The sequence below is a fragment of the Cynara cardunculus genome (assembly GCF_001531365.2).
Source record: "Cynara cardunculus var. scolymus isolate 2C chromosome LG 15, CcrdV1, whole genome shotgun sequence".
Lineage (NCBI taxonomy): Eukaryota > Viridiplantae > Streptophyta > Magnoliopsida > Asterales > Asteraceae > Cynara > Cynara cardunculus.
Window position 1 is genome coordinate 14,340,443 of NC_037542.1, and position 58,834 is coordinate 14,399,276.

The following is a 58,834-nucleotide window of genomic DNA, read 5'->3' on the forward strand; positions in this document are numbered from 1 at the left end:
TATATATATATATATATATATATAATATCATCCCCATTTTCCTTACAAATTTAATTAAAAAAGAAAAAGAAAAAGGGTCTCATTTTCCTCCATGATACGTATCATCCCCATTACACTCCCTCCCATTACACTCTTCATAACACCCTTCACAATGTATGAGGGGTGTCATGCTTCCCATTACACTCTCCATGGCACCCCATTGGAGATGCCCTAAGCATCACCAAGGGTTTTCTTTTTATATATTCTTTTTAATAAAAAATTGAAAGTCAAAATCTCTTAACAAAATTACATTCAATATCAATGAATTTTTTTATTTTAAAGATTTCAACATTAATTATATTATTAAAATATTTTATTATTTTATCATCTAATATACACTTTCATTCAATTTTTAAATTTTTTTTTATTTTAAAGAACAATATAAAAAATCTAATGAAACAAAATAGATAACAAAACTTTCATTTTCTTTATTTTAAAAAATATGTTAAAGATGTTCTAAATAGTTATTATATGCATCCGTCTTAGTTAAAATTAGATTAAATTACTCATTAAAAATGCAAAAAAAAAAAAGTTTAATGTTAATATATTTAAGGAGAAAATTAGTAGAATAAAAACATTTAACAAATAAGAAAATTTGCATTTCTCATAACCCGATTAATTGTAGTTGGTTTTGCAGCCAATAAATAATCGGTCAAAGATTCAGCCCATGGAGGTGGTCTGGGCCTGGAGACACGTCAGATTTTATATATCTTAAATTTATTTAATTCAAATTTGTTGTATTTCATGACGATGTGTTTTCATGTGATTGATAAAGATCGAGAATTCACGTTCACAATCTCTCTCCGATTCAGTGGCCTTTGCCAACTTGCTTCAATGTTCAAAATTTCAACCATTATCTTGCCAGAAATATCCATATTTACCCAAAACCTGTAAAAACAAAAAGATCAGATATCAATCTCTCCTTTTTTTTTCTTCTCCTCAAAACACTCCATATATAAATGTAACCAAAACGTATGGGTGATTTCATCATCTTATAACTTAAAAACTTTACCCCTTAAATGTCGTTATTTCACGACAGGTATACTTCCACACTAACCGTTTTCACCATCTGGCACACCGGACAAACACTCGTAAACCTATCACATTCTTTGCACAAACTCAGGTGTCTACACGGCATCACCAAAACCGACACCTCCTTTGCCCTGCATACTTTGCAACTGCTGCCCAAACCAACCTCATTTTTAGGCTCCATGGACGATACAGCATCATTTTCGATATCTGTGTCTCCAAATCCTTCTTTCATTTGGTTGTCATTTCCCTGAGCCAATGCTTGTTGAAGGTTTGTTTTGAGTATGTTAACCACTGATTCGTTGTACTTTGCTCTGTAGTGCCAATTCTGGGCTTCGTTCGCCACCTGTTTTATTCTCTCCATCAGTTCCTTGTTTTTACGGTTTATGGTTTCTATCTCTACGTCTTTCTCATGTAGTTTATGGTCTACCCCTTTCTCGATAGCAGCCAGAAAGGAAGTCATATGTCTCTGTCGTATGTCCCTCATCCCTTTCAACATGTTTTCTTCCTGTTGAATTGTAAGACAATTTTATCATCACTCCATGTTGCAAAATCAAGTGCTAAGACTTGTATAATTAATGTAACATAAGATTTACAGACAAGATGCACAAATATTGGCTCTAGATAGGATTTTTTGGTGTTATTATCAGCCCTGCCCAACTAATCAGATAAAAGATATGTTGTTATGTTGATGAGATCATGAAGCATTGAAAAGTAATTTTGTATTACCAACTGCCCGTACCCTAACTGGCTATCCATATACAACTACACGAGTAAACAATTGTCGGTTAAGAACCTGCCAAATGTTTTCTGTATCTTTACATTGTGCAATATTATTGGTATACTAATGTATTACAAGCTTGTCAGAAATTTAAAAAAAAAATCTGAAATAGGGATAAAACCATGTCCATAATGACCTCATAGAATGCAAAAGATGAATAAAGATGACGAATCATGTGCGTGTGTGATAGATCATTTGGAGGGGACAATGAAATAGTACCTGAATCATAATGTATCTTTCAAACTCTTCTTTGTGACGATCAAGTTCAGTTGTAATGCTATCACCAAAAGAAGACATAATTGATGGTGCTAATGTCATACTTGCACTTGCTGAAGTGATGGAGGAGTTGCGCTCCTCATCGTCATAAGATAACTTTAAACCAGTTGATACATGGTGTGTATTTGGAATGCTTGAAGGGCGATCAGAATCGTCATGATAGAAGTTGTGATTCAATGATATCTGAAGCTTCTTCTGCATTAAATTAGGCTCAGCTTCCCTTAGTCGTTTATTGGGCCGAAAGAGAGGACTATTATGCTCTCTTGCAGAATAGTTTACTGGATCAACATTACATGCAGTTGATACTGTAGCAACAATAGCAATATGGAAACAAGTATCAGAGGAATGTAAAATCTTAGCCACAGAAGACAAAAGTAATAAACCAACATGTATTTTATGTTGAAAAGACTGGAAAGATAAACGAACAAGAGGAGAATCCTAAACGACTACAATCTTCTGACCAGGCGGAATTACAAGTAATCATCAAATAATTAAAAATCATATCATTTCATGGCTGCGTAGGAACAATGTTAATCTAAATGAGAAAACAAATACCATTAGAACTTGAGAATGTTAAAAGCAATCATGAGACTCTGCCAGAACAAGCAAATTGACCAAACAAAAACTCATCACGTGGAGTGAAGTTGCCAAACAGAAAAAGCGTTGTCTATAACTGCCATTGAAGAGAAAACTGGGACCTCCCATCATGTACAAGATAAATGTTATAGCCAAGTACAGATGTCTTTTTCTTCCCCACACGGATAGAAGCAGATTGTCTGGAATTAACTCTAATTTCCACATAATGACAAAAACCTAGCCCTTTGAAGAGCTCTCTAAGCTGTCTAACTCTCTATTACCATACGCAGAGGGAAAAAACGCAAGAAGTAAATGACCCTAAACACATTTCAACTTCCATTTCATCTCAAATCTAATAACTAACAAGACTTGAAACAAAGATGTTGCAGGTTTTCCATTTGTTGACAAAAGGAGGCGAAAGGGAGGGAGCCCAACGGTCAGGAGTGACCAATTACGTGAAAGCATGCAGTATCCATCTAGACAACCATTTTTTGATCATGTCTTAATCTATTTCAACATAACTGCAAATGGATGTCTTGGTTTTATGATACAAAATTAAGGAGAAGAGTACAAACCATTTCTTACCAAAGTCATCATTGAATGTTTCACAAGATAGGAAGGCCCAGAACTTTACAAGGCAGTGGATTAACAAACTTGTGTGTTACAGAAAGTAAGTTTCCTTACTAGTACTTTTAAATTATCAGGCCGCTACTTATACAACCTCCATCTGAAAGGATGGTCAACATTCAACACTTGAATATCAAACAAACTACTTTTATTTTAACTTGAATAGTTAAACTCAGTCATATGTGTTTAAAATGATTATTAGTTTAAATTATAAAAACTTGTTATAATAATTAATTGATTTTAAAATTAAAAAATCTAAAACCTTTCATGTTTCCTATTCCTGGAAGTAAAAAGTTCTTAATACCCACAAGATACAAATGTTAACCAGCAATCTTGGTATCACAAAATGCAAATCGATCAGCCAACACAACTGAGACATATACAACAATATCTCAGAAAGGAAGTGGCAAAAGTAAATAAAGAAAGAGCAAATACATCCTTCACATGAAAATCAATAGATCTTCACGACAATCCAAGGAGAATAGGAGTATTGTAAGAAATCTAACTTTTGTTTTAGAAGGATAGAAATTCACCATTTCCAAATAGCTGCAACTGATTTGATGCGTTTAAAGGATATTGGAAAAGGTTCTCATCAACAAAGACAGGGACTAATGAATTGTTGTTGCTTCCTCCCAACATCTTCTACAAATGATTTATACAAAGACAATCCACCTACAAAAGAATAATGACAAAGAGAATTAGATTTGCAAATGCCACAAGTTGCCAATGCAAAAAAGTAATGCCTTTACAAGATCCAACAATCTATGCACCCAGCAACATAAGATTCCCACACTACTTCAGAGAATATGTTTCCAAACAAGACTAGTGATATATGATAAAGAATTTAAAAGGATACCAAGCCAAGAATGGGAGCAATAATGCAATTTATATATTCAGACATGATGCTGTATTACGTTGTATAAAATTATGAATAAGGTCCTAAAAGATGAATGCATAAGAAGACAAAGTTACCAAAGATGATGTTGAAATCCAATGGGAGTAAATTTACCGCAAATATTTTCAAGTTTAGATGAATATCAACTCATACATATTTTTTTTCTGGCAGGTTTCACATGTTAATAGTGGTGAGTTACAATGTAGTATTTAAAAAGTGACTGCTCCACATACCGTAAATTGTATGATGCACAGCACAGGACTAAAAAGCAAGGAATAACCACACAACAAATGGGCTCCGTATTGATCTTTATTGCGTTTAAATGTGTTATCCACAACTTAAAAGAGGGGGGCACCAACAAACAACAAGCATCAGCAGCACACGCTTTTAGTCACGACCGTGTTTGCAACCAATATTCAACTAAGGGGCAGTTTGTTTAGAGCTTTTATGCACTTAATGGCTTAATAATTAAGCTATATGTGGCTTAATAATTAAGCACAGGACTAAAAAGCAAGGAATAACCACACAACAAATGGGCTCCGTATTGATCTTTATTGCGTTTAAATGTGTTATCCACAACTTAAAAGAGGGGGGCACCAACAAACAACAAGCATCAGCAGCACACGCTTTTAGTCACGACCGTGTTTGCAACCAATATTCAACTAAGGGGCAGTTTGTTTAGAGCTTTTATGCACTTAATGGCTTAATAATTAAGCTATATGTGGTTGTTTGTTCAAGGATTAATGATTAAGCGGTTAGGTCAATTTGGCTGAATACAGTCAGCCCACCCCTCCCTTGCTAAATGGGTACAGGCATCTTTATTCCTGAAACACCCCTTTATTCTACCCCAAATTCCACTCTGAAGAAACCAACCACCTCCCCCCCTGCGGCCTCAATGGCATCTATGACCACCACCTTCCTCTTGTCCTCGTCGGCATTCATCACCCTAAGGCTTGAGAACTGATCTCAGTCCTAGTTCCTCCTGTTCTCGATCCTCGTTACATGGATCATATGAGAGCGTATGGCTGCATGTGCCACCGCTTCAAGGTTCGGTCATAGTGGGAAAAAAAATTAAATTTTTGAAGGTGCCACCGTAATGTTTTATGTATGCACCTTATTTATTTAAAAACTGAACTTATGATAGAAGTTTGTGGTGGCTGTGCAGGTCTAAGCTATCGGGTTAAAGTGTCTTGCCCGTAAAGCCATGGGTTCAAATCCCACTTTTGGCAGTATACCCGTTTTTCAGATTTTCTTTCATAGCTTTTGTGAAAAAAAATGGAGGAAAGCAGCGGTGAGGGTCAAAAACATGACCCTTCGTTTGCAAATGCAAGCAAGCAACCAACCATCTAATCTATTGTATGGTCCAATGGTACCATCAGTTTGAAAGAAATTCTCGGTCCACCTTTGTCCTCTTCTGACCTTCGTCGTCACCGAAATCCACTAGCGTTCATCACCGAAATCGTCCGACCTTTCTGAAATTCATCTTCTTGTGATTCCAGATATTCAAACTTCCAGACCTCTTTGGACTTCCCTGAAGAGAGCTCAAAGGCAATCAGCAAATTTCTTCATGACAGAGCCATCAAACTCATCGTCTGGAGCTCCAATAAACCCATAAGCAATCTTGGACTGCATCCCCATTATTTCTGTCCTGTTGCCAAAACCCTGGCGTTGCTGGTTTTGTTTGTGTTTTCAAGGGTTAAAATGACAATTTTTGTTATTCGTGCCTTTTATCACCACAAAAAAACAAACAATTTTTTAATCCATGCAGCTGGCTTAACTGGGATTATTACAGAAAAGGAAAAAGAAAACAAACAGCCGCTGAGACTCTTGAGAGATGGATGACCAAGTCTATGACTAAAGAAACAGACAGGCGTGCATCCTTGAACGAAAGCCGAAATGATGATCAGCAGGCTCATGCTTAATGGAATAACTATTAGCTAAGGTATGCCAAACACATTCGCCCAAACATCAACTATGTCCAGGACAGTTTTTTGAACCAAACCCCAAATATGACCCCTACAATCCTATCAATCAAGTCCTCAACTATCTAAATTTTGAAGCTTAAGCACTTCAATCAAGTAGAAAACATTCACAACAAGCGAATTATCTTTACTTTGTCGATTCAGCATCCGATAAACACTACACAAAAAAATCTAAAATACAGAAGACTTGCAATTAAAAAAAAACTCATGATCGGAGATTACTCATAGCAAAAATCAACAAATCAAATCTCAAATTCGCCTAAACTCAAAATTGAAACAAACAAACATAGCACACAGTGTTGTAACTTGTACGAAGAAATGCAACTAGAAGATAAATCTAGTAATCTACTCATGTCATCATTACAGGAAAAGCAAATCGATCAATCAATTAGCAAAATACATACAATCGAAAATAATAATAAAAAACAAAAAATTTACCTCAAATCACAACCACAACAGATAACGAAGTCGAAAACTTCAGTCGATCCTGCGAATTCACAATACCAAATAACAATCGATATATCATCACTTCAAAAACTCAATCCAATAACAAAAATCTCAAGAAAAAGAAGAGAATATACCTGGAGTAGTTCATGAGTGATGAGAGAGAGAGAGAGAGAGAGAGAGAGATAATCGATGGGTGGGGTGCGGTGGTGGTGGTTACGCAAACGGGGAGAGGATGGATGGATGGACGTTGAGACATAAATATTAAAATGCGTCTTCTTCTTATAACGTTTATTTATTTATTTATTTATTTTTTTCTGACAGAGGGACAGAAATTAAAGTAAAGGCGGGGAAATACGTATAGTGTGGGCCCCACCAAACACGCGACCCAGCAAATTTCTGGAATCACGCACCCTACTACTCCTCGATTCATCAGATCTCTCCCCCCTCCTCCCTCTAAATTACTTTATTGCCCCTTGGATTTTTACTTTTTTTTCTTTATTCATTTATTATTTTTGGAGATTCACTCAATCTTCCTCTTTTTCTTTTTCTTTTTCAATCAATTAATTTCATTTAAACATCCTTCTATTTTTATTCCAGATTTGCTTCTGCAATCAACCCTCATTACTATTTTATGTATTTATATATTACTAGAAAGGTACTTGTACAATGTAACAAAATACATTTCGATTTTAATATTTCGTTTCATTTCTTTCGTCTCAGTCGATGTTATAATATGGTTTTATATGTTTTTATTTTTAAAATAAAAATTATAAAAATTCATATTTTTTTGGTTTCGAATTAAAACGTATATTTAAGCGGATATAACATTTAATTATCAATTAAATGATTATAATTGTTTTCTGATGGAAATAAAATAAATTGATTCTTATATTTTATTATATGAACATTAATAAGGAAATATGATTATATACGATTTTTTCGTACAAAAGGAAATAGAATTTATTGAAAATAAGTTTTTATAAAAATATAATAATTTAATTAACAATAAAACAACTAATACTATAATTATAATTTTGATATAAAATTGTTTCCAAATATGTATTTTGGAAAGTAAAGAAAAAAAAGGGGGAGGGGCATTTATGTCAATTAAAGGAAATAGCGGTGGTCGGTCCGATGCCCGGGGACGGATGTACAAGGTTGAACAGAACACAAGGAAGGAATCGGTGGGGCCCACCCTCTTTGTTTTTGGCGGGTAAATGCTGGCCGATGAGAAAACGACGACCCCTCTTTTCTATTTTTCTCTTTTATACCCTTTTTCCGGATAACATTTTCTTTCAATCAAAACGTCCCCCTCATCTATTATCATTTGACACTTTGGTCCTTGTACTTTCTTAATTTTTGTACTTATGTTTTTAGCACTAAACGGGTGTATTGTTTTTACACAATTAGTGGTTATGGTGATTCTCGTTTTCACTCTATTTTTACTTCGAATTGACTTTAAACACAATGTATTGTTGATTGAATACAAGCTCATTTCATCAGGGATGCTCCAATCTTTTTGGAGGCCCTGTTACATCCAAAATTTTTTATTACATTACATAAATGAGATAACAGAGAATATATGTTAAGAACAAAAATGAGCTAAGCCTATAACGATTAACAATGTGAAACTAAACCTAAACCATTAATGATTTGAACCTAATATCAAACAATTAATGGTTTGAACCTAAATAGTTTTGGCTATAGTTTTACACAAGTCGATAAAAGACCCTAATCACACGTAAATTTGGGCCTTAAAATTTTGGGGGTCCTGTTCAAAATCTCACATTTAACATGTTAAGGGACGGCCCTGCGTTTCATGCAAATCAAATGCATCACAAAATACTAATGACGGTATTCTATTAATATTTGGAACTGTGTAGAAAGATCTTGACATAATCCATTGCAATATAAAAGCGTATGTTCCACTGTTTCTGTATACAATGATCACACATGGTCTTATGCTCTTGTGTAATAATATCCTGCATACACAAATCCTTTTTGGGACTGTTTGTCTTAAATACTGCTTATCCTTAAACTTTGGGAGGCAAATTGTAAATAAAGTATCTTGAAGTAAGTTACTTAAATTATGCACCAACAATTAGACCAACCAAACTCAAACCCAACTCAAGCATCTAGTTGAATAAACTACATTTTGGTGAGCTATTTGTATTATTGAATTTTTCACATACTTTTGCTCCAATAAGTTGTATTAGGCAAAGTTGGATATTTTATCAAATTTTACATTTTAACTTCAAAAAGTGTCATGAAAAAAGGGAAAGAATTGGAAATGACAATGGATCGGGTTTTTCCAAGGTCTAATCATATCGTATTTACCTTTTGTATGGGTTATCAAGAATCAGGGACCAGTTATATATAAGGATGATTCTATAAACCCATTTCACATTTAGAGCATATATGACCAAAACCATTGTTTTTGTCCTTTATACATATCATTCCATGAAAATGCATAATATGCATTTGTTGTTCTTGTTATACCATGACTGTTTATATTCTTAACTTGTATTTTCAAGATTATAAATAAAATATTGATCTATCTATCATATTTCGAACTGGTAAAAAATTTAGAAGTATGTGTAACAACTCATCCCACATTGATAGTGAACAAGAAGTTCAATCTCCTTGTAAGTACTAAATCGTGGGTTATCAATAGTTTTCACCATTACTGTACGTTGATTTGAATGATATCAAGTCAGTTTGTTTAGGCTTGCAATGCTACAAATTATATTACAGCCCTTCAAGATTTCCTTATAACAATAACCAACTTGGTCCATATTACATAAAATGATTTTCTATACGAAGTTAGTTTTTTCCGTAACCAAATCATAAATCAAAACAAAGTCGATTGCAGTTGTTTTGTAATTAATCCGTTCGCATGGAAGCCAACTAGTCATTTTTTTAATTGCTTTACAGTGTACCTTTCGTTTTATGCTATATTTATTCATGTCAACAACTCGTTCTTATTAATAAAATAAATATTCAGATTGAAAAAGTAACAAAGAAAAACAGGTTTTGTCATACAACAGCTCAATTCAACCTTACCTAATTTATGACCCCATTCGACAATTTTCTCTGAAACATCAATTTGACACATTATCTTTTGCCATACCCATCCCATCTGCTTCATACATTTAATATTCAATAAGATAAGAACAGATTAAGATCTATAGATAAAGAAATGTATCTGATTCGGTCAAAACCGAATAAAAATACAGTAATAAAATAAATATACAAATAATTTGTGTCCAAATGCACATTTTATTGCCATCCCTTAGGACCATTACTAATATTCCATTCCATTGGTGGCTTGCTTAATTTAGGGTTTGAATGGAAGGAGTTTTCAACTTTGGAATTTTAGATACAATGTGTTGATATCTTTCAAAGATTGTTGGACCCCCAATGAAGCCATCTAATTTGTGCCATTTCTTGATTGGGACTTTTCTTTTGACTATCTCGTTTCAAGAACATCCGATATAATACTAGAATATTCATCTTTTCTATTTTTAAAAACTCGGTGTTTTTGGTGGTTTTTTCAAGAAAAAGAAACGGAAAGACACATCGTTGGTTATCCGTTACTAAAAGATCAGTATCTTTTTTCTTGGATCGTCTAAAAACTATGCGTTTTGTTTCTAGACTGAGATAAATGATACAAGTCGTCTTGTTTTAGCTGCTTGCTTGTTTGTGCTGATCATAAAGGATTCTTGGTGAATTGTTTATTATGTGACTTTGTTTTCAAAATTGGTGGTGGTGGTTGTACGAATTCATGAATGTTGTTAGATAATCTAGAAGAGAGTGAATCGGTTGTTTTCGTCATTTTTTTGATTTTTGACGGTTTTTACGTTTTAGGAATATTAAACAAAATACGACTTACAAAACATAAATGGTTTCAAGAAAATAAGAGATACATGAGATTTAGAGTGGTTCGGATCCTTCCCGTCGTTCCCGATGTTGGATTCAGAGCTTTTAAACTTAACGTGGGTTCTGAATATCTATAATTTAATATAGTTTATAGTTCGCAGTATCAAAATAGTTCGTTAGTAGAATAGTCGTTTTGCCAAATCATCAAAACGGAATGGTGCAACACATGCACAATATAATAGGAACAAAATGCTACAACAATCATGGTAGGCATCTTGGGTAAATGGTGCGTTTCATGCCGTTTCTTGTTTGCCGATTTTTGTATCGTTTGCACTGAACATTCTCAATATATACCATATAGCAGTGGAGGTCGCTACAAAGTAATACTACTTTTTTTTAATTAAAACCCGTATCGCAGACGGAACTTGTATGTGAAATGACAAAAAGTGGTCTATTTTATTTTGTTTTATTCAAATTTTCAAATGGTTAAAGGGGTTGTAAAATTGTCTTTTTGAAATGGCATCTTGCCATGATTTAGATGATGTATGACACATGATTAGATCCTAAGTTTTTAACTGTTTCCTTTGTTTTGATGGATGGTCAGGTGCCAATAACGATTTAACACATGGTTTAATCGTGACACGAGAACGGTTAATACGAGCTTTTTTCCAATCGTTTCCTTTGTTGTATTGGTTTTAATTCACGAAACCAATTGAAACTACAAACAATTCCAACACAGATGAAATCGAATTGGTCAATGACAATTCAGTTTGATTCAATCTCATGATATGAATCATTATTTACAAATAAAAAAATACAAAAAATGGAATATATCCACGAAGTGTGCAACCTTTTTTTATGTGTGAATTAGCTTGCAATATATATATATATATATATATATATATATTGCATATGTACATGTGTATGTAATCCAAAATTTATTTCGTAGTGATTTGTTTTTAAGATATAATTTTCATTATCAATTTTACCACCAGTTTCTCTATCATTTTAGAATTGATACAACTTAAGGGTGTTTGGTTCACATAATGGAATTTGATGGGATTATAATCCATCAAAGGAATTTGATTTTGAAGAAATTATAATGAAATTTGACCACACTTTTGGTTAGTAAGAATTGGAATGGAATTTCTCTATATAATTGAAACAATTGTCTTTGTTTGGACTATCTCACCCATCGTCCCGCCTACACCCTACCAATATCATGTCATTATTGTCGTCGTCACAACTATCACCCCGCCCTGTCCCACCCCTACCCAAACCCTAACCCTAACCCTAACCCTAACCCTAACCTTAACCTTAACCTGCCCCACCATCCCTACCCCACCACCTTCGCTCCTGGATATATCAGCAACCACTATTTCTTTCCAGGATATATCAGCAGTATGATACGTTCAAACTATAAAGTAGGCGTAACAATCCTGTCAAACAAGGAAAAAAAATCCATGTAAATTGATACAAACAAAGTGAACAAAATGTTTGACAACAAAAACAAAAAATTTCAACGTTGTACATAAAAAGGCTACTTATTGAAATATCGTAAATTAGAACTTGACCATAAAACCTTATTAAAGCGGTTGCATTTTAAAACCGTTATATATAAATTGTTATTACAAATAAATGAACGTTCATATAAAACATACAAGAATACACTTTATTATAAACAATTGAAAACAACAATTATAAAGTTTCCTTTTGCACATACAATATGATCAAATAGGATGATTTAAAAAATCAAAATGATCAACAATGAATGTGTGTGTGAAAATATTGCATAAAGTGTTGCTGAATTCCCGCATAGGAGGTGATTAATTCTTGAATTCATGGTGCTCAAATTATGCATCATTAAAATAATGCATAGATTGATTCTTTCTAATAATTAAATTATAAATATATTGGAGTTTATTTCATATTTGTGATTTCATTATATTCTAAGCATGGGATGCAATGTAGACATGGGGATTATTATATCTAAGAATTGAATCTAATTTTAATTATTATGTAAGTTAAACTTCAAAATAAAATAAAAAAACAAAAAAAAACATTAAGCAATTGGATGCTTTTGATGGTCTTTTTTGCTATAAAAATACAAGCATGTAGGGGTGGATCTACTCTGCTCCGGACGTCTTTGCCACTTCTTTTTGTTTTTTAAGGTGCATTTGGTAAGTTCAAGGAGTGCCGTGCAAATTTTATAAATCTAAATAAAAGGGCTTTAATTAACTTGATATTTTTACAACACAAACAAAAAAGCACGCCGTGAGAAGTTATTAATTTCGTATGTAAAAACGATAATGAAAATATCTATTAAGCATGACAAATACAGGAACAAAAATACTTCTGAAACACTCAATCCTGATGAGAAATACTAAACTATAACACACCATACATATCAAACATTTAGGGGCAATAATAATATGATGGTTCATTTTGGTTAAAAAAATGCAATGATTAGCGACTTATTCACTCTTAAATAAAATTATGGATGAAATGAAATATAATATAATGGTTAGAAGACTTGATCTATTATATAGCCTAGTAAAGCACTAAAAAAGTCCAGACTGAATGGCTCCTAATAACATGATATGGACCTTTGATGTGAACGTATTCCAATATTCTTGTTATGAACCATAAGATAAGATTTGCACATCTCATCAACCTTACAAGAATAAAGAATAGAAAGAGACAAGAGATACCAAAACAGAGCTACTTCCCGAGGAAAGGAATAGCCCTGGTCCAAATACTAGACTGTATCGTTTTGCTGACTCACTTTTTATATCTATAATGCTTTATTGGTGGTATCAGTTGGAGACGTGACCACTAGAAATAATAAAGCTGTTTCAGATACATTATTATTATTATTATTATTATTATTATTGCAGATATCATCCAAAGTTGAAGGACAAAGGAGATCATAATTGGACAGCACATAAGAATACCAACAAACTACATACTTCTAATAATAATAATAATCTCTCTTACAACTTCAGATAGATGAATCAAAAGCCTAACACATAATAATACTTGCAACCCAAACAAAAACAAACAATATATTCAATTAGACACATCCATAACTTCTATATCAAAAGCCAAACACCTTTTTTAAAAGGACATGTTCCCAAAACCAGAGACAGTGCACAGAAGCACAACGACGATAAACTGCCCAACCTAAAAGCAAAACTTGCATCCAAGATCCACCCTCCCAACAAAATCAATCATCTCCTCATGCCTGTAAAAAGATGCAGTACAGAGTTTTAATGAGCATCAAAATAAAAGAGTCAAATTAACCCATTTCTGTTGTAGTATCAGATGATAATTGAAAAAATGTTTGTTTGGCCACTCTACCAAACGATGATAATTTTTGGCCCATTCTAATCTTTTCCCTGCTTCAACTACTTTTTGGCCGAAAACTAGCATTACCAATAGATTGACCCTTGATGCATGTCAACGTAAAATCATTTTAAGAACTGCAAACTGGTTATCATTTGCTTTTGTAGCTAGGAAAGTAGCACCGTTGGATAAAAAGTGGTCTGGACATAAGGTACAATGGCTAAATATACTCTTATGCTACAATTGTGAAATTTTATTTACTTGATAGGCCATACAAATAATTTTTACTCAAAAGTTAAGTACTTGCCTTGTTTGCTATGTTGTTGGAAAGCCAATCCAATCCCTCATAAAGTCCTTCTCCAGAGGTTGCACAGGTGCTCTGGATGTACCTGAGCAAAAGAAAACAATGAGCTTATAGTAAACCACAAGGGTGGTGCCTGATTGGTTTGAGCTTGGCTTCAAAGGTCAAAAGTACCAGGAGGTCCCAGGTTCAAATCCAAGGAGGAATAAAAATCCCCTTGTGGCCACGGAGGTTCAAATGCGGTGACTCCAGGCTATCTGCTAAGCAGATGGTCGCCCTGGGATGAGTCGGCTCGCATAGCGGGTTGGATATCCAGGTTAATAAAAAAAAATGAGCTTATAGTAGAATGAAACAGCTTTCTAACAATTATACTTCTAGTTCTGTTGCATACTGATCATCTATTCATCTGCAATTCAACTACTCTACGATGGTTAGAATCGTTCAGTCCGGCATTAACAAGTGCTTTCAGACATTTTTATGCAAGTGCAATGGTTAGTTTGTACTACAAATAACATGTTGGAAAACTCTTACAGTCATTTGTAATATAATGATAATCAAACATTGGATAAGAAATCGGCATTTATTACCAGTGGCGCTGTCGGAGGGAGTGGAGGCCGAGCTTATCAGTGATTTCAGCAGCATTCATTGCATTTGGGAGATCTTGTTTGTTAGCAAAGACAAGGAGAACTGCATCTCTCAACTCATCCTGGCATAAATAAGTAAATATAGCACGTAGTCATTTTTGAACTCCTTAAAGGTAGCAACAAAATAAATTTCACGCAATATTTAACCAATAACAAAATTTTGATTGGCTCTAAATCATAGTCCCCCCTAAGACCATCAATAGGAAAGATCATGTTCAATATCTGGTCTGCTCCAACCCAAATTAATTGTACTGAAGAATCAAAATTATTGTTCTACCAATCCAATGAGTGATGCAAATATCAACGTATTAAAGCCAGGGCCGGCCCTGGCAACGTGCAGCCCATGCGGCCGCACAAGGCATCAAAGCCTAAAGGGGCATCAAGTTGTCATCTATTACTAGTTTTGGGTTTAATAATTTGAGAATTGGACAACTGAGATTTAACTATAAAAACAGGCCCAAGGCCTAGTAGTGATGAATATTGAATGCATATTGTGAACCGGTTAACGCCATCATTCCAACAACTCAATCTAATTTCTATTGTTCTTCAAAGTTCGACTCTTTTGATTTTCAAGGCATGGGAGTTCTCTTTCCAGCCGATTAACGATCATGAAATTAGATTCAAAAAAAATCAAAGATGGAATTCTCGAATTATTGACTTCTTCTGTTGATTGAACTTACCAAGTTGCTGTGTGAGTTGCAAAAAAAATCTAAATTTCTAACTGATTATTATAAAGTTGGGTCATGTGGTCGTGTGGGTTATTGACCTACTAGGCTAAGGCTAAGGGGMTTTTGTCATTTTGATAATGAGTCTTCCTCTTGCATATTGAAATATATGAGAAATGAAATTTTCAATGCACATGAGCACATCACTCTATCAACATAGCTGGAGCACACTGCACAACATTAACAACATATTGTGATATTGCTTAATTAATGGGCACTTGTTCTTTGCAATGCACAATAACATAAATTATGAATTTTACAATTTATTATTGTTCTTTTGCCTTTTTTTACTTGAGGTTTGGCATTACCGCATTAGATTTAGGGGCCGTTTGATTGGTTTTTTATTAAGTTTTATATGGATAAAGTTGTCTATATGAATTAATCTGTTTATATAACTTGGAAAAGTTTTTGTCTGAGAGAGTTTTTCCACAGATGTGAGGAGCGTTTTTTTAGTTGGAAGGGACATGTTTGGAAGAAAAAAAAACTTGGCTTTCTTTATAAAGCTCCCCCTAAAAGCTTACTGGATAAGTCACTTTATATATCATTAAGCCACTACGAAACAGTCATGCATAATTGAGCGAATAAGTTGTTAGTTCCATTAAGCTTATTAAGCTGCTAACAGATAGGCCCTTAGCCTTTAATCGTTAGACCTATAACTTTTGAGTTTTATTTTTGCTTACTATAACAGTAATTTGGATGAAATTTACTAATTTAGTTAAAAACTAATTATAATTTTCCTTGTCTTTTAAGTTTCATATATTGAAATAAAGTTTTTATTTTGCTAATTTCAATTTGGAAAAGGGGAAACTGGAAAAAAGGAAGCACGATCTTAATCCAGGATTTATCCTTTTATCATTCTATATTTCGTATATGGGGTTTTGGTTTTGGGATGCGGTACAGTATTTTGCAGCAAATTTGAAAAGAAATTGACCTTCTAACATTTTCAGAAAATTATTTTTAGGGAAGGTATAGAGAGCAAAAGTAAATGAAGCTTCAAATAATTACTTCCCATTTTGGAAGGCACAATGACCAAAGCATTATCATGTTATTGTTGAATAAGATAGAAAAGTAATTTCATTTACAATTAATGCAACATGAGAAAAAGAGTGAGTACAGGTACACTCTCGAGCAAAGCAATAAGACAAGGACTAGAAACCAACACACATGCTCAAGAAGAGGTAACCAGATGATAAGCAAGTAAATCCACTTTGAATAAATTTAAAGAGATAAATAAAGCCTAGGTCTGAATTCCCCTATGTTTTTGACGGAAGGCATTAAAAGAGTATATTTCAACAAATGCAAACTTACCTCATTCAACATCCTGTGCAATTCATCTCTTGCCTCAACAACTCTGTCCCTGTCATTGCTATCGACCACAAAGATAAGCCCCTGTGTGTTCTGAAAATAATGCCTCCATAGTGGACGAATCTGCATATATGACACATAAATGTACACATATGTACTTCAGCGCCAATGGATACAACCTCCGCCCCATAATCATTTCCTTAGAACACTGTATTTAGAAGTAATACAAAAGAAGACATTTCTACCTTGTCCTGACCTCCGACGTCCCACACTGTGAAGCTTATGTTTTTGTACTCAACAGTCTCCACATTAAAACCTGCAAACAATAACCAGATTTAGCTATTAAACTACTAAAGATGCCTGTAGTTGATAGCATATCCTGTAAATGAGTCAGCAAGCATTTCCATATTTGCAACTCAAATGGCAATTTTGCTGCTGAACATACAGCAGAAAGGTAATGCACATGATGTAAAGTCCAGCAATGGCTATATAGAGTTATGGATATGGTAATCAAAACAAACCATGACCGTTACAAAAATAATTACCTATGGTTGGAATCGTGGTCACAATCTCGCCGAGCTTGAGCTTGTACAAAATGGTTGTCTTACCAGCCGCATCGAGACCCACCATCAATATACGCATCTCTTTCTTGGCAAAGAGCCGGCTGAATAGTTTGGTGAAAGTTAGCCCCATCCTCTTGCTGGTGAGGATCCCTACAAAGAACAATTCTTAGTTGAAACTTGAAAGTGAAAGATCTACAACAAAGTTCAAATTGCAACTAAAATTTAGCATAACTATTTCCCAGATGTAATGCAACCAATTGTATCTGACATATTTTATTATTAAAAGATTTCAGGCTGGTCCGTGTACGATCCATCTAACAAAAACACTCGCTTATCAGAAAAACAATCTTAAAATAGAATAGAATTATGATACGTGTGTAAAAGCTATATTTCAAATATAAAACCAGAATTAGTGGACCTACAGATCCCACCAAAACCATCACGTTTATATTACTCACAGAAGTCTTCATCAAAAGCTGAAAGAAGATCTACATTCAAGTTTCAAAGACTTATTTTTCAAATAAACAAGGCCATAAAATTAACCTCTAGAGGATAAAATATTCAGATCAAAACACATCATAACAAAATCTTCAAGGAGGCAACCAAACATGAAGCCACTATGCATGATAAGAATCCTAAATTCAAACTTCATTCGCACAATGGAATCACCAAACCTAAGAAACAGAAGTCGTCACGGATTGTAAAATTCCAATAAACGTGATCATTCATAAAAAATGCATGCACTTTTAAGATGCTTTTTCTATCCGATCAATTAGAAAAATTAAGGCGACAACCGTTACCAGAGACCACAAGTAGGGAAGACGCAGAAGAACTTGAGAAAATGCGTTCGAGTTGCATGTATCAATTTTCATTCGGCAGTAAAATATTGTTATAATCGAAACAAAGAAGGCCCTGGTATCTAGAAACCGAAATTAAAAACAAAAAACCACTATTTCTTTCCAAATGAGATAAAACCATAAGGATTTACAGGTATGACCAAATGAAAACTTCACAAACCAACTAACGATCACATCACAACCGGAATCTACGACGAGAGTCATGCTTATAACAGATCTAACCAAAGTTGATCGATTAGCAACAGTGGTACACATTCAGATCGGAGAAAAAAATCTCAAAAATGCATCAACAAAATCCCAATTCCATTAAAAACCATAGAAATCTAAATCAACACAACAATCTCATCCAGAAATTTCCTGATTGCATAAAGAACACAGAATTACACACAATCTTCAAGCAATCAACAAGTAAGGAGATCACCTGATGCAAATGAGACACAAAGTTTGAATCGGACTTACAAACTTTGAGATCTGAGACGAATATGAAGAAAACAAAGATCTGGATCTAGATTTACCTGAGAAAAGCTTGTTCGAGATGGATCGATCGATCGATTTGAAGTGAGAGATAGAGAAGAGGAAGAGGAAGAGAGAGAGAGAGAGAGAGAAATGGAGTCTGTGAAATAAAGGGGCGAGAAAACAGATATGAAATTGAGGTTAAATAACCCCCGGACATTGCTGATTACCATTAATTAACATTTTTTCTGAAATAGCCTATTCAATTACAATTTACAGGGGTGAGTGTTATTTCCAAAAAAAAATTCAATTCATAATTTAGAAATACAAAAATAAAAATTAGGGCAAAAAATCGATTATTTCCATCCTTAACCGGTCCCACACAAAATCCGTATTAGATATAAAAAAAAAATCATCTTTGCAATAGAAAATTATTTTTAACTTTTTATTAATATTAAAACTTATTTTTTTACATTTTGAACGTATGATTTACTATTAAATGCATGTACATAACGATCCTTTATTTAAATTATACTAAATTCAATATAATAATAATCATTTACTATAATGTCTTGTACAACTAAATCGATGTTTTTTACGGTCTTTTTAATTTGATGGTCTGTTTGAAAATGTATTGGTATGAAAGTTTAAATTTGTTGATTGTATGTGTTTTTTTTAAATAAACCCTGCTCCGCTACTACTTTCTATGATGATGTTATTGATGAAAGAGAGACGTGGGACTAATCGAACATCAAACTAAAGCAGCATTATATAAATAACGGTTTATCTAGATCATGCAATAACCGTGCAGCTCCCTACAATGACAATAGACGCTCTCAAAAGGTTGTGAATTACTCTCTTTCCAAATTATTCTGATTTTATGGTTTAATGTTTTGTTCAACGAACAATTCATATTAAAAAAAAGAAAAGACATGATATATATTTTGTTAAAATGCATACATGGAATTTTGATGATGGATGCTCTACATTTTGGAACAATTCTTGTAATGTGTTTCTTGAAGCCAATTTATTAGCAACTTAAATGAATTTAATGAGATTTACAGTTTATTCGGTCAACTATACATGATTGTTCGATAACGACTTAATGATATAGAAAATAATTTATTCAATAAGCTTCTAGAGATGAGCTTTACTCAAAAAACCAAGTTTTTTTTTCCAAACATTTTCCTTCCAATTAACAAAACGTCTTTCTATCTATGAAAAAACTTTCACAAATAGAATTCTCTCCAATCCAAACAAACAAATCAATCCATTATACATATACAACTTTATTCATAAAAGACTTGTTTAAAAACCAACCGAACATCTATTTAGTCTTTTCTTTCTTATGGACCTTCAATACGTTGGTTTGGATTACTTTTCTCAAAAGGTATGTTGAGATGGACCTTTTAAAAGTGATTATTCATTTAGAAAAAAACCCAAAATACTTTCTGATTTAATAGGGAAGTTAAAATGGCAATAATCTAGTTCGCACGAATCGATACTATCAATGTCACGTAGTGGGGGTCTTTATTGCTATCATTAGGACCCATGAAATTAGTCAAGGTGCACGCAAAGTTGGCCCGAACACCCTGATTACCACAAAAATCCATACATCGACAAACTGATTTAGCTTAAATATATATGAACCGAAAATTACACCAAACCAAAACAAGTATAGTTTTCGATTAGTTGAGCGCCAGCTCAATTCAGAGGAAACCGAAATATCGACTGAAACATAATTGTGTTAGCTCCAACTTGAAAAGTCGTCTTCTGTTTTTAACAATGAAAAATAATACCAGCAATCCCTGCATATATCATGGATATAATATCAATCCTGATTCTTTACAATCTAACCCATCATATGCCAATTTTTTACAAACTAATTAAACCAATATATGTAAAGATGACAGCAAATCTAGTACTATTTACATCTTTATACACATTATTTCCTCCACAAGCCCTTTGCAACCTGAAGAAAAAAGGGAGATTCAGATATTAATAAATTCATATACATTTGTTTGGTTGGTTTTCTACCAATTCTTGAATAGATAAAGAATTAATCTGTCTGTATTGAGTATGGAGGTTTTTGTTTAGGAGGGGTTTTTTATAGATGAAAGGAGCATATTTTTCAATTGGATGGGACAGGTTTAGAAAAAACTTGGCTTTCTGCATAAAGTTCCCCCTAGAAGCTTGCTAAATAAACCACTTTCTATTATCATTAAGCCACTATCAAAGAATCATGTATAGCTAACCGAATAAGCTACGAGTCCCATTAAGCTCATTAAGCTGCTAACATCATTTTGGCAACATGTGATAGGAAATATTATGAAAATGAAACTCTAGGCAATGAATGATGAATCAAACCTGTATAGCAGCCCACAACAGATATGAAGAAGCTAAAATACTAGTAAAATGCGACTAAATATGGTTGATGATTGATCGATTGATCATCTCCAGTATTGTGCCCACCGATGAATGGTCTCAACCATTTGTGGGAACAAAGCACTAACACTTTCGTTGATGAGATCCTGGAAGAAATGTATACAATCTTCATCATCCAAGTCCAGCCGAAATTTCTCTTGAAGCTACAGGAATCAACTAACACCACATTAACCAACATACTACCCAAAAATTAAAAACCAACTCATTTGAAATGTAATGAAACCTGAATAATTACATTTACAAGCATAAATCATCAAAAGATGGAACATGGTTCACCTTTAAAATGCCTTTTTCAGGATCAGAAGCTATATCGGGAATGTTGGAGCCCGCCATCAGATGAAAGAGGTTCAATATTAAGTTACTTGATTTCCGAAGGATGTTATATGCCTCACAGCAATAGGATTTGAATCTCGTATAATATTGGCTGCCGGATAAGAGAAGTAAGTCACCCTATATACATTGCAATGCGAAGAATTTATTGAGTGATTCTTGATATGAGTCATACCTTTCAGCTCCACCCATAGCTTCCACCATTTCTTTACAAAGCTTCATAGGTGGAGGGAAGGGCTTTGGGTCACGACCTAAGATAAAACCAAAATCAACATGGAAGAGGCGGCCATCATCCCTAAGTAGAAGATTGTCAAGGTGCCTGCACAGATACAACGATAAGTGGACTGATGATTAAAACAAAAATGAACTGAAACGTAAGAAGAAACCGAAATCCAGAAAGTGTATAGTGATGAATAACGGAAAACATAAAACATTATTAATTTATAGCACATGAAGCAGCCTTGGAATAAAAAAGAACATCATAAAATATCCAAAGGAGGACTTGGTATTGTAGATTGACTCACCTATCTCCAATGCCGAGTATGTACGTGATCACTGAGTAGCCTGCACAACTTTTGATGAATGTTTCAAGGCAAGTGGCTGTAATCCCGAAAGGTCCCTCCTCATCTGGATGAAACTTCTGCAAGTAGCTTGTAATACTTCGGTGCTCTGAAAGGATCTGCATACAAAAAATACCAATATAATATCACAGCAGGTGTCACAAGTAAATGAACGAGTCCAGAGAAACTTCTATCCTAGATTCATGACATTTTTAAGGTTAAAGCAGAAGAATATCCGGGGGTTTCAACAAAATAAGGCATAAGAATGAACTATTGATGGAGATGAACTATTGCAGCCAACTCATGAACAGTTGTACAAAGAATAATGGTCAATATAAGCACTTTAGTTCAACTGAAGCATATCCATGCAAGAACTTTCAACTTTCAATCAAGGTGTCAAATGACCATAATAATAGCCTCTTCTCGAATGACTAGATATATGGCACCTATAACTTGGGTATCCAACACCTTGGCCAATATATCAGCATATCACAGCATCAAGGTATTCCTAACAAACCGTTTCTGTTAAACAGCAGAATGGGACAACTGAAATGCCTAAAGCTTACCCTCAGATAGAAGACATACCTGTGCTAAAGACTTTGATGGTATGAATTCCATCATGCCCTCATCATGTCCAGTGGCCAACACCCTGTATGGCGTTAAATGTAGATCAAGATTTTCCAACTTAAGCAAACGATCCATGAGTGACACCATCTGAACGACCTACACAAATGACCAAATATGCATAAGTTTATCTAAATTAAAAGAACCAACTTCTATTAGGGCCTTTCAACTGAAAAAAGAATGTTCAGTCCCATACCAACTGATCTTGTCGAAGATCATCCCCCTTCTTGAAGATGATTTTGCAACACCCCCCATTGGCTGTTCTAAAAGCAAGGCGCAAAGGATGCAGTGCACTCTTAAATATTGATGAGTCTGACGGAATAATCCCGGTGATAAGAACAGTTGGTGCCAAAGGTGATCGTATAGGCTAAAAATGTCAAGATCAAGATGTGTGTAAGCATGTTACCAGCAAAGTTTATGAGCAACTTATGAGATCAGATATACTCTAAGAACAGTGACACACACCACATATTCATTATTAGCTACAAGTTAAACATAAGAGCATGGTCAGTAGACCTTCTATCATATATTACCTCCTCAAAGTATGTAAGTTCACTAAGAAGGCCGGATAGGAGATGCCTGAGCTTTTCAATCTTCTTCTGAGTACCTCCTCGTACATTCCGTACATCTCTCATTACAGAACACAACTGAGCTGTCAGTTCTGTCTCACGAACCAGGCTCTGCCACAACTTAAAGCCATCTCCACCATCACAGGCCCCAGTTCCCAACTATAAAATCAAAAGTAAAGTGATCATGATTCATTGATTAATTGGCGGTGTGATAAGATATTAGGCCAAATTCATCTATAACTAATATTTGCACATGGCATTGTTAGAAAATGTGGGTCACTACTGAACTCAAAGACTAGTCTTAAGACAACTTTGATAGCTGAAAGATAAGTCATTGATATCACCTACATGAGCTATGTGATAAGATTATAAGTTGGACTACAGTAGTTGCTTAACAGAACCCGCACCTTTATCAAATTTTCTTCCAGCATCTCGTACGTAGAATAAAAACGTTTCGCATATGCAGGATCATGCAGTTCAACCGCGACATACCACCGAAGGAAGCTAGCAAGCTCAATGTTGGACAATGCTACAAAACGCAAAGAGAATGTTGGATTGCAGAAACAAGTTGGGAGATAACTCTTAAGATTCTTTTTCATAGATATCATAGCAGGCATACATCGTTGCACGAGGAATTGAGAAAGACGAGATTTATCAGAGCGCTCAAACCGCAGAGCTTGAACAAGCTGAAGTAAATAACACTGGAGCTCCTCATCATCGGCTCTTTCAAGAACGCGGACAGCATGTGCACGAACCTGTCAATAAGTCAAAATCAAATTACAACTGGTGAGTACTACACTTCAACAAAGTAGAATACTTACCACGTGCTAGAATTTGATTAAATAAGCTAAAAAGTTGGAATTGTACATATTGATCACAGTGAAAAGAACATGAAGAAAGCAGGAAATTCCCATGTTTAACATTACAGAATGCTTCAGATACTGTAACAGTTGATATATATTTCTAAAACTATATGTACTCTTTCATCCCTATCATTTTAGTTGAAAGAAATTAATACTTGTTTCTATAATTTGAGTCTGTATAAAGGAATACATTCTGTTAAGCCTACAGTGAAGTTATTATATCCTTCATAACTAGTGCTGCCTGAGATATTTTGGTCTTCCCTGAATTGATATTCACAACAGTTAAGATTTGGATAATAGTCTACCTCGTATTTGTATGTAAAGCTGCATAAAGAATTGCAGGGGAGAGAACGAAGAGCAAGCGACAGATATTATGAAGAAAAATAGTACGTGGCAACTGATTAGCCAACTTTCACACTAATAAAATATTATGTCAATCCCAAGCAGAAGGATTCCTTTGGCTTTTGGTTTCTCCCCAAACCAAACAGGCCTTTCGTTTTTTCAACTTCTTTTGTGGTTTTTAATGAAATAAACTACAATTGAACTTTCCAAATAAATATTTTCTCGTTGTTGTCAATTTTAGCTAAGCATAGAATGCTTCCCAGAACACATTTTCATGAAAATCATAAATAATAGCTCAATGTTTCCCAACAATTATGTCAAAGGACAATCTATTTTGATGTTTGGTGAAACGAAGTTCTTGCTTATAAATAATACGTTCATAGTAATGTGTGATGATGTATTTTTACATAACAATCAAAATTTTCCTGACTTTTACATGTCAAGCAAAAAGGCTGTATTTTAGTCTGAAAGAGCTTTATAGAAAACAATGCTCAACAGTTAACACAAATATTTATGAGTGTCAATCTCAAGTATTGTCTCTCATACTAACTCGCACTTCTACGATCTACTATGCATGCATATTAGAAAGTCTTATCTTCTGTAGGATACAAGGCCCTTCTGAGAGTTCTAGTCTCTGCTACATCTATTTCTGAATTGGAAAGTTTGTTGGTTACCAATCATTCAGTGATATAACATAACACTGATCAATTCTTGCCCTATGGAGTTCTCCTTTCAACCTTATTATCCTCGTTAAAATTTTATGCCATATAAGCTAACTTATTCCTGCTTATCAAGCCTTTTAGTACCAAAAGTTCGCTTTGTACCTTTAGAGTTGCATCAACTACCACTGTGAATGAAGACATATCATGACTATATACACTCAAGCTATGTCATATTGTTCTCTAAAGCTTTTCAAATGAAAATACAAATTGAGTGTCTAGTAGTCAATCAAATCATAGATGTATTCCTGATTTTGACACCAAAAAGTAATTAAGAAGGTATAGCAGTAGCACGATGATGGTAACTACTCCAGAATACTAATAGTACTTGGATTGATTCTCATTTGATGGTAACAACAGATGAGTAATTATTAAAAAAGAAATGAGGAATTGAGAAGCATATGCCTATTCAAACAGTAATAATACTAGAAGGGGTTATTTTCTTGTCCATTTAATCTTTCAGGCAGTAGATCTTAGGAAACTGTACAGCTAATTCACAATTTGATGTAAACAGTAACAGCTCAACAACATTGTACAGAACAACAAACAGCTAGTTACCAGGGTTGCTTCAATGTACAGTGTGCAGTTATGCAGAACTCATATGGACTTGCGTGTATTCAGCACATACCTCTTCACTCTCGAAAACAGGAGACAGAAGCTCTAATGCATCACATACATCAATCATCTCCCACCTACCCATCAGTTCAATTGCCTGCTTTGCTTCCTGAAATACAGAAAGATCCAAGCATACTGAAATCACAATGTTGTTTGATAGACGGGAGAGGACCAACCAACTGAGTGAAACTTCTTGAGATCGATATGAGAAGAATCAGAGGTCACATGTTTCTCATTAGCAGTGTTGCTTAAAGAGAAATGGTCATGTATTAAGTTCAAAAATCGAATTATTCAGCATATTTTATTTACCCAGATGGTTACAGATACAACTAAACAACACCGCTTAGAACGCATGTGCATGAAGAAGGGAGAATAGCTTGCATATGTACCTGAACATCACTCCACTCAACACAACGGAGAAACTTTGTTAGAGCTCTTTTCTCTGACATTAACGAAAAGCGAAATTTCCACAGCAACTGTCTTTCATCTCCACTCAAAGTTCGTGTTGGTGGGTACTTTAGTATCCTCTGTATCGACCTAATAAGCAGGATACAGGGATATAATGATACTCTACACTAGCACTTGTAATGAAATAGTAATTAGCTGAATTACTAGAGATAAAAACAACCTTATCTAGATATACTATCAGTTAGTAAGATCAAGGAAAGGTACGTTATCTGCTTATACTGAAAACTGTAGCAACCCATATTACTACTGTAAAGAAAGTTATTAGGGAAGTTGGCATACCATTCATGTAATATGTACTAATGTGAGAACATATTCTTTGGGACTTTGCTAAGGATTAATGAAGATACAGGCCAATTTTGTGATCTTGACCTACAAGATCACATATCATAATCCCAGAAACCTTTATGTGCACCATTTATGTGAAAAAAGGCTATCCTGACGCATCAGAGACACATAGTACTTGCACAAATTGAAGTGTTAGAATCAAGTATAACCCTTTTTGGGTAAAGATCAATTATTAACTTGTATCCCTTTCCATGGTAGGTGATTTTCTAGACATTTTCATGCATATACATATACATTCATGTATTGCAAAAACTACAGGCAAACAGACTTCAAATATGTCCAAACAAGTGTCAAAAGGCTAAAATGTCAACAAATAAGTTCATGATATCAATAATGGGAAACCTGTCATTGTAGTGTTACATCTAATGAACCTGCCACTCTGCTGTTACCAAGTAAAAAATGATGACGACGACGACACTTTCTACTGAATATTCCTTTATTTCATTTGAGAAAGAACTATTAGTTCTACATATTCAGATGAAGAAGGAATGCATTGCCAAAAGGCAAAAATGGGATCCTGGATGATATTGAAGTGTACTACTCTCTAATTTTGACCTTCGTTATACGGCCACACATCCACCTTAACATTCATAGGTCTACCAACTTGTTTGAATGTTGTAGTTTGGTGGAGCAACTGAACATCCTTTTTTTAAGTATGTCCATCATTGCATGGTCACACATTTACCTAAAAAATTGCTTACATTTATTTGTGTAACGTTATTTTTTATGGCCTAAAAATCCAGCCTCATAAATCATAGTAGGTCTTACAGATCTCCTATAGAACTGGCCTTTCAAGCGTCTATCAAACTTATCGCTATGACTCTAGAATTTTCTCAACGTTTCATTTACCCTGCTCCTGTCCTATTTCTAATCTCTCCTCGATTTTTAAAACTGATCTCAAATAAGTGAACATATCATTCATCTTGCCCAAACTTGTGTACCTAAACTTCTACTCCCCTATCAACACCACTAAGTTGCAATTCATTTACTCAGTTCTATTCTGCTTTAGTCTAAAATTTCAGATTCCAAGGTGTCTCCTCCAATTTTTCATATCAATACCTAGCATAGTCTCGTCAAATGAAGAACTACAAAAAGATGATGCAGTAGTTGTTCAAAAAATCCAGAAAGTGTGTTTGGCCCAATCATTTTGGAACGAAAGATCAAACATCTCATATGGGTGGTGGCAAGCACAAACTATCCAAAGGATGAGAGAGATATATGTCTGAAGCCATATACCATCGATGTCAATGTGATAGAAAGCATATAATATAAAACATTAATTTTGAAAAAAGACTCAAATGAGAGGATCAATCAGCCTGCAATCCGTGATACAAGTGAATACAGATACTGTAACACCATTTAAAAACCAAATGATTCATCTTTTAGAACAACTTACTTCCTTTCAGTAGAACTGGGCTTAAGATCTCTATCAATGATACCACGATTCAAACTCCTTGCAAGCTTCAATTGCTTGTGCTCAGAAGGGTTGATTTTCCCTACTTCCGGGTCCCATACAGTAACTAGTTCATTAGTTGAAGTTATAGAAGCTGGTATTAATAAATTTGGCCCGGATTCCTAGCATATCAGAACATAAGGGTCAAAAATAGAATTCACAGCATCAGCAACATAAAACTTCCATTCAAGATTTTATTCTTGGCTTTCTCTGATGATAAATATATTTCAGAACTAATGCTTTCAACATACTAATGGACTTCAGATAGCTGAAGAAATCGGGAAAAAGAGAAAGTCTTGCACAAGAGAATTGATAAAACACACCTGTAGAACAACTCGATGTTCAAAACTGCAGAAATCAACAAGCACATACAAATGAGAACTTCCATTTTTACTGCTTTCAAGATCTTTAATTTTGTCCATAGCTTTAAAAGCAAGGCGGTCCAACCAATCAACTCGCTGGATCTGCCCTCTCTCATACTTATTCACAAGCTTCTCTAATCGCTCCAACTCCCCACGCTCCTCTTTAGGAACCTACACACATTAATAATTAGTGATTGGTGAGAAAGCGGACAGTATAAAAATTAGAAACATGATATGTTTGATGACCAAGATAAGAAACACAAAACCTTTCCAGGAGTTGTAGAGTGAATCGATCCATCCGCCTCCTTGCCTTGCCAAAGCCTAAGTTTGTGTTTCCCTGTCTTGAGTTGCTTTTTCATATTAAAGAGATGGATGGTAGCCCCGCCAATCAATCCCTCATTTTTCCCACATGAAACATCCCAAACCTACAGTAAATGGTATTGCATGCTTTAGAAAATCTTGGTCTGAAGAAGGTAGTTATTGCAAGGAATTGCATGGTAACAAGTCTAATATGACACGGAAGTCATATGAAATAGAACAGGAGAAAAAATTCTTCTCGGACATGATCCTAAGAGAAAAACCCAGAAGGCTGGAGGAATAATCAAGGATTCTACTTCTATCTGTGTAAAAATCGTCAAGAGGGAACAGTCTATAACATCTTCATACCGTGAGCTCTAGGAATAAAGGAATTAAAGTTGGAATAGGAAAAAAATATGTTTTCTTATGTCAGCTCAATGCAGATAGGAAAGATGAGAAGGGGAAAGCAAAGCAGGTGAATTTATTAGACAGCAAAACTGGTAACTTACTGTTAATGCAAGTTGAGAGTTTGTAGTCAAGTCCCGATATTTGGTACTCAATGTAATGAGTTCTCCCCAGCAAATAGGTGGTCCAGAAGACTCTAGCCTGAACATAATTTCATTAGTAATTAAAATAGTCCTGGAAAAGAAAAATATATAGACACACTAAAAAGGCGTGCTACAGAAACCTTGTTCTCATGGGAAGCCCAAATGGAGCACCATCAATGTACAATGCACACTCAACATACAGCTCTGGTTTGTTGTCATCAACAACGCCACCTAAATCCGCTGCATATTCAACTAAGACTTGTCATATATCTCACATACAAATACTTGTTTGGTGGGTGTGGGTAGATTTTGGTGCTCAAGTTGATGCGCATCAAATAAGTTACTTGATAATTCACAATTTATTTTCTTCCCGTACTGACAAAATAACAGAATGGAAACATGATGATCAATTTCTTACATCATTTCAAGTTTATCACAGTAGACATTAGAAATTAACTTCATAACATGACCAATAATGCATTTGATACACCATTAAACCACAAAAACAACTAAGGATATATGTGAGTAAACCCCAAATTTAAAAATGGGGCATCTTGAATTTCAGTAGATATTTAGCACTGGGTACCAGTAATTAATACTAAGCTATGGATCGTTGGTGGATACATGATCATGGAAACATCAGATCATTCATATGCCACGAATAATACAGTCGAGCTAACTCACAATCTTCTTGGCCAAGTCATTAGAGTAAATATATGTCTTACCACCAATGTTCCCACCAAAAGTACCATATTTTCCTTTTAGAAGACGGTATAAAATTAATAGGAGAAAGAGGAATTGTGGTACGTTTGATGGTAACATTCATTGAAGCTACAGTCTTGGCCGTCATGTATACTCCACGAGCACTGAATGTTTTTCCATAACATTTAGATTATATCCTATAGTATCGTTGTCAATATTGAAAAATTCAGAAGCATGAACTGCTTTAAAAAGATGCCCGCAATAAAGCACTATTTCCTTGAATTAGAACAAAACTAAAGAAACAGTAAACTAACAGGTACCAAAGTATCGAACTAGGGTTTCATAAAATCACCAAAATTCAAATCAAAAAACGGGGATCGCAAAGGAATTCACCTGGATTAGAGGAATTAGTCGAAGGTAAATGTCCTTCTAACTTTTCAATTCTGAAAGTCACTGGCAGATTGATGTCACAAGACAAGAAGAACCGAAACTCGTTCCCAGTCATTAGTTTTTCCTAAGAAGGTTCATCAAATCAAAATAATCTCGATCATTAAACAGTTAGGGTTCTGCCAATTTGATATACAGGAGACTGTTATCTTGAATCAAACATGCGAGCTATAACGAATTTGGTGCCTTCACTTGTACTACAGCCTGATTGAGGGAGAAGAGTCGCGACTGGATCGAAGCAAAAGAAACCGTATAACATATCTATTATACGTATGCGTATCTCGTGGCGGTTAACATGAGACATGGTGAGAGGAAAGTTTCAAAGATTAAATTTGATTATAATTGTAAAAAAAAATTGATTATCAATAATTTTAACTAGTCTAATATCATCTCCCATTCAATATTAAAAATATTATTTGATAAATAAATTATGTTCGATAAAAATAAATAAGTCATGTTTGACAAAACTAACTAATAAAAATATAAAATAATAAAAAATGACATCTTGAAATTTTAATTAATTATAATATTTTAAAATATGATTGAAACAAATTTTTAATTATATTAATATTTTAACTAATACAAACAAAATGATAAAAAAAAATTAAAAATATAATATTTTTATTATTATGTATATTATAATATTTGGATTTATTACGGTAAATTTAAGGAAAAAAATTTTATTTATGATTTTAAATAATTATTAACATATCATATAAATACCAAAACCTTACTCTAAGTAGCATTTTAATAAGTTATCTTATGTGCATCCAAACTTCCATCCAAAAAATAAGTTAACTTATAAGCTAGTTTATTTTTCGTCAAACAATGCCTAAAGACACAAAAATAGATGTGTTTTCATCTTCAAATCAACATTAAAACACTAAAAAAATGGAGGTCTAAAATGTTGAACTCTATATTTGGAGGTCAATATAGTAAGCCTTTAAAAATTTGTATTAATATTTTATTCAATTTTTCTAATTAAATATATAGATTAATAGTTTAATCCATTAATAAAACAATATAATAACAAATAGATATATTATTTTATTATTAAAAATGTTTTTTGTGCATGATCGGGTAAAGTCACCGGTCACCATGTCCCTTTGCCAACTGATATAATATGTTCAAAAGGGATGTGGGTAACCTGGTCAACGCGATCAAGAGTCACGGGAAAGGTCATCCTTTTATGACCGGTCAATGCAACATGTTTGTATCAGATGTGATCATATGTTTTATATCCCATGTAACTTCTCGTCTTCTTACAAATTAACCGTCTTCCTCTTTAATCATGTATCTATCTATCTATCTATGCATATGCCTCTTATACGATATATTAATGGCCAAACCTTTTTCTTTCATAAGTTATAGTTAGACGTTCAAACCACTTGTGCGTATTTTTTATAATTCCACTCATTTTTAAGGGTGCGTTTGGTATACTATACAAGACATAATAGAACAGAATATGGATCATTGTTGCACCAAAGTGTATTCAAATCATGCTGCTGCACATGTACCATCATTGGCATCCCAACTGCTTGATGGTTGGCCTTCTTGTAAACAATCAATTTCAGGCATGATGGGAGCATTCATCTTTCCAAAAGCCTGCCAACAGAATGGTTTATACATCTGTTGATCTGTTGGGTTTGGTTTGAGTTCAATATCAGACAATACCAAGTCCATACAAGCCTTGTTATCACTGCATGCCAGGTGCACAGGTTGTACCGTATACGTTCCCCGTATACTCTGATACGCAATATCCATTATACCAACAGCGGATATGCTGTTCTTGCAGTTGCCATGATCACAATAGTACTGATCGATCACGATCGGAGTTTCAACTTCCGAAACTCGAATGTTTGAGAACAATACTCCTTTTACCAACCCTGCCCCACCCTGCCATGTCTTGACCCTAACACCAGTCATTGTGTTATGCATATTGATGTCTCTAACAGTGATATTGGAGACACATGATGTTGTGCCATCCAATCCTAAGCTTCCAATGCTTATTCCATGCCCTGGTCCACAATTCACATTATGTACAACTACATTTGTGCATCCTGTTTGTATAGATATACAATCATCTCCTGTTCACCACATAAATTCAAATACCACTTTAATATCTGATATATGAGCCATCGGATCACTCGATATTAATTAATCTCACATATAAAACAAGTTAAGTTGTTACCACAAGCAAGATCTGTGTCACGGATTATCACATTCTTGGAGTTGTGTAAGTGAATGCCGTCGGTGTTGGGACTATCGCTCGGAGACGAGATGTTGCAACTGTGTACTAATACTCCGTCACAGTTATCGAACGTAAGGTGGAATTGGGGACTGTTTTGGATTGTTATGCCTGTGACTGTCACACTAGCACCCTCAACAAACCTCAACGCCTGTACAAAAAGAAGTATATGTTATATAACACTCATGGTTAACAAAAGACGCTTCTGACTTCATTTGGTCCTTACCATGGGCCTAGTACTCGGCATGTTCGCATCCACCGAGCCACTTGACTGCTCATTGAGTTTAGATTTTGTCCACCAAACCGAACCCCTTCCGTCAAGGGTGCCTTTTCCCTTGATTGTGAATCCTATGAGTTTTGTAAATTCAAGCCATTGGTCGAGACCCGAACCCCATGATTCGGAGTCCGTTGGAGCTAAGATTGTACCATCAAGCTGCAAAAATATTTGATATATATTTTAGATAAAAATGACAACTATATACTATGTATGAACTTATTATTGTTATACTCGTACTCTTGTTTATAATGCGTAATAAGTTGGCGGCATAAATTTATTCAAAGTAAAAATTGATTACCAACAACTCTAACCGATCTCATACAAATCCGTCTTCAAGGACACCAATGTGAGAGGACATTTTTTGGCTCACTTTGTGGCTAAGGCTAGTGGGGCCCAAGATTTATTACCTTTTTCTTATACATTTATATACCAACCATTTGCCTATGTATAGCATTTATACTTTCAAAGGTAGTTGCTGGTTTTTCATTGAATTTTAAACATATGCGTACTATTTTTGAAACTGCAAGAATAAGGTATGACCGTGTGATGTACCAGAAAATGAACGTTTTTACGACAGTGCGAGCCAGAGAACGAAGTGGGTCCGACAAGAAACTTGTAACCCGATGGCACGATCATCATTGATGCCTCGACTTTACAAGTATCTTCCCAAGCAGCTTCAAATGCCTGTGTCGTACAATTATTACTTGGAATGCCAACAATTATTTTAACTACACAAGTACTCACTACAATATATTTATACATAAGACGTCAACAATGTTTAGTGTCTTAATAGACCGCTTTTTGAGGCCCCATGCCATACAGGGGATGTGGTAGAATATCTCATTTGCACTGGGCTTATCAGGACTGATGTTTCTAATTTGATCATAGCTCGGGACACCCAACTAAAAAAACATGTAGCTCACCTTTGTATCATCGGATGTACCATCCCCCTTAGCTCCATAGTCGAGCACATTAAACATCGAACCTTGGTGTGGAGGATCAGCGTACGGTTCTTCTAGCGGCAGAGGCGGATGTTTTGGTTCCGATTTATCAAGAATGGCTTGATATTGGGCTTCTTCATGGTGTGAACCAAAGGCATCTCTAGCATGCCTCCAATGGTTGGTCCTTGTGGCATAGCAAGTTTCAGTAGTACTTGAGAACCACACAAAGGTAGCAATTAGAACTAGAAATGTGAAGTTATTAGAACTAAAACCACCCATGTTTACAAGTAGTTGTTTATAGAAATAAAAATGAGGATTGAATTGGTGTTTAAATAGGCAAAGCAAGGGTTATCAATTAATACGTTTGTTTGGTGGGGTCGAGCGATCATAATAGTTTGGTTCATGATCATAATATCAGTCGGATACTTTGTTCTTCGTACGTTACGGGAAACAAGTGGTCCATGCAAACGAGAATATCACTGTAAGTTTTGGGTCATATAGGAAAAACATACAGTGATATTTAATTTTTGGGTTTGACCCAAAACTCTGCCATTGACCAACTAAAAGAGTTGGAATCAGTCCCTCGTTACGAAATGAGGGTTTGCACAAAGGCTCCATCTCGCGGTGACATTGTGGTAATTAGGTGAAACTTAGTGGCATGATTGTAAGGGAGATCAAATATTCACATGAAAAAACATATTAAGGCGGTGTTTGTTTTTTTTAAAAAGCTCTTATTTTATCACTTATGTCTGATTTGGTCAGACATAAGGCAATTCAGACTGTTTGTTTTTCTTTTTCTTTCAGAGCCACTTATCACTTATTTTCCTCTTAAAAATTAAGTGATAGCCTAGTCACTTATTTTCCTCTTAATCCTGAAAATTATCCAGAGAACCGATTTCTACTTCATTATTCGATCGACTTCACCCTCCTCATTGTCTCAATCGATCGAGTTCACCCTCCATCGCCTCTGGTGGCTTCAAATCAACCCAAATCAGACGGGTTTTCTTCCCTATGGGTTTTCGCCACTGTGTGTTTTTGTTCATGTGCAAACCAGTAGTTGTGCACCTTTATCCTCGTGAATCAAGGTATTTTTGTCCATGTAGTTTTCGTCACTGTAGTTTTCATCATGATGGATATTTGCTTCAATTTTAGAGGTGGATTTGGACGTTGGATTTTAAAGGAGTGGTGGTGGACGGTGGTTGATGGTGGTGGGATGAGGGTGGAGATTGAAGATGGAAGGCTTGATCTGGAGGAGAAAGAAGAATTAAGGTAACCTTGGGAACACAAACAGAAGTGAAATCAGAAATTACACATATTGATATGTTTTGTTGGTTACAAAAGCAAATTATTGATTCAGATTTCAGACTTCAGACGTTTGTCGGTATACAAAAACAAACAGTCTGACTGATTCAGATTTCAGACTTCAACACCACCTCTTAAAAATTAGAAGTGAAATCAGACTTCAGACTTCAGCACCTCTTAAAAAACAAACGCCACCTAAACCTTTACATACGTTCACAAATCATGCCAAGATGGAAAACCGAAAGACGAAAGAAAATATGACATGTTTGTATAAAAAAATATGACATAAACAATAAGCTACTATAGAAATTACATCACGAGCGAATATACTATATCTTACTAAAAGTATACTTGTGTAATGCAACGCGATATGTCTTGATTTTAATGTTTTATTTTATTTTTTTATTTTTTATCGATTTTTTGATACGGTTTTATGTAATTTTGAGAATGCGATAATATTTTTATGTTTGAATAAAATATAAATTTGAAAACTTCGTAAAAATTAAAAAAATATATTGATATTAATATCAAATTAACAATTTAATAATTTTTGTTTTTTGTATAATTTGTTTAATTTAATTTTTTATTGTAAAATAATTTAGAATTCAATGTTTATCCTAACTATATTTTAGTTTCTTTATATTTAAAATGAAATGTTTATCTTGTATTTGATTATATTTATCATTTAATTACATGAATTCAAGTATACAACTTTAAAAAGTTATACTCATACATCATTTATCTGTAATCTTGAATTTTAAGCAATATGCATCAATAAACAATATTTGATGCATAAAAATGAATTTTGAGACTGTCTTAAATGTTTTATAATATAGTATAAGATATTATGAATTTAAAATTGTTATAGATATCTTAATTTTTTTAATTTATATTGTTGTAATATATACCTGATAAGTCATTCTCATGATTTATCTGAATTCATTTGATCTTAGAGTTGTTGTTTAGCGACTAAAAGCCAATTACCAAGTTTTCTCGAAATAGAAAAATGGGTAACAAAGAGTATAACATATGATGTCCTTGTGACCAAGAATTGCCGACTTTCATTGCACTTAGATAAATCGAAGTGGTCGAACCCGTGCCATCATTCGTAAGCCGTGACGATGAAAGTCTTGTCGAAAAGACATGATGCGCATCATTATCTGTATTAGTCTACATTTGCATTTTAAAATATATTGTCTTTAGGTATATATCTTATCTTGTCATGCATTTTTGTCTTGTATGTTATTCGTAACTGAATTTTGTGTCTATAAACATCATTCCTTTCGTTCACAGTAGACTATTTATACTCATAAAACGTATAGACCCGAATCGACTAATTGGAATACTATTATTATTTACTGTTTTTTTTTTTAAGTATATAATATTTATATACGAAAAATGCAACAAATAAACTTATACATTATCCTCACATTTGGTGAGGTTTGAACCTCTGACCTCCTAGAAAACCAAAGACTATGATACCGTTAGACCAGATGCATTTTGAGTATTATTATTTACTGTTAATGGCTTTGTTTTATCTTGTTAATTAATCATCAATTGTTTGTGGTCATGGTTTAGATATTGTTTTACGCAAACAATTAACTTGGTATTGTTCATAATTAACTTATGGAAAGTCGTGTATTTATGGATATGTTCATGAACACTTTGTTTTTGCTTTTCTTACGTTAATTACACAGCTTTACTTTTACAACATAAGATTCGTGTTAGAAACGCACTTTGAATGCATGAATCATGTTGTTTATGTACGGTACGCTTAGCTGAACTCGATTCGTCTACTTCGTTAGAAAAGTGGGCTTAGACAATCATTCTAGAAAAAATGGATGGGTTCTGATTGGACCGCTAAAGTTAATGGATAGGCTCGGGCAATAAAAAGAATTCGGACAGGCCTGTCGGGCCCGTTATAATATTACAGTTATTTCTTTACTGTTATCTGATTAAAAGTCCTACAAATTAAAATAAACAATAACGTTTTAAAATTAAGATTCTTGAAAATTCTAAAATATTATAATCATGAAATCAAGGCTAAAACATTACGTTCCATATAAGATCTATGTATACTCGGTAAAACTCGAAATAAATACCCGATACGCTCACACGACACTAGAATGCTCGGATAATGTTCAAATACTATCTCGAGGCGATCTCTAGAATAACTAGGAATCAAGGAAACAAACTAAAGTTCATTGTGAATCAAGTAATCTTGCTCGACTTCATTTTCTTTGGGTGGTTTGATGAACGACACGTCGTTAGAGGGTGTCAAACAATCGGCAGACGGTTGAACATAGCCATAGTTAAAGCCGTTAGCGGAATTGCAGAAAGTTTCAGCTGGTTTTCCATCGTTTCTGGCTAAGTTGATGTTATTGAGAACGATGTGGTTGCAGGGAACTGTGTCGCTGCACGCAAACCTCATTGCCTTTGGACTCTTTGACGTGCCGCTGATGTTCTGATATATAATTTGGCTTATCTCTACAGCCGATGTCTGTAAATAGAAAAAAGATGATTGTATCTTCGACAACAAGTGTTTTTCTTCTTTGTAAGACCACAAAATGAATAAAATGATCATTAAACGTTCATCTTATTTCTATTAGATACTTAAATGAAGAGATATATCAATAACGTACTTAGATCTTCACAATCATATTAACTACATCGTTGTTCCATACAATTTAGATGAGGTCTCATATATTTAAGTGTCTATTAGTTGATACTTGATAGCGCTTTAGTCTAGAGATGCACAAAAATGGCGTGAGCATGAAGCCCAGTCCCGATCAGGCCAGATTTTTGTCCCAGTCCTGGCCCGAAAAGACCTGGAAAAACCCAGCTTTTGGTCCCAAGCCTGACCCTGGTCAAAATCCTGAAAAAGCCCGCCTCAACCTAGTTATTGGAGGTTCAAAGAGCCCAGGCCCGGACCGGCCCGGAAAAGCCCCATTAAGACAATATAGCCGCTTTTTGTTTTTTCTTTGACCTTTTTGTTTTTCAATGTTATTTTACTAACTTGCCCTTAAAAACTAGCCGTTGGAGGGTTATTTTTGGAAAACTCAGTTTAGAGTTATAGTTAGATTAAAGGGTAAACAGAATGGGAGTATACCTGATTCCGACAACTTTTAGGTGAATCGCAATAGAATTGATCGATAATGATGGGGTTGGCCACATCGTCCATTCTAACGTTCTGGTAGCTTACAGCTCTAACGTAACCAGATCCGCCCTGTGCCAGAAACAAGTTAGCAAGTGTAAGTTCCATTAAAAAAGAATCTATTCGGCCTTGGTGTCTGAATTTAGAGAGGTGGTTTCATGGACTCGAGACAGAACTCATTGAATCTTCTGAAACTAAAAACTCTTCCTCCCCATAAAAACCGCAAGGTTAACTATTAGATCAAATACCTTAAATGCCCTCAAATAGTGACAAGATAATGGATTCTTGTAGACCCAAATAAAAATTTATCATTTTTCTCGGCGAATAAGTAAATTTAGATTGAAAAGTTGCTAGAAAAATAGATGTTGCAAATTTCACAGGACAATAGCATCTAACATGGTGCCTGCAACAGAAATCTATGCCATAGATGTAACATTCTCTAGGTTTGTTTCAAGAACCACAATCACCTAAAATTCCCATATAACCAGCGCCAAAAAATGTCCAACGAACATATGTATGTTTCCTAAGAACGAAAGAAGTACCTGCCATGTCTTAATCCTGAGGCCATTTGTGGTGCCTCTGAGGAATGCTGTATCCAGGACTACTGCTGTGACAAAGCCTGTAGAGTTGTCTTTTCCCAGGCTTCCGATACTGGTACAACCAAAAATGAGCAAAATTATGGGGATGAGTTTTTGGTGCTTGTCTACTAATCACTAAATATTGTTTCCGGAAAACTAATTAACAATATAGAAAAACACCTGATTCCATGACCAGGCCCACAATATATCGTCTTCATCTTGATGTTAGAGCAACCACTCACGATTGAGATGCAATCGTCACCTAAGTATCGCATCCAAAACTAGATGAGTCACGATGATTGTACTCGAGTTGTTGCAAAACCATCTTTCTTTGAGAAAATACAAGAAAACACTACTTTTGCAGAATATGGACAAATTCAAGAAATAAACCAGACCAAACTAAAGAACTCAGTACATCCCACTCAGGATAAGTTCTAGAAATGTAAATACAAGATGACGATCATACAAGACACTATTCGTCCAAAACCTCTCTTTCTTGCGAAGTGTAATGCTTTTTTGCATTATAGCAAGAAAGTGGGGTTCTTTGCAATGCAAAGCCAAAGTCGATACAAAACTTGGATAGCAATTTATCACATGAGAGAAAATTTGCAACATCTTAATAAAAACGCACTTTCGGGTGCCATACTGGAAGGGCATACTCATTTAGTTATAAAGAGAAGGTACATTTTGACTTCTGAGGTAAAATTGATTACTTGCCAAATCCAAAAATGTCATGGTTTTATTAGAAATTTAACTTCAAACTTTTTTAAACAGATGCAGTATATTCCATAAAGTTTTTTTTTTTTTTTTTTTGAAGTATATAATATTTATATACGGCAAATGCAACAAATAAACTCACACACCCTCCTCACCTATGGTGAGGTTTGAACCCCTGACCTCCTAGAAAGCCAAGGACTACGATACCGCTAGGCCAAAGGCCCTTTGGTTATATTCCATATTCCATATTCCATAAAGTTTATTGTGATATAAACTTGAAAAGTGGTATGCTTGACCTCGAAGTCAAAATGTACCTTTTTTAACAGAGTAATTATAATGGAATTCGATCTGAAGGTGCTTCCTTGAAGACGAACAAGAATTTAGATACAAAAAACAAAATAAATGAAGAACCTGTTCCAATTTTACTGTTCTGAATGACTACATTTGTTGATGCAGTAAGATGGATTCCATCAGTGTTTGGACTGTCTTCAGGAGCAGAGACTACGACATTGAAGATGCGAACAGATTGAGATCGCGAGATAGCAAAGTGCATCTGTTGGCTGTTCTGGATAGTAAGGCCATTCACCTCTATAGATGAGCTTTGATCAATTGTTAATGCCTGTTTCCATTCATAATGTTTATTAGTTTGCCTGAAGTTCAATAAGATCTAAACGAAAAGTCAATTTCTTACCGTGGGAGCTCCGACACAAGGCTGTAGAGGACCCAAAAAGAAAAGGAAAAAAGGCGTGTTAATATGTTATTTACTGGTTAAGTCGGACATATGTGAAATACCAAGATTTTTACATTTGTCTTGTTCTTTTTGCAAGAAGCAGCCCACCATTTCTTGCCTGATCCATCGATAATTCCATGTCCTTGGAAAAGGACTCCCTTGAGATTAGAAAAGTAGAGCCAATTCCGAGGGTTTCTAGGATCCCACTTTTTGGGGTCATCTGGTGCTACAATTGTTCCATCAATCTGTATCCAGTTGTTAGATCGTTTGATTAGATGCAATTGTAATCTATAGACAATATCAAATACAACATGCTCATATCAAAATGAACTAAAAAATGTCGCTGATCATGAATGAATAATAAACTACAAACCATTGAACATTTAGCTTTTTGATATCTCCTCAATCAGATTCAAATGTTTCTTTTTTAAGTATATAATATTTATATACGGAAAATAGAACAAATAAACTCACACACCCTCCGCACCTTTGGTGAGGTTTGAACCCTTGACCTCCTAAGAGGCCAAAGACTCACATACAGCTAGGCCAAAGACCCTTTTGGTATCAGATTCAAATGTTGTCAATCATATTCATGTGATAACTTAGGCATTCAATTGGTAGGTCCTTTTTTCTTCTTCCAGGAATGCAACTGAAAACAACATGAAAGCTCAATGCTCATGTTATCTATTTTGTCATGTGTAACTGGACACAAATGAAACTTTAACTATCTGTCAAATGTCTTAAATGCCCTCTAGCACTTGAATATAAATATCCCATAAAAGAAATTGTTGCAATGTTCATGGACAGATCACATATGGGATTATTATGAAAGAAATGCAATGGTGGAGATTACCTGAACAATTAAGTTTTCAGCACAAGGTCCTTTAAATCTTGTTGCATTAACAAGATAAGTGCGATCTGGAGGAACCAAAAGTACCGCTTCTGCTGTAGAGCATGCTTGCTTCCATGCATTTTCGAAGGCCTATTACATAACATAGAGAAAACAGAGTGAATATCCTCGACGAACTGCTAAACCAATAATGCAGCAGGTCAACATAGTGGATTACAGTCAAAGAATATACTCATTGAAAAAGATCAGCATATTCACCTTTGTGTCATCAGAAACTCCATCTCCAACTGCACCAAAGCTATCAACATTCATGAGAACCTTGATACCACGTTCACTTGACCATGATGGTAAGTCCCACAACTCTACTTCATCGTGTTCTATTTCTTTACTCTTAACCTTATGCATGTCAGAGGAGTCAGACAAACTGCTTTCCACAGCTCCATAAACCAATGACAGAGCAAGAAAAGAAATGAAGAGGATCTTGCTCATGATTTATGGGTTCTATCAGCTTCTGAATAGTACTTGATGTTTATAGATAAAATATGACATGAGATATTAAGTTATATATAATATAGATACAGATATATAGATTAGTGCTAAAAGGGTCAGTTTTGAGGGTAATAAATCTATCTTGGCTTTAAAGTACATGAAGGTGCAATATTTTCCACATGCCCAACACTTCAAGTGTAAGACTATGCATTGTGTGGAAACCTTTGCTTCACTCATCAAACATTTGTTTAGTTCAGCACTACCATCCACATGTCGGAAAGTGTCTATTATATTGGCCCGCGTCTAGCAGAATGTCATTAGATTAATATACTTTGAAGTTTCTTCTTTTGACCATCTTAGAGAATGTAATAGAACACAGTATGTCCTAAAGGCCCCGTCTTGTTAGGATAAAAAGCAGTATTTCCATTTAGATCCCACATTTAACCACCACCACTTTTCTTGCCAGGTGCTATTGTTAACATCAGTTAAACTATAAGTATTTCTCATTGCATATTTCTTGCCAATTTTCAATGACGTTTGAAGCTTGTAACCAAACTGAAGGGTTCTCAGGCTCAAGCTTTGTTACTATTTGTGCGATTCTCCTTCCTATTGTTTCATTTTGGTGGGCCCTACAATGGCGCAACAATGAACTCCAAATGAGAGAGTCACCGCTAAATTGTGCTTGTTTTAGCAAACTTTCGGCTTCTTCAAGTAAGCCTGTGCGCCCAAGAAGGTCAACCATGCAAGCAAAATGTTGCCTATCAGGGTCAATGCCATGTACAGTCTTCATTGAGTCAAACACCATCTTTCCCTCTTGAACCATTCCTGAGTAGTTGCAAGCAATTAAAACACATAAGAATGTCACTTTATCTGGTTTCAGACCCTCGGTAATCATTGCTTCAAGCAATTTGAGGCATTCGATTCCCATTCTGTTTCTGGAGTGTGCACTTATGATTGATGTAAAACAGATAACATTTGGTGAAGAAAGCTGTTCGAAAACTTGACAACACGATTTTACATGTCCATGTCTTGAATAACTGTTGATTAGAGAACAAGAAACTGCAAGATTGAGTTCAAAACCTGATTTCACAGCACAATTATGCAACAACTTACAGCTTGTCAAGCTAGCACAAGATGACTTTGACATTGCATTGACTGTGGTTGATAGACTAACTTCATCAAACCCAATGGCTTCATCAACCATCAAACCGAACAATTCAATCACATCTTCAACAATGCCACACCATGCGAATGATGTCATCAAGGAATTGCATACCTCGAGCGTTCTTCTGGGAACATTTTTGTATATCAATACTGAACTCTCTATTTCACCACATTTTCCGTACATATTAATCAAAGCAGATTGAATGTAACTATTGCCATGGTCAAACCCCAGTTTCAAGACAAAACAATGGACCTGTTTCCCCAGGAGAATATTTAAATTCCCGCTAGACAAATTCAACATTCCCACAAACGAACGAATGGATGGCTTCTTTCCCCATACTTGCATCATAGAAAATATCTCAAGAGCATTGCTTGCAAGCCCATTATATGCATAGATAGAAACTAAAGAATTCCAAGATATCACGTCTTCGGATGGAATAACTTGAAATGATCTCTTGGCATCGGTTAGGCTCCCACAGGCACTATAAAAATCCACCAAAGCATTCGAAACAAACACGTCTGATTCGGCCCATCCCACCTTAATTGCATAAGAATGCAGCTCTTTACCTTCGTTAACAAACCTATCTTTGCCTAACCCTCGAATCAAATAACAAAATGTGAGCGGATTAGGCACAACACCTTCCCTTTTCATCCTAAAATACAATTCCAACTTGTGTGATATTCCAAATTCACTAAAACCTCTTAGTAACTGATTCCATGTTGCAACATTCCTCTCGGGTAAATCACCAAACAATCTCAAAGCAAAATTGACAAGACCCATGCTCATGTAAAGATCAATCAATGCACTTCCCACATACACATTCAAACTCAAACCAAGAACAACCACCCTGCTGTGAACTTGAAGTCCTTCCTGATATAACCCTTCATCACTATATATACCCAAAACAGTCGAAAACGTAGATGAACTCTCGACAAATCCTTGCGAAACCATTTGACCATAGTAGTATAAGGCTTCTCTTGGAAACCCATTACGCTTACACCCGGAAATAAGTATGTTCCATGTAATTACATCTCGTATAGGCATTCCGTCGAACAGTTTGAGTGCAGATTCAATTGATCCATATTTCATAAGAGCTTCAATGTCTTTATTACAGGCGTAAACCCTGTCTCGAGAATTGGGTTGGAAGTAAGAGTCCAATGGCGGAGAGAAAAAAGAAGCCGTGGTTGATGAGTTTCGGACAAACGTAGGAGTGAAGGTTGAGATGACCGGGGCAAAGGAGACCAGAATTTTCTTTCGCATTTTTTTAGCTTCCTCTTTTTCTTTTTCTTTTTCTTTCCCCCTCGTAGTATTTTAATTGAATTTAAAATTAAAATAATCATATGTGAATAACGCGATAGAGTTTTTTTCCTTCATAAAATCTAAGTATAAATTTATCTGATTATTTTCACTTTAAATAGATAATTATTTAATTTTAATATTTAAATCATTTCATCAACGTACTTGATTGACCAATCACACATTTATATAATGCGTTTATATGAGTTAACTCAACTGATAATAAGATTTGAATTTTTTAGGATTTTTCTTAAAAATCACCGTTCAAGTCTGCAAGGCCATCGAGGATTTTCTTGATTGTTCTTCAAGGCCGATTAGTTAAGGTGCACACAAGCTGATCCAGACACCCATGATTAACGTCAAAAAAAATTCAAAATATTTTCGTGTATTTGATATAAGAATGATAGAGCAGAAACTTATTGTCATGCGTCTAATATAACAGTAGATCGAGTCATCACGGGACTAAGTGAGATAAAAATGCATTTTTTTGTCCACAAAAATACGTAGAAATAAATTAGGGATATAACATATACGACAAAATTGATAAATCATTAAAATATTCATTAAAACTCAAAAATCTTCTATAATTCTTTTACCCTGACTCTTTTACTCTCGTCTGGTTGATACCAAACGCACCCAACAAACTTGAATCTTGGTGTTTTCGTAAATTTGAACCTTACATAATCGGTAAATATAGTAGCACCCTCTTTTTTTTGTTCTTAAAAACTATACAGAATGGAACACAGTGTTGAACATTTATGTTTCCTTATAACGAAAATCAATTCACAGTATTCAGTAAACAGTATTTATTAATTCTAAAATGTGTTTGTATGGTTTCAAAGGGATATAATTGACCTAATCAATTGACTTAATAATAAATATTACTTTTTTAATGTCAAAAGATTGATCTCGAATAAACTTGTTGGTCTTGTAATATATCTTAGTATTGATGACGATGCACATGATTTGTATTTGGTTATAAACTCTTCTGGTTGATAGATAATACCCTGGGTGAGAGCAGGGACGGACCCAGAATTTTTTTCCAAACGGTGGCACCATTTGACTATAAGAAAAAAAACTATAGTGAAAAATTTTCAAACAGTGACACCGGTTGACTATAAGAAACAAATATACTAATTTTTTTTTTCAATCGGTGGCACTATTTGACTAAGAAAACGACACTAATAAGATTTGAAAATTGGGGTCTTGAGTGGAATAAAAGTCTTGCAAACCAACTCTACCAAATAAAACTTGTTCTCATTGTAGTTTCAAAATACATATGGTGGCACACAACAGATTAATACGGTTACACTTTTCATGAACCTACATTTTTTTTACCCTTCGACGAAAAATAATACGGTGGCACGTTGCCACTGTAACCACCATGGTAGGTCCCCGCCCATGGGTGGGAGTGGTGAACTTGTGGTGATGTTTGTTAAATAGGATCCAGCTACAGGAGAACCAGGAACGGAGAGCTTTCCCCCCTTTTCCACGGATCCAAATGTTTGATCACCTGCCTACATATACCAGTGGTTGAGTCGTAACTTAATACACATACTAAAAAAACATCGTTTTTCTGCAAAGCACAAAAAAAAAAAAACACGACCCTTATATGCATGGCAATATGGTTTAAAAACAATAAACATCTAACATATTGTTGAAAATTTCTATTTCCGTCCTTCTGGTTTTGATATTACGATTTTCATTCATATGGTCTATTATTTTGTTGTCGTTTTTGTTTTTATGATCTAAACTTATTGTTGGTTTGCACTGTGTTCTCGAAGTATTTTTTACGAAGGAAAGGAAAGAGAGAGAAACCAGAAGAAAGTAAAAAAAAAACTCTTGTTCTCGAAACTTTTTATATATGAAAGAAAGAAAAGGAAACGAAAGGAAAATAATAATAAGTTTTCTCCTAAAACTTTTTTTTTACGTGTGAGAGGAAAGGTGAGGAAAAGAAAGGAAATAAATTAAAACAATTTAAATTTTTATTAAAAATATGCAGCCTTGCAGTATAAATGATATATTTGTAAAAAAAAAAGCATTTTTCGTTTCTTTTCTCACATAAATAAATAAATTTTTATTTTCCATCTGTTCCTTTTCCTTTTTCTCCTCTCCAGATTGGAGAACACATTATTAATTCTGATGGCTTACAATTTATTGTTATTTTAATTTTTCATACTTAGACGTAGAATTTGACATTGTTATATTGGAAACGAGAATAGTAAAGAATTATAAACGATAGTGACAAAAACTGCAATTTTTAATAAACGACATGGATGGAAATTTGTAAACAATATTAGCTCGGGATTAGTAACTTGCCCAATATCTCGTCAACGATCAATTATTGATATATGTATGTATGTATGTATATATATATATATATATATATATATATAATTTAGAACATTATTTTTTTAAAATCGTAAATTGGATATTTCTTTATATAAATAAAAATTGTAAAATAATGTGAATAAAAACTACATTAGAAAATAGACCTTACAAGAGGGTGCAACAATGGCATTGACCTGCGCAATTGTTAGAGGTCTTATTGCAATTTTTTTTTATCTGCAACTTGCTGCAAGTGTGTTTGCAAGTCTAACAATTAATATTTATAATTAACTTTGTTTAATATATATATATATATGTGATAAAGTAATTCTCTTTTGAAAAAGGTTGTATATTTTCCACCCATATATAAAAAGGTTCAAATGAGAATACTTTTATTTTATGAGAATACAAGAACACTTTTTTTACTATAATAAAATCATATGTGATACTATTATTCCATCGCATATGATATATATGTAATACTAAATCAGAAACGTGGAGATAATATTGTCTTTCAACCAGTTCCATAATATTGTGTATATAACGACATTTAAGTAAACTTAAAAAAAATGATTAAAAAAACAGTTTAAATGAATATAACATTTATTTGAAACGTAATTTCCCCTAGATATTCGATTTTCTGTTGGATGACCATAAATTCTGCGTAAGGCTTTCCCATCCATTGACTCACCCACTTCCATTCTTATCCAGTGATTGGTTCCTTTTAGACGTGAATAATGTGTTCCAAAAAATACATAATGTTACCATTTATCCCAATGTTTTCAGTTTTTTATTTTCTATTTCAAAAAAATTATAAAAAATCTGTTTGAAATCCTTTAAGGAAGAGGTCTCAAACAGATTCTTTATTATGATAAAAATCTCACTTAAGTTTCTTCATAGAATTTTCAAATTTTTCATGGTCCCATCATTTTAAATTTATATCATTTTTATTCTTATTTATAAAAATCAATATATTAAAATTTATAAAAATACGTACTTATTTATAGCAAGAAAATATTATTACTTTAATTATGTATTTATTTTACATTATTTATTTATTAAATTAATTACTTTAATTATATTAATAAATAAAGTTGATTAAATACAAAACTTTTACAATGTTAAAACTGATTAAATACAAAAAACTATAAATAAGTTATGCAGTTACGTCCTATAGCGGAAAAAAAACTCATGAAAAACCTCCGGCAAAAAAGCTGCCACCATATTGAAAGGTGGATTTTTTTCACTTTTGAAAGATCTCTTAAAACCATATGAAAAAAACAACATTGTATGCTCTTAATACTACTCTAAATGTCCAAAATATGCACAATAATTGGATTGTCGTTTTTCTAACACATTAGACCCGGTTGTTTAATAGCATGCCTTCTTGATACGATCTTGATGCCTTTCAATGGGTTTTGATGGATTTGGGATTTGAGTTTGATATGCACTTGATTCATTTCATTCATTATGATTACGGAAGTAATCTTTACGTCTTCAAATCTTCCTCTCAGTTGAAACCTATCTAGTTTTGATGTGTTTGAATATCCCTCTCTTCCGTCTCCCCACTACATAGTGTTTGATGCCTACTTGATAAAGTCCCATCCAACGTGCCCTAACCCCATTAATTTTCGTGATCCGTCACTGTTCGATTCCCGAGGCTCTTTTCCTTGTCTCACATATAAGGTGCTCGAGTAGTGCTTCATACCAGTTTGACACATGCTTGATAGCGAGGAAGATGATTTTGTGACCATTTTCGTAGTAAATTTTAGAGACCATAACTTTTAATTTGTAGTTCAAATTGAAATTTTTTTTTGAAGCTGTTCGTTTTTCAAGATCTATATGCTGTAAAATTTGGTGATCTAAATAGCCGTGACCATCTCTTAATTTGTCATAACATGTCATAGCATTTTCATAGCAACCTTTAGGGTCACAACTCATATGCACTCGTAGATGATTTTTTTGAACTTGCCAAGTTTTGTAAGATATATATATATAACGTAAAAAGTGTGGATCCAAATGGTCAAAACTATTTGTTATTTGCCGTAACAATTTTTGTAGTAAAATTCAAAGGGTCATACCTCTTGACTCATTCGTATCAAACTAACTCTTTTAATTCATTCTTTTTCCTTTTTTTCATATATATCTGAATTTTGAGAACACAATAAAAAAACTAAAATTTATCTTAATAATCAAAATATATGTACTATTACGTCATGTTGAACACGTTATGATGAGTACGTCATCATTTATTGCCTTGAAATATTTATTTTTAATTGGTATCTAATATTTTTTTATAAAAAAATTGCTATTTTTAATTTATGATACATAATTTTGTGTGGTCCACCGTGAGCATTTACTCCCTTTTGGACTATAAGCAACATTAAAGTGTTTATCTACACACGTTTTATTATGAAGTCCGTAAATTGATACCATGATTTTAAAAAAAATATAAAAACCAAAAAATAATTATTGTAATTTGGAATTAGAATCATATTTGAATTAGGTGCATAAGTAATATCGAGTTATTGTAAGTATCATCACATCTAACTATGTAATTTTGTTTATATTTAACACAGTTCGAAATAAAATAAATTAAGAAAATGTGGATTACGTTATTTATTTGAGTTAGTCTTCTAAAAACCATTTTTAATGTGTCAAATACTGTGTGTGATACATATTACTTAAAATTCAATATTACAAGTAGGTGTTGTATGAATTCAATTTTTTAAAATTATTTGTTGAATTTATATAACTAACTGATAAATATAATCATATACAAGATAAATATCTTATTTTAAATATAAATAATATAAAATATAATTAAGATATTATGAAATTTTAAAAGAATACTTAATTATTATTTTTATTAAAAAACATTATAGTATTAAACCTAAAATAAATTACTTCGTTATTTTAAACCTTACGTTATAATAAAAGAATTAATTATATATAAAAAGATTATATTATCTATACTATATTATAAAACATTTGATAAAAATTCTTAAAAACCATTTTTTATGCATGAAATACTATTTATTGATGCATATTACTTAAATTTAATATTACAAGTAAATTATGTGTAGGTACAACTTATTAAAGCTCTATTTTTGAATTCGTGTAACTAATTGCAGATAAACATAATCAAATACAAGATAAATATCTTATTTTAAATAAATATATATATATATATAATTAAAATAAAATTAAAATAATCATGAGTTTTAACAGAATAATTAATTATTATTCTTATAAAAATTATATTATTAAAYMAAAAWWKAWWWWTTTSKTWWYWRATCTAAATTAAATTATAATAAAAAATTAAATTAAAAAAATTACATGAAAAACGAGAACTTTTAAATTATTAATTTAATACTAATATCAATATTTTTTTAATTTATATTTCATTAAAAAAATATTATCGTTTTCTAAAACCACATAAAACTGTATTATATACACACAAAAAAATGAATAAAATGAAACATTAAAATTAAGATATATCGTTGTATTGCACGAGTCTCCATCTAAATAAACCTAAAATATTTATTTTATTATTAAACATAAATGAATGCTATATAACGTTACAATTTACCTTCATGTACGGTACAATTGGAATGTTCTGGATGGTAGCGAAATTTAATTCATATAACAACGATAAATATTCCACTCCACAAATTTTAGATCATTTGATACATTATTATGTTACACTTGTCTTTTTGTTTGTTTGGTCTTTTTAGGAAAATTATGATGCGACATTTTTTTATTATTGAAATTTTAAAAAATAAAAATATTGATATCATGTCAGTGAAATTATATTCTAACCGATATTAACCAGTCATTAAATAAAAGAGGTACTCAAATGTACGAGATATCACATTTTGTTCTATACTTAATTTGACGTTTCCGAAACTCTTTAATTTTTTCTTTGGAAAATAACATTTCACTGATCCTTTTTTTTGACATTCAACTATTACCAGATGAGTGGATCTCGATGTGTTGTAAGGACTTCTCCTTCTCTTGGCCGAAGTGGCGTGGAGGGCAAACGTTTGATGGGTAAGCATTTTCGATTGTTGGATCGTCGCTGTTTGTTGTTATTTGGCGTTTGTTTTCGGTTTTTCGGGGTAGTGCCCTTTTGTTTTCTAGACAGACTCGTTATCGTTTTGAGGTCTTTTCCGTTGGGCTCTTTGTGTTGATGCTTTTCGGGGCTCGCCTCAAATATCTTTCGGTGGTATAGACGTTGGGGTTTTCTTGGACGCTTTCTTGTTACGTTTTGTTTTTGCTAGGTTTTTCAGTTTTGTTGTCTGTTTTGACTTCGGTCGGTGCTGCTTCTTGAAGACTTCTGTTGTTTCCTTCTCTGTCCTTGTTCTCTTTTTCTGGTAATATATTGTTGTCTTGTAAAAAATAAATGAAATATCACATTTTAGACATCAAACTAAAGATTTTGAAAGTCATTATTCAAAAAGTAACCGAAACAAAATACGTTTGATTATAAACAATTTATCTTTTTTTGAAGTATATAATATTTATGTACATTAAATACAACAAATAAATTCATACACTTTCTTCACTTTTGCTGAGATTTAACCCCCTGATCTTTTAAAAGACCAAAGACTATGATGCCAATAACAAAAAACGCTCTGATAATTTATTTATTTCTTGTTTTAGCCACGATAAAAAAAAATATTTATTAAAATGAACCAAAAAAAAGCGTTAAAATCGAATATTTATTCTATTAAAAGAATTCCAATTAATTATCAGATTTTTAACAGCTCTGTGAATAAAAGAATCGAATATTTCACGCGCTCTGTGATACCTTGCTATCCAAGAATTTCTAGAACCCCCTGACTCGCTTATAAAACCCCCAATTATAACGTGTTCGGCATAGTCAGATTTTCTCACTACTCTTTAACAATGGCGGAAAATGGTGAAGTTGATGTTCACGATGTCCGATCGCTGTTTTCCTCATCTGAAAGAGATTACCTTGTTCGGAACAACGGTGATCAGGTATCTACTTATCTTCTTTCTTGAAGTTAAATACGAAGTCTCCTTTTTTTTTTCTTTCTGGATCGTAATTGCTAGCGATTGGAATGTTATGTGTTGTCGATATCTGTGTGATGATTCGATTGTCAACAGAAGATTGTTTGGGTTATGTTGTAGTAAGAAGCTGGTGTTTTTAGTTTGTTGTGTTATGTGTTACACTGCATCATGTAGGCTCAATTGCTCAATCCTTAGTAGTTGGTGCTAATGAGATTTGGTTATCTGGCAAATTTGTAAAACTGTCGAGGCTGTAAAAACGAAAAAGTGAAGTGCACTATGTTTCAGCTTCTGAATTGAATTGCGATGAATTTGGGAACCTTTTTAGAATTCGTTTAACAATGTCGATTGATGCTTCATATGAAAAAAATTGGTGTTAATTTTGTTGTTAAATCCATATAGACTTTGACTTTGGGATGATAAGTTCGAGGACCAATTATTTAGAAATCTTGGTTTCGAGTCACATCAAGCTTGGATAAAACTTGGATCATCCACCGGAGCACTTTCCATCTAGGATATTTTGACCCACAAGTGCATAAGATTTTAAGAAATTTGTATTGAGAATTTGAGATCATCCAAATTCGCATTACACAGGGTCTGTTATGATTTGTGTGTTCAAAATTGAGATCGAAACTACTTGTATGAGCAGTTAATTAACAGAAAATTTAGGAAGGTAAGTAGTTATTTGGAAATAAGTAGATAAGAGTTACCAAATAACCACCAATGGATAAAACCAAAAAAAACCGTTGCTCCATAGCAGACCTCTGTCTATTCTTCTGAAGATTTGCTTTCGGAAGTATGTCATTAGTCATCAAAGTCAAGGCTTCCCTTCTGAAGGGATCTGCCCCTTGACCACGCAAATGGGCGTGACCCCCTTGACCCCTTCTTTATGGTGATCTCCGGTTTAAGTTAGCTTGTACGATCGTTCCGCACCTACTAGCCTATATTATAGTTCAACTATGAATCCCATCGATCTCTTGCAAATCTCAACTACACCAAAATGATCGATGATACTGAAATCACCAACAAATCAAGTCATTGATTTAGTACTATTAGCTGTTATGTTGAGTTTTAGATTCCAAGGGAATGTGTATGGATCTGTGTACTACTTGCTTCTTGGTAGATTACTAACACCAAAAATGGGTCTTCCTGTGATAGCTTCCTTATTTTTCGTTGTACTTAGATTAAGATTCTGTGGAGTGAAGAAGAGCAATAAAAAATGAAAGGTAACATGGAATGAAAAGTAAGAAAGAAACGTAAATCAATCTCTGAATGTTTATAAAGCTACTTATTTTGAACTATAGTGATCCTTAATAGTTACCGAAAAAGGGAATGGTATAATAAGCTACTATAAGAGTCATTTTGACATTGAAAATTTGGGAGTTTGTGACGTTGATAACTCTAGATTGGTGGACGGGTGAGATGGAGGAGTATCAGAAAAGCTTAGTTACAAACTTCCAAAGTAGATGATATTTGCTTATTTTGCTGATTTCATGATGATCAGAAGTTTGGCAACTAAAGAAATGAATTTGGTTGATAGAAGCCGACTGTTTGGCGATAACATTTTTCGTTGCCTTAGCCCTTAAGGTTTGCATTAATTTTGATTTATTTAGTGACTATGGTTGTTGATCTAGAAAATTGAATCTACAAGAAGTGAAATGCAATCCCTTCAACAGCCTCCGCCTGACTGATTGTTGTTCTCCTGTTTCCACTGCTTGTAAATGTAATTTGGAAGGAGATTTTGTGTTGGTTTGTATTATTGTCATATAGCATGAAGCTTACTTGATGAGTTGATGTACTATTTACTTCTTTTGTCATTCGTTTTTGTAGGTTTATATGGTGTATTTATCTCTTTGCCTTTGATCTGTTGTTTGCTAAGTGTTACATTTTGCTACCTACATATAAACCTAGTGTTTATAAGTATTGATAGAAGTAGAATATTCTTTGTCATACTAAGGGAATGTTCTCTTGCCAAATTTTGGAAGGTTGCAATTGCCACTCTACAAGGAAAAAGGTTGGGCTTATATTTTTCTGCATCCTGGTGCCCCCCATGTCAAAGGTTTACTCCAAATCTAGTGGATGTATATGATGAACTTGTTGCAAAAGGCGATTTTGAGGTTATATTCGTCTCAGCTGACGAAGACGTGGAATCCTTTAATGGCTATTTCTCGAAGATGCCTTGGCTTGCAGTTCCATTCACGGATTCCAAAACACGAGAGGCTTTAGACGGACGTTTTAAGGTCAAAGGAATACCTCATCTTGTCTTCCTCGATGAAAATGGGAAAGTTTTGAGTGATCGTGGGGTCATGCTCGTCAGTGAATATGGAGCAGAGGGGTACCCATTTACTCCAGAACGGGTTAAAGAGATTAAAGAACAGGAAGAAGAAGCCAGGAGGAATCAGTCTTTGAGGTCCATCCTTGAGTCTCCATCTCGTGACTTTGTCATCACAGCTAATGGCAACAAGGTGAGTGTAAGCCACATTACCTTCATCATTTTATGAGATTGATCATCCATCTGATTCAGAAACATTATTTATGTTTTATATTAGGCACTTGTTACCAACCTTGAAGGGAAGACGGTCGGTTTGTATTTTTCTCTGTCTTCGTTCAAGAAATCCTCTGATTTTACTGGTACACTTGTCAAAACATACAACGAACTGAAAGCAAAAGAAGAGAATTTTGAAATCATAATGATTCCCCTCGATGATGATGAAGAATCCTTCAAGAAAGAGCTTGATGGTGTGCCTTGGTTATCGCTTCCATTCAAAGACAAGAAATGTGAGAAGCTAGTTCGGTATTTTGAGCTCTCAACACTCCCCACTTTAGTCATTATTGGTCCGGATGGGAAAACTCTTCATCCCAATGTTGCCGATGCCATTGAAGAACATGGTGCCAATGCCTACCCTTTTACGCCTGATAAGTTCTCAGAGCTTGAGAAGATAGAGAAGGCCAGACTGGAAGCACAAACTTTTGAATCGGTCTTGGTCTCGGGAGATCTTGATTTTGTAGTCGGAAAAGATGGAGTGAAGGTGCGCTATCATATTCTTTCATCTCGAATATGCTTACCTTCGTGTTAAATCCCTTTAAAACTGTGTATTTCCTGTAACGGTCCGTCCTCCATGGATACAAAAATTAGATCTGTGAACTCCTTATGAGCTCAAAGTTGGAGACTGCCGATAACTTCCACCATAGTTTTAAATTCATTTGGAGGTAATTTGGTAGCCTGCTTTTGGTCTTTGGGGAGTTACGTTTCATCGCTTTGTCACTGATGTGGGGTCGTTTTTGCAGATCCCTGTATCTGATCTGGTCGGTAAATACACCCTGCTGTACTTCTCTGCTCACTGGTGCCCACCATGCCGGGCTTTCACTCCAAAACTTGTTGAAACATATCATGAGATCAAGGCTAAACATGATGCGTTTGAAGTGATCTTCATCTCCAGTGACAGAGACCAAGCTTCATACGAGGAGTACTATGCTACCATGCCATGGCTGTCACTTCCATTCGGTGATAAGAGGAAACAGTCACTGAGCCGCGTCTTCAAAGTCAACGGCATACCGTTGTTGGCAGCGTTAGGACCAACTGGAAAGACGATCACAACAGAGGCTAGAGGACTAATCATGCTTCATGGTGCTGAGGCATTCCCGTTCACGGATGAACGTATGGCAGAGATCGAAGCTGAATATGCTGAAATGGCAAAAGGATGGCCCAACAAAGTGAAGCATGAGCTACACGAAGAGCACGAGCTTGTTCTCACTCGATCACAAGGGTATACATGTGATGAGTGCGACAAAGATGGAAAGATTTGGGCTTATAGTTGTGAAGAATGTAACTTCGATCTTCATACCGAATGCGCTCTCAAAGAAAGTAATGGGAAAAAGGAGACAGAGACGGAGACGGAGACGGAGAAAGCTAACGAGGGGTGGATATGTGATGGAGAAGTTTGTTATAAGGCTCCGTAAACGGGTCTTGTGTTAAAATGTATGGCTATAAAACTATGGTTCTCATCTCCCGACGCTAGTGTAATGTAATGTGTGTATTTTGGTGATGTGGTTAGTCCTTGAGTTTCCCAGGTGTTGTTGGATCCAATTATGGTTACAATGTGTTATTGTTAGCAAGTCTGTAGAGATCTGTGGATGGTAATTTGCTGCAATAAAATGGTTACAATGTGTTATTCTAAAAGTAAATGTCATTCTCCTCTTAATTTATAAGATTTTGTTTTTCACGATCAGAACGAATTTATAGATGGGTATCTACACGTACGCTAATAAAAATGAATTTAATTTGAATAACTAATTTCCCAATTTAACTACAAATTCAACAAACGTCTAAGCCGTACAAGACGCCGGCGTAATTTTCCGGCCCAACGTCCACGAAGTACACGTCCCTCATCTTTTGAAAGGCGTGCCACGTCAACAAGCTATCTGAACCGGCTTGATGGCACTTCCCAGCAACCCGGTTCACCTCTAAAAGACTCGCCACCCGGTCCAAACCCCCGTACAAACCGTTCCGGCAAAACTTCATCAAGTGCTTCACGTCGTACACGTTGTCCCCAAAGAACGCCTTCAATGTCTCCAAAAACTCCGGCAATCCTCCCGGCAGACGGCGGCGTGTGAGGATCTTCAACAAGTACCCGAAATCATACGCGCTGTGAAACGTCACCCAGGTAACCTCTTCATTACAAACCAGACCGGATGACATCATCAACTCGGCGAATTTGGCTGAATCGATCCCATCGGTTCGGTTCCGATCAAAATCAATCCCTTGACGTTTCAACAAATCAATCGATTCCGGCGCGTAGGCATCACGCGCTAGATCAAAATCGTTGAAATTGAATTGCCAGATGAAGCGTTGGTGGGTCCCATCGATGGATGGAAGGTTGCCGGAAGAGTCGGTGAAGGTGAGACCGAGCTGGATAAGGTTCAAAACGTCAACGTTTGACTTAAGAAGCTTGTAGTGTTCCGATGGCCAGCGATTTCTGTAAGATCTGCCAGGCTCCAACGGTTGACGGTATACAACGCCAGGGAACTCTGTGTCCATGGAGATGTAAGGGTATTGATCGATGATGGATCGGATCAAATCAAACTCGGATTCTAAATTATCAGACCATACTTCTCGGATTGTGATGCTTTTATCAATACAACTTGACATGATTATATATATATATATTTAACACTCAATACACCACCGATTTTCAGCTGGTAAGTTGATCCCAATTCCTTATCAGATGTTTTTTTGGTGGGTGTGGATGAAAATGGAAGATCGTACTTATAGAAGATGGAGTTGAATTAAAGAATGATTGGCGACTGAGATGGTGCTTAGAAAGGGGGGATGGGTTCAAAGAAAGAAGGTAGAAGAAGTCCAGATTCATGGCGTCCGCCATTGTTTGACTTTATTTAGTGATGGGAACCTTCCTTTTTGCTTCTTTCCTTTGAATATAAAATTACCAAGCATTTACCGATTATTACCGCAATTTATTTTTAATATCTGTGATTAAAATAATCATATTTAAGAAAATAAATAATTATTTCCAAAATTATATAAAAACAATCATTTAAATACATATTTCTAATAAATAATTATGGTAAGAGAGGTTCAGCAAAAAGTTAGAGGATTCTAACATATAAAATAAAGATTTCGATAAAAGAAATTATTTTAACAGATTTTTCAAAATGAAGAAAGCAAAAAAGAATGAAAATTTACAAATCTTTATAAAAATGATTACCATAAGAGAGAATAATTTATAATTATATTTCACGAATTATGAAATCTGGAAATTAAATGTTTGTGAGAAAGACATGATATTTATTAAACATATGGATTATTTGATATTATAACTGATATTGTAATCTTTAAAATTGAGAAATACATATAAATGTAATATTTTTTTAGAGATTTTACCTTTTAATTCTTGATTTTGAAAAATTTTTAGAGAATTTGTTGAAGATGTTCCTCCAACTATTTTGGAAATAAGTAGATCAAAGCATATTCAACAACTTTTTCAAAACGAAGATTTTGAGAATTTTTACTTCAACATATTTTCCATAATGGAATTCTTCAAATTTGGAGAGCTCTCCAAAAATATTACCTATAAAAGATAAATTGTTTTCTATTTTTTCTCTCGATGAGAAATCATGAAATTATATGTATAAAAGAAGATTTTAATATTTTAATAATACAATTTATACTGTAATTAATCTTTAAAATAGAGAAGTTATAGATGAACATAAATTTTTATTAGAGATTTTGACTTTTAGTTATACATTTTGAAAAATCCGTCGGAGATGATTTGATAAGTAAAACAATGCTATTTTTATTTTTGAAAAAATTAAATAATTAGAAAATATATTGTTGCTAAATATAGCATATCTCAATATATTATAAGTTACTGAAAAATAATTCTTTACTAAATATAATATATATATATATATTTGATAGGCAGCAAAAATATATTAAAAGGAGATGATTGCTAAATATAGCATATCTCAATATATTATAAGTTACTGAAAAATAATTCTTTACTAAATATAATATATATATATATATTTGATAGGCAGCAAAAATATATTAAAAGGAGATGATTGCTAAATATAGCATATCTATAAACTTATTTATTATTTAATGTTTGATTCATTGAATATGTAGCAATATGCTAGAGATTGTATTTAATGGGATGTCTACATGATTTTTTTTTTGAAATTTCTTATTATAATATTATATTTTAAAAAATTTGATTTTACATATTATTAGTAAATGTTTTAAATAAATTATAGAATTTCTAAATTATTCATTAATATATCAATATCAAGAAAATTAGATAAAACAAAATTTATCTCGTTAATATTAAAAAAAGGGTATTTTTTTGAAAAAAGAAAATAATTACGTTTTCTTTACCAAAAAAATATTTATCTTTTAAAGAATATATCATATTTGTTTAAAAAAATTACTTGACGGATAAATATATTAAATTAATTAGATTTGTTTGAATTATTCATTAATATAACAATATTAAAAAACTCGTAGAGCACAATTTATCTTTATTTTAGCCATGTAATCAAAATGATGTGTCTTACACATCACCTCATTTAACCAATGAAGCAAACAAAAAGAAAAAATATTGACCGGTTTAGAAGGTAGCAGGTTATCCATTGCTATAATTGGTAGATTTTTTAATGTACGATGTCCTAATAAAAAATAATATAAAAGAATATTATTTTCATAAGAAAAAATGAAAATACAATGTTATAATAAGAAAATTTATAAAAATAAGCTGTTATTTCATGCATTTAACTCTAGTTGAAAATTTAAAAGGTT

The 58,834-nt window shown here is 34.0% G+C and overlaps 8 protein-coding genes across 15 annotated transcripts; 1 reads left to right on the top strand and 7 right to left on the bottom strand.

Moving 5' to 3' along the window:
- Positions 1 to 754: 754 nt before the first annotated feature.
- On the bottom strand, positions 755 to 6,901 carry LOC112527799 (BOI-related E3 ubiquitin-protein ligase 1-like). Of its 3 annotated transcripts, XM_025138608.1 has the most exons (6): positions 6,787 to 6,901; positions 6,644 to 6,692; positions 3,862 to 4,000; positions 2,069 to 2,430; positions 1,052 to 1,576; positions 755 to 927 (listed from the first exon to the last, which is right to left on the bottom strand). In XM_025138608.1, exons 3-5 carry the CDS (start codon positions 3,965 to 3,967, stop codon positions 1,070 to 1,072), a joined length of 975 nt encoding a protein of 324 aa, XP_024994376.1. In that variant the 5' UTR covers positions 3,968 to 4,000; positions 6,644 to 6,692; positions 6,787 to 6,901; the 3' UTR covers positions 755 to 927; positions 1,052 to 1,069. The 3 variants fall into 3 exon arrangements, with proteins under 3 accessions (XP_024994376.1, XP_024994374.1, XP_024994375.1); XM_025138606.1 differs by lacking the exon at positions 755 to 927 and having other exon boundaries at positions 999 to 1,576; XM_025138607.1 differs by lacking the exons at positions 755 to 927; positions 6,644 to 6,692; positions 6,787 to 6,901 and adding an exon at positions 5,626 to 5,815 and having other exon boundaries at positions 999 to 1,576.
- Positions 6,902 to 13,478: 6,577 nt separating this feature from the next.
- On the bottom strand, positions 13,479 to 18,893 carry LOC112528708 (ADP-ribosylation factor 2). Of its 2 annotated transcripts, XM_025139731.1 has the most exons (7): positions 18,787 to 18,893; positions 17,397 to 17,564; positions 17,097 to 17,167; positions 16,855 to 16,974; positions 14,765 to 14,883; positions 14,184 to 14,265; positions 13,479 to 13,775 (listed from the first exon to the last, which is right to left on the bottom strand). In XM_025139731.1, exons 2-7 carry the CDS (start codon positions 17,542 to 17,544, stop codon positions 13,770 to 13,772), a joined length of 546 nt encoding a protein of 181 aa, XP_024995499.1. In that variant the 5' UTR covers positions 17,545 to 17,564; positions 18,787 to 18,893; the 3' UTR covers positions 13,479 to 13,769. The 2 variants fall into 2 exon arrangements, with proteins under 2 accessions (XP_024995499.1, XP_024995498.1); XM_025139730.1 differs by lacking the exon at positions 13,479 to 13,775 and having other exon boundaries at positions 14,172 to 14,265; positions 18,787 to 18,885.
- Positions 18,894 to 20,482: 1,589 nt separating this feature from the next.
- On the bottom strand, positions 20,483 to 30,629 carry LOC112527528 (phosphatidylinositol 3-kinase, root isoform). Of its 5 annotated transcripts, XM_025138214.1 has the most exons (19): positions 30,575 to 30,619; positions 30,360 to 30,480; positions 29,405 to 29,504; positions 29,226 to 29,322; positions 28,686 to 28,844; positions 28,381 to 28,590; positions 28,001 to 28,179; positions 26,181 to 26,328; positions 25,805 to 25,900; positions 23,872 to 24,007; positions 23,660 to 23,781; positions 23,217 to 23,411; positions 22,880 to 23,050; positions 22,645 to 22,782; positions 22,024 to 22,178; positions 21,675 to 21,818; positions 21,446 to 21,593; positions 21,092 to 21,312; positions 20,483 to 20,696 (listed from the first exon to the last, which is right to left on the bottom strand). In XM_025138214.1, the coding sequence occupies exons 2-18, from the start codon at positions 30,469 to 30,471 to the stop codon at positions 21,175 to 21,177; spliced, it is 2,448 nt and encodes an 815-aa protein (XP_024993982.1). In that variant the 5' UTR covers positions 30,472 to 30,480; positions 30,575 to 30,619; the 3' UTR covers positions 20,483 to 20,696; positions 21,092 to 21,174. The 5 variants fall into 5 exon arrangements, with proteins under 5 accessions (XP_024993982.1, XP_024993983.1, XP_024993981.1 ...); XM_025138215.1 differs by having other exon boundaries at positions 21,092 to 21,255; positions 30,360 to 30,629; XM_025138213.1 differs by having other exon boundaries at positions 30,360 to 30,629.
- A 1,281-nt stretch (positions 30,630 to 31,910) lies between these two features.
- On the bottom strand, positions 31,911 to 34,158 carry LOC112528571 (polygalacturonase At1g48100-like). Its single transcript, XM_025139595.1, has 6 exons — positions 34,029 to 34,158; positions 33,862 to 33,953; positions 33,491 to 33,622; positions 32,888 to 33,094; positions 32,605 to 32,812; positions 31,911 to 32,500 (listed from the first exon to the last, which is right to left on the bottom strand). Exons 1-6 carry the CDS (start codon positions 34,156 to 34,158, stop codon positions 31,911 to 31,913), a joined length of 1,359 nt encoding a protein of 452 aa, XP_024995363.1.
- A 3,061-nt stretch (positions 34,159 to 37,219) lies between these two features.
- Positions 37,220 to 41,889, bottom strand: LOC112528053 (probable polygalacturonase At1g80170). Its single transcript, XM_025138953.1, has 9 exons — positions 41,469 to 41,889; positions 41,214 to 41,342; positions 40,435 to 40,605; positions 40,322 to 40,342; positions 40,042 to 40,249; positions 39,094 to 39,175; positions 38,878 to 38,986; positions 38,291 to 38,407; positions 37,220 to 37,681 (listed from the first exon to the last, which is right to left on the bottom strand). Exons 1-9 carry the CDS (start codon positions 41,697 to 41,699, stop codon positions 37,376 to 37,378), a joined length of 1,374 nt encoding a protein of 457 aa, XP_024994721.1. The 5' UTR covers positions 41,700 to 41,889; the 3' UTR covers positions 37,220 to 37,375.
- A 159-nt stretch (positions 41,890 to 42,048) lies between these two features.
- LOC112528414 (pentatricopeptide repeat-containing protein At2g13600) lies at positions 42,049 to 44,124 on the bottom strand. The gene has a single exon (XM_025139436.1). The coding sequence runs from the start codon at positions 44,122 to 44,124 to the stop codon at positions 42,190 to 42,192; it is 1,935 nt and encodes a 644-aa protein (XP_024995204.1). The 3' UTR covers positions 42,049 to 42,189.
- Positions 44,125 to 51,357: 7,233 nt separating this feature from the next.
- LOC112527230 (probable nucleoredoxin 1) lies at positions 51,358 to 55,702 on the top strand. The gene is made up of 4 exons (XM_025137715.1): positions 51,358 to 51,492; positions 53,508 to 53,987; positions 54,072 to 54,551; positions 54,811 to 55,702. The coding sequence occupies exons 1-4, from the start codon at positions 51,400 to 51,402 to the stop codon at positions 55,480 to 55,482; spliced, it is 1,725 nt and encodes a 574-aa protein (XP_024993483.1). The 5' UTR covers positions 51,358 to 51,399; the 3' UTR covers positions 55,483 to 55,702.
- Positions 55,703 to 55,724: 22 nt separating this feature from the next.
- On the bottom strand, positions 55,725 to 56,764 carry LOC112527231 (probable CCR4-associated factor 1 homolog 11). Its single transcript, XM_025137716.1, has one exon. The coding sequence runs from the start codon at positions 56,669 to 56,671 to the stop codon at positions 55,838 to 55,840; it is 834 nt and encodes a 277-aa protein (XP_024993484.1). The 5' UTR covers positions 56,672 to 56,764; the 3' UTR covers positions 55,725 to 55,837.
- Positions 56,765 to 58,834: the final 2,070 nt, after the last annotated feature.

Coding starts and splice junctions, on each gene's coding strand:
- LOC112527799 (XM_025138608.1), bottom strand. CDS start 3,967: ATGTTGGGAGGAAGCAACAACAATTCATTAGTCCCTGTCTTTGTTGAT. Junction 2,431..3,861: donor GTTGCAGCTATTTGGAAATG/GTGAATTTCTAT, acceptor TTGTTGCTACAG/TATCAACTGCATGTAATGTT. Junction 1,577..2,068: donor AAAGATACATTATGATTCAG/GTACTATTTCAT, acceptor ACAATTCAACAG/GAAGAAAACATGTTGAAAGG.
- LOC112528708 (XM_025139730.1), bottom strand. CDS start 17,544: ATGGGGCTAACTTTCACCAAACTATTCAGCCGGCTCTTTGCCAAGAAA. Junction 17,168..17,396: donor GACCACGATTCCAACCATAG/GTAATTATTTTT, acceptor TATTGTTTGCAG/GTTTTAATGTGGAGACTGTT. Junction 14,884..16,854: donor TGCACAGGATGTTGAATGAG/GTAAGTTTGCAT, acceptor TATTTATGCCAG/GATGAGTTGAGAGATGCAGT.
- LOC112527528 (XM_025138213.1), bottom strand. CDS start 30,471: ATGACTGGGAACGAGTTTCGGTTCTTCTTGTCTTGTGACATCAATCTG. Junction 29,323..29,404: donor GGGCTTCCCATGAGAACAAG/GTTTCTGTAGCA, acceptor AATTATGTTCAG/GCTAGAGTCTTCTGGACCAC. Junction 21,313..21,445: donor CTGAAAAAGGCATTTTAAAG/GTGAACCATGTT, acceptor TGATTCCTGTAG/CTTCAAGAGAAATTTCGGCT.
- LOC112528571 (XM_025139595.1), bottom strand. CDS start 34,158: ATGGGTGGTTTTAGTTCTAATAACTTCACATTTCTAGTTCTAATTGCT. Junction 33,954..34,028: donor GCATGCTAGAGATGCCTTTG/GTTCACACCATG, acceptor CTCTGCCGCTAG/AAGAACCGTACGCTGATCCT. Junction 32,501..32,604: donor TGACACAGATCTTGCTTGTG/GTAACAACTTAA, acceptor TGTGGTGAACAG/GAGATGATTGTATATCTATA.
- LOC112528053 (XM_025138953.1), bottom strand. CDS start 41,699: ATGAGCAAGATCCTCTTCATTTCTTTTCTTGCTCTGTCATTGGTTTAT. Junction 38,408..38,877: donor TCAGGATTAAGACATGGCAG/GTACTTCTTTCG, acceptor TTTCTGGCACAG/GGCGGATCTGGTTACGTTAG. Junction 37,682..38,290: donor CTAAAAGTTGTCGGAATCAG/GTATACTCCCAT, acceptor TTCTATTTACAG/ACATCGGCTGTAGAGATAAG.
- LOC112528414 (XM_025139436.1), bottom strand. CDS start 44,124: ATGCGAAAGAAAATTCTGGTCTCCTTTGCCCCGGTCATCTCAACCTTC.
- LOC112527230 (XM_025137715.1), top strand. CDS start 51,400: ATGGCGGAAAATGGTGAAGTTGATGTTCACGATGTCCGATCGCTGTTT. Junction 53,988..54,071: donor TCACAGCTAATGGCAACAAG/GTGAGTGTAAGC, acceptor GTTTTATATTAG/GCACTTGTTACCAACCTTGA. Junction 54,552..54,810: donor TCGGAAAAGATGGAGTGAAG/GTGCGCTATCAT, acceptor TCGTTTTTGCAG/ATCCCTGTATCTGATCTGGT.
- LOC112527231 (XM_025137716.1), bottom strand. CDS start 56,671: ATGTCAAGTTGTATTGATAAAAGCATCACAATCCGAGAAGTATGGTCT.